This window comes from Crinia signifera, chromosome 6, assembly GCF_055691185.1.
Source record: "Crinia signifera chromosome 6, ASM5569118v1, whole genome shotgun sequence".
Lineage (NCBI taxonomy): Eukaryota > Metazoa > Chordata > Amphibia > Anura > Myobatrachidae > Crinia > Crinia signifera.
The window spans coordinates 165,922,549-165,994,637 of NC_139222.1; the positions used below are offsets into that span (position 1 = coordinate 165,922,549).

General features: G+C 45.3%; 1 protein-coding gene across 1 annotated transcript; it reads left to right on the forward strand.

Moving 5' to 3' along the window:
* Positions 1 to 1,928: 1,928 nt before the first annotated feature.
* On the forward strand, positions 1,929 to 47,440 carry LOC146009671 (protein-glutamine gamma-glutamyltransferase E-like). Its single transcript, XM_083150128.1, has 13 exons — positions 1,929 to 2,130; positions 3,343 to 3,516; positions 5,040 to 5,282; positions 12,295 to 12,413; positions 15,819 to 15,947; positions 17,452 to 17,629; positions 22,529 to 22,658; positions 31,266 to 31,369; positions 35,888 to 36,130; positions 40,349 to 40,708; positions 43,199 to 43,356; positions 46,368 to 46,501; positions 47,257 to 47,440. The coding sequence occupies exons 1-13, from the start codon at positions 1,929 to 1,931 to the stop codon at positions 47,438 to 47,440; spliced, it is 2,358 nt and encodes a 785-aa protein (XP_083006254.1).
* The last annotated feature ends 24,649 nt before the right edge of the window (positions 47,441 to 72,089 follow it).

The window sequence follows — 72,089 nt, forward strand, 5'->3', positions numbered from 1 at the left end:
CATGGGAACACCCATGAAATGCTGGTCATTCCCATGGGCTGTGCCCCCTGCTGCCGATCCATGGTAACAAGTTGCCGTCAGAGGCGTAGGGAGGGCGGAGCCACGGGAGCACCCGCTCCGGGCGCAGTTTGGGTGCAGGGCGCCGCCCCCCCTCCGCAAATGAAGTGGAGTCCCTGCCTGCAATAATTCATTTCACACACACGCAGGGCAGCGTGCGCCGGCGGCTGCCATGCCCGGCGCCTGCCCCTGTCTGCCCTGCTCACCTGGTCCTGCCGCCGCGAAAACGATGGGGTCACGTCACGTGACTCCCTGCTCCAGTCCCTAACCAAGCTGCTGCTGCTCGGGCCGGCTCCCGGGCAGCGCTGAGCAGCAGAAATAAGGAAGACTCCTCCCAGTCCCCTGCCTCTACAGAGAATGGCTGGTGCTGTGCTCCTCAAGGTAGATTTTTTTTTTTTTTAGAAAGATAAAGGATTAAGGAAATAATCATGGGGTCTGGGGGTTTGGTGGGGTCGGGGGGGGGGGGGGGGTCGGGGGGGGGGGGGTCGGGGGGGGGGGTGGATCACTCCGGTTTCTGCTGCCACCCTGCTCTTCTCAAGGTGGATTTTAGTTTTTAACTAAACATAAATAATTATGGGACTGATCATGGGGTTTGGGGGATTTGTGGGGGAGAGGGAGGGGGGGTGAATCTCTCATATGTGTCTTATATAGCGCAGCAGATTCCGTTACAGCGTCTTATATAGCGCAGCAGATTCCGTTACAGCGTCTTATATAGTGCAGCAGATTCCGTTACAGCGTCTTATATAGCGCAGCAGATTCCGTTACAGTGTCTTACATAGCGCAGCAGATTCCGTTACAGTGTCTTATATAGCGCAGCAGATTCCGTTACAGTGTCTTATATAGCGCAGCAGATTCCGTTACAGTTTCTTATATAGCGCAGCAGATTCCGTTACAGTTTCTTATATAGCGCAGCAGATTCCGTTAGTGTCTTATATAGAGCAGCAGATTCCATTACAGTGTCTTATATAGCGCAGCAGATTCCATTACAGTGTCTTATATAGCGCAGCAGATTCCGTTACAGCGTCTTATATAGCGTAGCAGATTCTGCCACAGTGTCATATATTTCAAATGTAACATGCCAACACATGTTAGCCACGCCCCCAATTCATTACCGGGGGGGGGGGGGGGGAGCGCGAAATATGACCTTGCTCCGGGCACCATGGCTCCTAGCTACACCACTGGTTGCCGTGTAGGGTTACCACCATCTGTCTGGGATTACTCCAAACAGTCCAGTAATTAGGATCGGAGTCTGGAAGGGTGGCGTTCCTGGACTATACAATTCGGGAATAGGCAGCTAATAGGCAACTACTTTACCTCTGAAGTCCTGATGCCGGTATAAAGTATTTCTGGACAGGTAATGATAACCCTATTGCTATGTATGTGATTATTTAATGTATTACTTTGTATTTGCAATGCACTAGCAAAGCAATACCTATAACACAGTAACTGTAATTAATAATGTATGCTGTCACAAAGATAATAATATAACTAATTTGCATCTGCCATGCAAAAAGAAAATAGACATAGTGTACTATATAGACACATATAAGTCTAAAATAACAATCAACATTTACTAAAGTAGCTCATAATCCATCTTATGCATTGATTCATCTGTTACCAGTTTGTGCATGTGTGGCTGTACACTATGTGTGGTTTCACCCCAATGCATTTTCTACAAGCCACATGTACAAATAATGAATGCTAGAAGTGTGATTATCAAGAATGCAATACGGTATGCATACCGCTGAGAAGCGGGTTACAGCGGGGACTCCCAACAGTTATCCTAGAGTACACTGCATGCATTCCACAAATGTTAATAACTAAATACAGCGGCATCCCTTCACTCTTACAGCATTATCTGTAGTGTGATCATGGTCTCACAGGTTGAGGGTGTGGTCTTGCAGCTTGGGACATTGCCATACAGTCTGAACTCCCATTTTCATCATTGCGGGGGGGAGGCCCTGGAGATGCAGGCTGCCCCAGATATTAACTTTCTTTGCAGTGCTGGCTCCTACAAAGGAATCCCTGATATACAGTATATGGAGGTGAAGGAGATTTTGACCTCCTCCACTAGTTAGCTACAGCAGGGGTGGGGCCTAATGCTATTGAGTATGGGGATGCCCCCAAAGTGGTCTGCTGCATCTCATCTCCGGGCTTCTCCCAGGGAGGAGAAAGATAAAGTAGGCAAGTATGAGTATATCCCACATGGTCACTCACCAGCCTGCACTTTCCATTGTCATTCACAGACCTCCTGTAGGCAGTAATTATGTGTTCCCTTATGGACGGAGAAACTACATAACCATGGCAAAACTAGTTAACTCATCTGTACAAGTAGTTCACAATAAGTGCCAGCGTAACTCTTTTAATATTAGTTTTTGCTGGCCACATAAACTGGTAAAAGAAAACATAGACATTTACAATGGCCAGCTCTGCTATGAGTCAGTACTAGACCTTATACATAGGCCTTTTCTTTTAATTACAGTTCAGTAATGTCAAAACAGAAAAAATGGTTATGCGCTGTATGTTTTCAATGCTTTTCCAAATAACCGTCCTATATTCAAGCTGCAGTCAGACGTACTTATCTACGTAAATCAAAGCCGATAAAAACCAGAGAGAAACTGCAGTGAAATATAGCTATCCCTTTAATTTTATCAATAAACAGGAATATATACTACACAATAATCACTGCATCTGCCTAAACACAAAAATCTAAAATATAATAAATATATATATATATATATATATATATATATATATATATATATATATATATATACAATGTATATAATTCAACAACAATATTTAAGCCTGCATTTATAAAATTCCCACCTATTAATTAAAATACTAATGCATTCTCATTTGGATGGTCAGCCTCCTGTATAGAGTTGATGGTGGAAATTTACTAACAATACGAATACGAAAAATCGTATTTTTGGTATAGTAAATGCCAAAAATATGAATACGCCCCCAAAAATCATATTTCCGTAAGAAAATACGATTTTTTTTCACGATTTTATCTTAGTAAATTTCCCCCGATATGTAAGAAAAAAATTGGTTAGTAATTCTCACAGAAGAGAGAGAGCTGGGTATTTTTATTTTTTATTTTTTTTAATTTTTATTTCTATTTTTGTATCTGTAAAGATATTGTGATTATAGTGTAGTATATATGCCTGCTGATTGATAAAATTAACGGGATATCTATATTCTAGCTCAATCTATCTCTCTGTTTTTTATAAGGTAAGTAAATGTCTACATTATATTTATAAACACCTCTTTTGTTTACAGCACTAAAATTGAAAACATTCAGTATGGAAAAGGAATTAAACATGGAGGAACACAGGACGGACTATTACAACAGCAGCAAACTAATTCTGAGGCGAGGACAGACGTTTAGGATAACACTTCACTTTAACAGGCCCATTCAGAAAGGAGATCAGTTGCAACTAATTGCTGCCACAGGTAATGTATAACTAGATCGGCTAGTTGGGGTGTTTCAGCTATGTACAGTACGGTTATTTTCCTCATCACTATTTAATAACACAACGGGCCCAATTCAGACATGATTGCTGATGTGCGAATTCGCACGCAGGATGATTATCAATACGCTGCGCATGCATGCGGCCGTGGTACGCATGCAAAACACCTGCTAGCAAAGAAAGCATGCTACTTTTTGCTTTCGCTAGCCTTTCGCAAGGTGTTTGACAGAAAGTAGGCATCCGGGGGTTGAAACTGGCCGGTTAGTGGTTAGTTCTAATAAAAATGCAGGCGTGCCTAGGAAAACAAAGGCATGCACAAGCTTTTTAGGGGACGCTGTGTGACATCAGCTCCAGGCCAGATATGCCTGTATTCATCACAGACACAAGTAAGTCCCTGGCTACTCCTAGCTTATGATGACTGGTGCCCAGTAGAAAAATCGGTACTTGTGTATTAGCACGGCGCCCAATTTACATACGTACAGCACCGTAGGAAAATCGCATCTCGTGCAATTTTGCAGTGCTATGCGATGTGATGCGATTTTCCTTAGTTAATTTTTAGTGCACCCCTGCCTGCGGATCGCATCGCATCATTGCGGTGCAATACGATTTTTCATTGTATAAGTACCCATGCGATGAGATGTGATGGTACTTCATTTTAAAAGCACCCATGCACACCCCCACTATTCACGTCACCCCGATGCGTGGCGAACGCAGCAAGCCCGGCGAGGGGACGCGGTTACATGTTCTCCAGACCTTTTCTTACCCCCACTATCCACGTCGGCATGGAGTTGAATTTTGAAAGTGTGGCGAGCCACCGAGCCCGAAGCATGGGGACGCGGATTACTTTACTTGTATTCCGCATCCCCTCGCGGGGCTCGCTGTGCTCGCCACGCTTAGGGCTCGGTGGCTCACTGCGCTCACCACACTTTATAAATTGCACTCCACGCCGACGTGGATACTGGAGGTATGAAAAGGTTGGGAGGACGCTGCGCTCGCCACGCTTCAGGCTGAAGTGGATAGTGGGGGTGTACATAGGTGCTTTTAAAATGAAGTACCATCACATATCATCGCATGGGTGCTTATACAATGGAAAATCGCATCGCACCGCAAATGGCATGCGATGCGAAACACGGGCAGGGGTGCACTAAAAATTAACTAAAACAGGAAAATTGCATCGCATATGCGATTTCACTACGCAGAATAGCCCATTAAGCAAATAGCTTAGTGGGCGCCGTGCTAATACACAAGTACCAAAAAATCATCCGATGGTGCGCCTGTAACGAAGGATTTGGGACATTTCTGCTCACCCGCCATATCTACGCTAGGCATATTCATCCATTCCCACATCGAGCATATTAATTCACAAGGTGGGATTTCACTGTAGCGAGGCAGCACCTACCACCTAGCTGGATGCTGGAAGCTTTGCTCAGCAGCGTACAGGTCTGAATTACCCCAATGGCATTGATGTCTACTACTCTTAATTCTTTGCGGTTTTCTCTTTCGCAGGCCCAGCCCCTCTGGAATCTGACAACACACTGGCTGTTTTTCAGCTCTCTGGACCCACAAATAAAACTTCCTGGAAAGCTGTAAAAGACTCCAGCTCCTCCACTGAGGTGAAAGTCACTGTCGCAAGTCCAGCAGATGCCCCAATTGGTTGTTACAAAATGAGTCTATCTATCTTCTCCAAAAACAAGAAGCAAAATGCCAAATTACAGGATGTCATACTACTATTTAACCCATGGGCTACAGGTAAATCGCAACTTAAATATAAACAGTATAATTTATTTTTAAAACCATTTAGGTTGTGTGCCCCATAGACAGCAATCACTGTGACATTGTTATACAACATACTTTTTTTAATCACTAAGGGGGGTATTCAATCGCCGGCAAACATCTCCCCATGGGGGAGATGGTCGCCGGGCCCTATTCAATGCTGTCTTCCCCGACAGCATTGAGCAGGGTTTCTCGGCAGAACGAGCCCCACTTCACTAGCTCGAGCTGACCGAGAACGGGACAGGGTCACTAGCTCAAGCTGACCGAGAACGGGACAGAATACCCCCCTAAGAGTTTGTTTAATTTTTCCAATTTTCCTAATTCAAAACTTAAAGTCATTGAAGAAAAAGGCTCTCACATATTATATTATATCTTTTGTGTCCACCCAAATGATACCTCAAAACCAATCACCTTCCTCCCACACCAACTAATTTCTACTAAATGCTTCCAGTTTTATGCTTATAAACAGTGTAATACTTTGAGATAACCTGTCTAGTAAAAAAAAAAAAAAAGGAGAACTATGGAATCAGAATCAACTTTATTGGCCAGGTATACTTGCTTATATTAGGAATTTGTTTTTGGTTTGCTGTGCAGCATCCAGGTGGGTAACAAGTAAACAGCATACAGTATAAGCAATAAACAATATAAACAGGTGGGAGAACATTCATACAGTCATACAGAAAGATATTCCGAGGGGACACAGGGTTAAATTATATGCAAAGGGTTTTGGCGCAACTAGACAGAACCGCTTGAGGGAATAAACTTTTTAGGCTTCTGGTAGACCTGGTAGGAATGGACCTGTAGCTTCTGTCTGATGGTTAAACAGGCCATGGCCAGGATGTAGTTGGTCCTTGACTATCTTCGTTGCCTGCTTTTTTGCTCTGGACAGGTACAGGTCCTGGACAGAGGGAAGCACTGCCCGATGATCTTCTCCGCAGTTCTGTCTACCTTTTGGAGTCTGCATTTGTCTCTCTCACCAGACCAGTATCGAGGAGCATAGTACAGACTCCACAATCGCGGCGTAGAAGAGGAGCAAAAGCTTCTGTGGGATGTTGAACTTCCTCAGTTGCCTAAGGAAGAACAGCCTCTGCTGTGCTTTTCCAACAATAGTATCAGTGTTGGGCCCCCATTTAAAGACCCGGGAGATTGTGGTTCCTAGAAACTTGTAGTCCACAAGCGACACCACACTGTCATTAATTGTTAGTGGAGGAAAACCATCAGACATTTTCATAAAGTCCACTACCATCTACTTCTTGTCTGTAGGCCAATTCGTCCCTGTCTGTGATGAGACTAATGATGGTAGTGTCATCGGCGAAATTGATTATCTTTACTGATTGCACCTCTGAGGTGCAGTCAGAGCCGGCCCTAGCCAATTTGGCGCCCTAGGCAAGATTTGGGCTGGTGCCCCCTAGCAGACATTCTCACCATCAAGCTTAGGTGCAATCCAATTACAGGCAAAGCCATCATAAGTGCAAGTAAGTGAGACTATATGCCGCTCTTACAAACCATTGACTCATGGATTTTTGTATGCAGCCCCATAGGGATGCAAGCAGAAATCTGCGGGTCAGGAACCGGCCTTAGGTCTAGCAAGCACCCTGTTCAATAAATATTGGAGTGCCTCCCTTCATTTCAACATACATAATTAATACCATACATAAAAATACATAAAAATCCTTCAGAAAAACAAATGTGCTGATACTGAGCGAGACACTTTGTTGATGTCATATGAAGTGTAGGGATACTCTGCTATTGCACATGAATTTAGGGCAGACCACCTCTGCATCCCAATTATGTACGTGCAGAGTTGTAGGTGAAATTTCAGATGAAAGAAAGTGAACTAAGAATGTAGTGGGCATTCCTGGGCTCTGGTAATAAGGTGTGTGGCCACACACACACACAGAGACTGTGCTCCTGCCATAGGGATCACATAGATCACACTAAGACGGAGACTCTACAACTACCATAGGGATATTGTGTCTATAGATGCACCAATCAGCATTTCAGCTCCAACACCCTTGGGTATTTCAGAGTCCTTACAGATTAACAAATAATAATAAAATCAGACATGGGAGGAGGAACTGCCCAGTAGCCCCCTCTGCCATTTCTGTTAGTGGCAGCCAGCCCTTTGCAGCCTCTCTCTCCACACATCCATACCTGTATTTACAGGTATCCGAGTCCCTGCACATGCTCCCACGATCCTTCCCAATGCAGTCTTAAGGTGCCCATACACTGCCTATCCCCGGCGGCAGGGACGCATGCGATCCGTTGTGATGGATCACATGTGTCCCTGCTTCCCGCCCCCCTCGTCGCCAGGAGGAATGGGTGGTCAGACGGCCTGCCTGTCCGACCACCTGGTCGGGTCCGATGCGCATCGGACCCGACAGCATGTCAAGGAGGGACGATTTGTTCCGATTTAATGGGGCGATTGGTCTGACCAAATATCCTCAGTGTATGGGGGCCTTTAAAGTTATATCAACTAGTAAGTGCCACAAGAGCCGGATTAATGTTCCAAGAGGCCTGGGGCACTTAAGACAATGGGGCCCTAAGGACTAAATAAACACACTAACACAACATACAAAAATCTACAAAGAAAGTAACCAGTGCTATAAGTGCAGCCACAGGTGGGCTGTTTAAAGTTAAAAGGCTGCGGTCCTTGTGGGCACATGGTTTATTAACCTTTTTTCATAGACAGCATACATAAACCAAATCCACACACAATACATGCACACCACACATAGGGCCTTATTCTAGTTCACTCTTTCTGACAAAATCCTTCTTAGATGGAGAAAACCATCAGCACTGCAGGGGGGCAGATGTAAAATGTGCAGAGAGAATTAGATTTGGGTGAGTTATTTTGTTTCTGTGCAGGGTAAATACTGGCTGCTTTATTTTTACACTGCAATATAGATCTCACTTTGAATTAAAACCCCACCCAAATGTAATTATCTCTGCATAAGTAACATCTGTCCTCCTGCAGTGCACATGGTTTTGTCCATCTAAGAAGGATTTTGTCAGAAAGAGTGAACTAGAATAAGGCCCATAGATGCACATCACACACACATACATACAAACATACAGAGATATATACACACACATCCACACATCAAAGCATACATACACAACATACATAACACAACTGACACAGCATACAAAGGTACATTCACACACATTAGATACATACACAAACAAACAAACACATACATACACGACTGACACATCATACATACACAGCATACATAGGTACATACACAATACATACACACACACACACACACTACATACAAAAATCAACAAACACACATACAAAGCACTAACCTAACCAGTAGAAAAGGACAGGGTGAGATTCGGAGTTTGTAGCTGCTGCTACTCAGTAGCTCCCTCTGCTGCTTATGAAGTGAAGTCAGTGTCACTGTGTGGTGCAGAGATTCCTCTCAGCAGCTGTTCTCCTATGTGAGATGTCCCCGAGCTGTCTCCGTGACTTAAACCAGAGCTTGTGCACAGGGAGCCCCTAAGAGATGGGAAGCCTGTAGTTACATACCCCCTACCCTCACCTAAATCCGGCTCTGAGTGCCACTGCCAGGCTCCGAGTGTTATGTTTTTTACTGGCAGCGTGTGGAGCCTCTTGCATAAGTTCCGGTTCTACCTCCACACAGCATAAGCTCAGCTCCGCTGTACGCTGCACTGCCGGCTGCCCACTAGTCACTCGGCAGGCAGCTCCAGCGAGTGCTAATTCCAGCGGGTGCCCCTAACCACCAATGTAAAGATGAGCCACCCCCAGGCATTGCAAGAGCCTTAGGAAATTGACTAGTTTGTCTATGCCTAGGACCGGGTCTGGGTGCAGTTTTTGGTAGTACAGGGAGAAGCGCAGGGGTGAGAGTACAAAGCCCTGGGAGGCTCCTGTGCTGATGGACCGCACTTGGGAGGTGAATATCCCCGCTTTCACAACTCAAACTCAGTTTGAAGGAGGATACAAAAAGAATGTCTCTGTGTGGTGCGCCAAAAGAATTAACAAATAAAATGTAACTTTTTTTAAATTACTGGTTAAAAGAGATTGCGAAATAAAAGACACAAAACAGACAATATAAAGCCATGGAGCCATGGACATGTGAGTTAAAAAGGACATCTCTATCCTCACAAAGTGGGACCCCAATGTCATATATCACTTCATTAAACTTTATTTCGTATGATTAAGTCGTGGTGCTTTTTTAATTGAGTGTATCTTCGGTTAATACTGTTGTATCAGAGGTTACCGGGTACGTAGAATTGATCCTTCTACCACTGTGGGCACTAATTTGAATGTCAGTGTGCTGTATATACCACAAATAAGTGGTATCACTTGGAAGATTAAATGCTTCCAATTACCAGACAATACAAAATATTTCTATATGGATCTTACACAACCCACTGGATACAGCAAATAATTAAAGGTTGTTAATAATTACTCAAGAAAAATCAGGCTGTAGGTCCCTGAGTATCATATACTATATATATCATGCAGTGATAGGCAGTGAGCTGGTCCGCGTTAACAATCTGAACGGACGGAGCTCGCGGATGCAAGAACCTGTTCCTGTCCCGCTGCAGGCTCACACCGGGTGCGGACTGCGGTCTGGTCACCAGCGTGTTGGCCAGAAGGCAGGCACAGGTACGAACTGGAGCCGGGATTCACCTGTCTGCACCGCTGATCAGCCTGACCACCGGTTACTCAGAGGTGCGCATGACCGAAGTCATACACCGCACCTCTGACCGGACGGACTCCAAAGTGTGGGAGACCGCTGTGGAGTACCACTATCTTAACAGATAAAAAGCATTCAATGGGGAAGGGGACATGGGGCACACACACACAGTGTGTGATGGTCGGCGCACGCTTCGCTTAGGAAGTTCACAATCCATGAACAGGTAGCTTCAGGGACACCTAGGCAGAGTCGTTTGGGGTCGAGAATGTTGGGGATAATTGTATTGAAGGCTGAGCTGAAGTTGACAAACAGGACCCTTGCATAGGTACCAGGCATATCCAGGTGCTGAAGAATGTAGTGCAGGCCAAGGTTGATTGCATCCTCGACGCATCGATACGATTGGTCAGCGAACTTTAGGGGGTCTAGCTATGTATATAGAAAGAGTTGTGTGGGAGCAAGCATAGAGCACTCTGTTAGTGCATCAAAGCAATATAGAGTCCCCTTATGGCACTCTGAATTATCCTGTTTTAAATAAAAGGTGCACCCCACCTATGAAACAAATGTTTTAAAAAATTGTAGGTTAAAATGTGGCGCTGAGTTTGTTCAATTTATGAAGAGGAGTCTCTCGCTTCTTAATTTCTTCAGCACTTCCACTGAATTAGTGTAGCTTAGAAGGTGACTTTTTCTATATTTTCAACACCAAAAGTGCGTTGGTTGTGATGAATTCTCCTGGGCACAAATTGTGCCAGAAAATCTTGTACACAGTGTACAAAGCACTATACATTTTAGCAATATAATGACAGGGCTTCTTTGAATGACATCATTCTGAAAAAAACATGACATGTGATTTGATATCTGTGATAGATAATGTTTTGAAAGTGATACAATCAGTGATATCATTTGTTCTGAATTTACCACATGATGCCATGCATTATGCCGCTGGTTAACCCTTGGGGATATGAAAAATTTAACTTTTCATATAACATTAAAAACAACTTGTTTTTCTGTTTATTAGCAGTAATCACTGTTATTTTTCTTCCAATAGATGGAATAATGTATTTGGGAATATCTCTGTTTAAATATATATGATTTTATTTTTCCATGTTGAAATACATTATCATCAGTATTAATATTTTGTATATTGTTTACTTTTTAATGCTAAATTGTGTTGTTGTTTTTTTCTAATGGCTAGTTGGTACAATGCCTCACAACTCATGCTGTTTTCCCACTGCAGACCAGTTTAAAGTACTGGTAATCTTAAATGGTATTTAAAACGGTATTAGCATTCCCACTGCAGCAGATTACCGTTTTAAATACCATTGAAGTACCATTCCCATTGCAGTGAACCGTGTAAAATGTAGAGTGCCTACCCCCCCCCCCCAGTGTAAAGAGTGCCTAATCCCTCCCCCCCCAAGTGTAAAGAGTGCCTAACCCCCCGTACCTGCCCTGTGCCCCCACCTCCCCTCCCCTTGTACTTACCTGCACGGGGATGCAGGGCAGTGGGGAGGCAGCGGGGGTCCATGCAGGGTCCATGCGGGGTCCAGGCAGTCCCAGTGCCTGATGAGAACTAGTAGTTCTCACTTTGCGCATATGTAATGAGTGCACGTGCATAATAATGAGCCGCTCATTACATATGCGCATATGTAATGAGCGGCTCATTATTATGCACGTGCACTCATTACACATGCACAAAGTGAAAACTACTAGTTCTCATCAGGCACTGGGACTGCCTGGAGGCTAAATAACATTTAAGAGGCATTCCCACTGCCTTAAACGTTATTTTAATGTGTAGGACTCTGCTTTAAAAACAGGTTGAAATACCATTTAACTTTAAACGGTATTTCAACTCTGGCACTTTCCCACTGCAGCCTTAAAACGGTAAATTGCGCTGAAAATCGGCAATTTACCATTTTTTAGCTGCAGTGGGAAAGGGGCATTAGGTGCTAGAGAAACATCATATAACATCAAAATAAAGTTCTCTTTAGATCATAAACGTATCTGTGAGTAACGAGTAGTGTCCAAGAAAAGCAAATATTGTATACAAGTTACAGAAAATGTTCATTTTGCCAATGCTGCAAAAATCTAGAAGATAAGTGACTGTTTCATGGATGTACTTATGACTATGGTAACACAATGAATATAATGTAAGATATGTTAACAAATATAAGTTACTCACTTAACCAGGGGATGACCAGTATTATTAACACCCTACTTTAATTGAACTAATTTATTATCCTATGTTACACAAATTGATCTTTATTTGAGCTAATCCAAATATTTCATTTCAAAGATCAAATGAATATTTTTTTTTCCAGATGATGATGTCTTTATGGAAGATGAAAATGAAAGGATTGAATATGTTTTAAATGACAATGGTATCATTTTCTATGGTATCTGGGATTCCATCAAGCCAATGGGATGGAACTATGGACAAGTAATAATAATATTTGAATATCATAACTTTAATGCACTGATTTTTTAACCTTTCAAAATTAAATTATTTCCATAATCTGCTAATTGTAGGGACAGAGAGATACTTTTTTTTGTAGGGGCAAATGAATTGTTTTACCCTGCAGCTGCCACTAGATGGTGCTCTGTTGCGACGTGAATAGATACTGGAGACACATTATAAGCAGCAGCCTACTGAGGTGGTGAGCTGAAAAGTGTGATACAGTAATTCGGTTTTGTCTGCACAAACAGTAGCACTTTAGACAGGTTTGCTAAACCGTATCAAAACCTACTACTTCTGGGCATCCATAAGCACCACTAGCACCATATTAGGGGAACAATTGAATTGTTCTTATGGGCACTCATTAAGTTTGGGCACAAACAAAACAATTGAATTCCCCCCTGTATATTTTTTTTAATAACTACAAAAGAGAATTTTAAATTCATCCATAGAAGTCAAATATTGAGAACAATGTAAATAACATAGCTCAATCCCAATGTTATTGTTAATGTGACTGCAGTTCCTTGGCAATCCCACCCCCATTTTTTGCTGTTAGATCATCATGATAAAACAGCTTCCAGCCTCAGGGTGAGAGAGATCATTTTCATTGCCTGATGAAGTGTTGCAGTGAGATGACCCTCTAATGGGCAGTGTAGGGGGTAGAGTATAGCACGCCAACAGTAGGAATTCCGACAGTCATCAGTCCTACATCGGATTCTCACCTGTCAGACTCAGACAGCAGGGCTAGCACAACAAAGCCCCTTGCAGGCTCACTACGCTCGCCATGTATTTTCCCTCTATGGGGGTCATGGACTCCCATGAGGGAGCGCAGTACCTGTTAGTCGGGATCCCTACTGTCAGAGTGTTAACAGTCTGTATAATGACCGTTGGAATCACGACTCTCGAGGTTTGTTATGTTATGGTATTAAAGATCGAATTCACAGTTTTGACAATCAGTAAATGTACAACTCATTGGAAATGTGTCAGAAAAAGTCACCAAACAACTGGTAACTGTTGACAGCATGATAGCTTAAAATGCAGTTGTAGCTTTCTCACTTGCAGGAACGTAGATAGGACTGAGCACAAGCTCAGCCCTCCCCAGCCTGCTCCCTGCTCTGCCCGGCTGAGCTCAGCTGACGCCTTGTCCACCACTATTAAGTCTCCCACTGGACCGCTAGCCAATAGGCGCTTGCGGTCCAACAGCCAATCAGAAGCAGCATTGATGGCTGCTGGACTGCAAGCGCCTATTGGCTAGCGGTCCAGCAGGAGACTTAATTGAAAATAGCTGCGGACAGTGGCAGCTCAGCCGAGTAGAGCATGGAGCGGGAAGGGGTCCCCCTTGGCAAGGAGCAAATTAAGTCCCCCTTAGCAAGGAGCAAATTAAGTCCCCCTTAGCAAGGAGCAAATTAAGTCCCCCTTAGCAAGGAGCAAATTAAGTCCCCCTTGGCAACAAGCAAATTAAGTCCCCCTTGGCAACGAGCAAATTAAGTCCCCCTTGGCAATGAGCAAATTAAGTCCCCCTTGGCAACAAGCAAATTAAGTCCCCCTTGGCAATGAGCAAATTAAGTCCCCCTTGGCAATGAGCAAATGTAATCCCCCTTGGCAATGAGCAAATTAAGTCCCCCTTGGCAATGAGCAAATTAAGTCCCCCTTGGCAACAAGCTATTTTAGTCCCCCTTGGCAACGAGCAATTTTGGTCCCCCTTGGCAACGAGCAGTTGTAGTCCCCCTTGGCAACGAGCTATTTAATTTCCCCCTGGCAACGAGCATGAAGCCCCTTGACATTGAGCATGAAGCCCCTGGCATTGAGCATGAAGTTCCTAGCAATGAGCATGTAGGTAAGTTGCAATTATGTGTCAGATGTGTAATGGGCATTACGGTTTGTTATATAGTATGTAATGGGCATTACGGTTTGTTATATAGTACGTATTGGGCATTACGGTTTGTTATATAGTATGTAATGGGCATTACGGTTTGTTATATAGTACGTATTTGGCATTACGGTTTGTTATATAGTATGTAATAGCATCATGTGTGACCTTATGTGTAATTGGCATTACGGCATGAGGCTTTATGTGTAATGGGTATTACAAAGTTTGCTAAAATGTGCAATGGGTATTACGGTGTGTGGTATAATGTTAGACCGCGCCCCCTTTTTGCAAGAGCTCCGCCTACTACAAATTGGGGGGGGGGAGGGGGGCGCAAAACATGCCCTTGCTCCTGGCACTATGGCACCTAGCTACACCGCTGCTCACTTGGCACAGTGTGATAAAATAAGAATATTTTTAAAGTGAATTCCCTACCTCGCTACCACCCCATATTAAAAACCATCACTTGTGGTGTCCATCTACACTAGTATTTAAAAACAAATTGAGGGATTTCAGGAAAATTGTAAAAGTCACAGTTTTAAGCACAAATGTGGACTGCAGCATCTGAGAGTTCTGTCCTTAAAATGACAATGACATTTAAATGTAAATGAGCCTCAAAGTATTTAGTAATATATACTATACTTGTTGATGAAAACACACTTGCTTGCACAGACACTAGGCCATGTATTGTGCTTTGCAAGTTGTTCTATTACAGTTAAGGGCCCAAAAGAAACTATATTCAAGAAATGGATGTAGTCTCAGGGATCATTGGGCCTGATTCAGTCCTGATGCATGGGCTGCAAATCTTCAGAGCCCAACGATTAGGTAAACGCCGCCCTGTGCCGCCCTGGACAGGCAAATTCTCACCCATGTGCATGTTCCCCTCATGTGCAGTTTTTCTGGGGTACTGACAAAAATGCTGGGTTATCGCCCCCAAACGGTCGCAGGGTGTCAATCGCAGACTGTCTTTGTATCTTATAACCATTGCAGGGAAATGGCACTGATGACATTACCCCCCCTTAGAGTTGGCAAGTATGACTACCAGCCAGGAAAACTGGCACTGTAACAGAGAAACCCATAGAGTTGGATCACCCTGCCATAGAGAACCCAGCCAGACCGAGGGTGGTCAGCTGTATACACCAAGAGGATCAGGACCTTCCCTAGTCCTATTTTGATACCACTACAGTTCTTGATAGCAAGCCCTGTCATGCTATATGGTAATGGCTACCAGGGTATGTTGGGACCTGCAGTATACGTGTAAAAAAAGACAAGACTCACACCAAATGGAAAACTTGAAAAAAAATAAAAACTCCCTGGTGCAACTATATTTTATACAGTTTATTCCTCCTATAAATGTACTGGTATGTCTGTTCATCAGGACACAAATGACAGGCAAAGAACGTTTCTTTCTCATTGAAATGAATTGCTGCTCTCATATTAGTCAGAGTTGTTGTAATTATTATTAGTTTCAAAACTTCCTTCCAGACAGTTTAATGTTTTTTTTTGGTTTTTTTTTTAAACAGTTCGAAGAAGGCATTTTGGACATCTGTTTCCAAATCCTAAATAAAAGTTTAAATTACCATGAAGATAATGCCCTTGACTGTTCAAAGAGGGGTGATCCTGGATATGTGGGACGGGTACTCAGTGCAATGGTAAGAAAACTCTATGTACAAAATAGTTATGTTTTGGTATTAGTACCTACTGTACCAGTGCATAATGTGGTAGATTTGTCTTATCTTATGTCCTGGGCAGTACTCAAGTAATGGCTCCACCATCAAAATCTACGGATTATCGTGTCCTGTATCTGGTCACTAATTATATTTTTATTTAAAACAATGCTGGTCACTCACTACCACTCATAGTATGTTCCATGCTAGTCACCAACAAACACTCATATCTTACTATGCTGGTTATTCTCTCATATGTTAAAGTAAGAGCAGATGCTTCCTATAAATATAGGAAAAAAACTACCTAGGTAGCGTTGGCAGGTGCTGTCTGGGGTGTAGTGACAAGAGCAGCCACTACAAAGAGGGATAGTAAGTCCCACAGTAGAAACAAAAAAGGTATAAACAAGTGGTGCTAGAAAAGTATTAATAACATGTATTAATTAATATAATAATTAATTGAATAATATTTAATAAAAAAATATCAAAAAATGAATAAAATCAAATTATAGTGGACATAGACCATAAAAAGTTCAAACACCATATAGAGTCCCGTTCCTAGTTTGCCACCTTTGGAAAATCAAGTGAATGTCAAATGTATTAATCAACTTGAATAATGGAGAATTTCCAAGAGCTAAATAGTTACCAAACGACCGCTAGAGGCTTGTAATCCATTTAGGATAGCATTGCAGCAAGTGTCCGCAATAGATGCGGTGAGAGTGCCGGGCTGGGCTGTAATCCACGTATGGAGAGTAGATACGGCTGGCTGATTCGGGTCAAAAGGTAGTAGGTGGAAAAGAAGCTTCCGATAATACTTACAAAAATAAGGTTTGTTACATAGATATTTCTGCAATGCCTTTGCAGAATCCAAAGTGAGTGTTGTGACTGCCACAAAAGCTAGTACACAATGACAGCAGATGGGTGCTGCATGCAATATTACAGTGCAGCACCCAGCTCCTGTCACTTAGTCAGTATTTTGGTGTCACCTGGGTGCAGCCGCACCTCTCTTTTGACACAACTGCATTGTCAATACCTCCAGACTTGTACAAGTGTCAAATCAGGACAATATACAGTAAGCCCCACTTCCAAACCATCTAAACTCTGCCTCCATCCACACAGACCCCTCCCCAATCTACTCAGAAACACCAACTTTTTTGCAAAACTGCCTTTTTTGTCAGAATGTGAAACAGAACAAATGGTATGTATGTACAGTATGTCCAAAAATGGTGGGATCATAGAAACGATCATTTATTTCTCTGTCAGTTCCTTTCTGTTAAATAGGAGGAAACAGTGATATATTTCCAAAATACTTAATAAATAGACCCAATAAAAGAATACTCTAAACACTGCTACAGTCACCTTTAATACTGATAAAATAATAGAGATATAGATTTAATAAGATACAATTTAGTTAAACCTCTGTAGACTAATTCAACTAAGTGTAAAAAAAAAGTCATTACTCAGACAGAGTGTGCATCCTTCCTTGCTGCAGATAAACAGCTTTGATGATGAAGGTGTACTGGAAGGAAACTGGTCTACAAAAATGTCAGGTGGTGTTGACCCTCAGGATTGGAGCGGAAGTGTTGACATCCTCATGAAGTGGCGCAAAGGAGGGTATAAACCAGTCAAATATGGGCAATGCTGGGTATTCGCTGGAGTCCTGTGCACAGGTAAATTACTCTGTACAAAATATACTGAACCATTGTTGAATGATACAGATGGGGATATTCACTTGATGGTATATATTTATACATTTTGCACAATAACACACATTTGCCACTTATCGCTGAAAATTCATTATCTTTGCAGTTAACTAAAAAAAATCTCCAGCGCAATTGCTCAGTGACACTGGCTGGCAACAGTAACATGAGTACACACTTATCCATTAATCAGAGGTTCTGTCCCAATCGACAGGCGTGTTTGACACTGAAAGACAGGTTTGGGTCCGCACTAGATGTGTATTCTGTGTTATGCAATTGCAGTTTTGCCAAAATTATTAATATTTTTAAAAATTCCATTTTTTTATTGATATTTGAAATGTTGTTACATTAACATTACATATATAAAACAATTAAAAATAAAATAAAAAGCATTATAACAGAAAGAATTGCTACCAAAATACATTACAATTAACGGTACTTATGTAGTAGCCAGGCGCCCACTAAGCAATTTGCTTAGTGGGCTATTCTGCATAAGGAAATCGCATCGCATGATTCGTTTTAGTGCCATACGATGCGTGCGATGCAATGCGATGAGATCTTACTAAGTAATTTATTCACTGCTCTTTTTCCTCGGGCTTTTAGGGTGTGATGCGATATTACTTAGTCATTTATTCACTGCTCTTTTGCCGCAGGCTTATCGCATTGCATGCCATTGTACTCATGCAAAATCGCATGTGATTGCATGCGATTTTTTAGGGTGCGATGGCATTAACTGTACTACAATTTTTAGGCACCCCCCACGCACCAGCCATACAATACATCTGACACAGTAATGAGGACATGCGTTAATGGTTAACTGTAAATTTACTTAGTAATGATTAATCAATGAAAGATGAAAGACAAAGAATTAATGACATAATATAAACGATAATCAATATAAATAACAATAATAAAGATAATGAAAGATGAAAGATCCAAAAACCAAACTACCCCACATGAATTCCCTGGAGGTATGACTCCAAGTGTTTTCTGGAGGTTCCTCTGTGCCGTTTGTTCCTCCATTTGCAGGCCCCCCCACAGCCGCTCTATGTTTTGGGTGTGCACCCCTGAGTCTGGGTCGACAAAATTGTATCTATGATTGACCCTGGCATGTTCATAACCTGCCTGCTGTAGTTGGTCTGAATTATATGCCCTCCAGCGATCGGTATAAATGATAGACCCGGGAGCCACATGAACGTTTATTGCAGCCATCAGTGTAGTGGCATCTCTCCTTTCCACTGCAGTTAGAAAGCAGGCGCCTGTCTCCCTGCAGATACCGCCGAACACCCATTGCCGAGGCAGCATCCTCCCAACACGGTATTTTCTCTTGACGAAGAGGCTCTCGTCAAGGGCGTAACTGCCATAGGTGCAAGGGTTGCAGCTGCTATGGGGCCCAGAGCTGAAGGGGGCCCATCTTTACTGTCTAAGTAATATGATTTACATACATTTGTCAGTTGCTAAATAGGGGGCCCTTACAAACTTTTGCTATGAGGCCTATGGATATCTAGTTACGCCACTGGCTCTTGTCAAACTCCACCACCATGCCAGGGCCGCCAATTTGCCTCTGCGGCTAGGACAGCAAATCCATGGCACATGCCTCCCTCATCATACTGTTGTACTGCACAGTTGTTTTTATCCACATCTGCAGCTCCCTTCGGCAGTACAGTACACTGGTCATCTCCTCTGCCCAGGAGTATATGAAGCAGACCAGGGTCACGAAGGGTAACCGGCACCCCGGGAACCAGTGGTCCACTCGAAGACTGACCTTTCTCCTGCATGACTTTATGTGGCAGCGCCACGTGCTGCATGGACAGCCGCATTCGATGGCCATTGACGCAATTCTGCGTGACGGGCAGCAACCCGTGTCACTGAAAAAACAGCACAGCCTCCTCCTCAGAATTAGGCATGGTCAGTTGTTCACCTGCCACGCCTGTCACCTCTGTCACATTCTGAGAACTCAGAAAAGCAGCCATCACTCTCAGATATTACCTCAGACTGAATCTGACAGTGCCCGGGAGTACTTACGCAAGTTCTGACTGACTACACTATTCCCCTAGTTTAAGCTTTTTCTGAAAGCATAGCTACGGCGTCCATCCATACTACATCCATATAAACTACTGAGATCGCATCGCATGGATCGCACGGCACTAAAATGGGACATGCGATGCGATTTCCTTGCATCGAAAGTTTGCCGTGGTTGCACGCACCCACGTGCACATGCACAGAAACGCGCATGCACATGCGCAGTCACAAAACATCGGTCCTCCGTGCGAACGCACAGAGGTCCAAATTAATCAGAATAAGGTCCAGTGTCTCACCGCAGTATAGTAACCATTTAATGTGCATCCACTCTTGACCCAATTGTATGTATATATATATATATATATCGTGTATGCCCAAAGTTTTTGATAAAAGTCTAGCCGACTGAAACGTCGCACGGAGAACCCCAAAGTGGTCTGACTGTTTCTTTTTAAGCTGAAAGTCCTGGTGAGTGCCGCCGCACTGTCTCTGCATATCAATAGGTTCTGCTGTACCTCGGAAGGCACCTAGGCAAGTAATTTGTCTTTTGAACGGTGGAGTGCCAGCCTGCATATATATATATATATATATATATATATATATATATATATATATATATAGCGGGGGAACGCCGGCACTCAGCTTCATGTCCAAAGTAATGTCCCTGTGCCCTCAGTAACTCCCAAGCAGCATGTAGGGGGTTAATAGACAGACCGACAACACCGCGGCACTCGGGACTTGCAGAATAAATACAACAGGAGCCAATAAATAGGTTGATGTTTTAGCCTCCAACGAGGCTTTTATCAAAGTAAGCTGTTGTGATAAAAGCCTCGTTGGAGGCTGAAACGTCAACCTATTTATTAGCTGCTGTTGTATTTATTCTGCAAGTCCCGAGTGCCGCGGTGTTGTCGGTCTATATATATATATATATATATATATATATATATATATATATATATATATATATATATATATATACAATTAACCCTGATCTGTATGTTGGTGCATGAGCGTGGATTGAATCTATCTGCTCCAAGTGTCGTAATATTTATTTTCCAAGCCCCTTTAAAGATACACAAACCTTTCATGTCGGACCACCTCATTTGTCAGGGAGATCCACTCCCTCCGCGTGGGTCCATTAAGAGCCAATCATGTCCTACCATCGTAGGGAGAGTAAAGTATTTACTATTCAACATTAATATTAATATTATCACCAGCCAGGCCCGTCTTAACCTTGACTTTGGAGCTATTTAGACTCCAGAAAGGTGGGGCAAATTGATTCACTCACACCGACATAATAGAACGGGATCACTTTCCTAAATAATTTGAACCAATTAGCCCCTTACTGGTCATAATATGTTGCTATCATCAATGCATTTTAATGTATATAATAAAATTTACTTTTCAATACCTTGTTTCTAGTTTATAGCGTGCCTCATCAAAGAGTCTTTCTTTTTCTGTGTTCTTTGGTGTTTGACACTGAACAAGCCAATATTAGTGAGTTAGCCAATACTGCTCTCTAATGGTGTGCTTTCTCTAATGTATATCTAATTTTACATATACAGTTAACCCATATAACTAGCTGGTTCATACATCCCCGCATTATCAATACACTACATCACTACAATACCTCTGCATACCACATCACTGCACTGCCTTCCAACAGTACTGTATATACCAGCACTATACTTTTTTATCACTATGCACCACTACCCTACCTAACCACACTATGGGCCTTATTCTGATTCATTCCTTCTGACAAGTTCCTTCTTAGATGGACAAAACCATGTGCACTGCAGGGGGGCAGATGTAAAATGTGCAGGGAGATCCACACCATTGTTAATTCAGCTCTGTGCAGGCGGTGGTGAGCATGAAGAGACAATTAGGGTGGCCAATCCCGGGATCGGGATCGGCGGGATCCCGGGATTTGGCCCCCAAAACGCCGGGATTTCAATCCCGGGATTGGAATTTCCAATCCCGGGATTTCGGGATTAAACTGCGCATGCGCAGTTTAATGCCGGGCAGCGTCTGAGCACTCAGACGCTGCCCGGCTTCTCCCAATCCCCGCAGTGCGCAGCGTGACGAGGTCACGCTGCGAGGTCACGCTGCGCAGGGCACAGCCGCACGTCCACGGCTGCCCACCCGCCCATCCAGCGCTCCCGGCCACCTGCCCGCCCACCCACCCAGCGCTGACGGCCGGCAGCACTCACGGCCGGCCACCCGCCCGCTCACCCACCCAGCGCTCACGGGGACCCAGCGGCAGCGGTCCCTGCCACCCACCCGCCCACCTAGCGGTCCCTGCCACACACCCGCCCTCCCACCCAGCGCTCCCTGCCACCCACCCACCCTCCCAGCCACCCACCCGCCCAGCGCTTGGGCGGCCAGGGTGTTTTTTATTATTAGGGAAGCCAATCCCGGGATCCAGGGAATCCCGGGATTGAGCATTTTTCAATCCCGAATCCCGGGATTGAAAAAATGCCCCGGGATTGGCATCCCTAGAGACAATGTGGGTTTAGTGGCAGGAGGTGGCAGAAGCCATGGGGACAGGACCAAAACCTCTACCTGCAGAACTTGGCAGAGGGGGCGTCATGCACAAGGTAGCATTTTCCATTTTCAAAAATGCTGGACTGTACCGCAGCCCGATCTCTGGAGCCATCACTGACTGCATGCAAATGCTTTCATAGGCACAGTGCTAAGCTTTTTATGTTTAGAGATAAGTGATTAAATTCACATTGAGAGTGATTTTCACCCTATAGATAAATTAGCATTATGCTGTAGATTGTTTTATGCCAAACTACATAATTTCAAACCTCTATGTTTTGTGACACAAGCTTTTTCCCCAATTTTCAGCGCTCAGATGTTTGGGTATTCCTACCAGAGTGGTCACAAATTTTGCCTCAGCTCATGATAAGGATACAAATCTAAGTGTTGACATGATATACAGCAGAACTGGAAGATCACTGACTAAAGACACCATGTGGTATGGAAATATCATACTGTATTTATTTATCTATATATATATAAATAATTGTATGTATGTACAGTATGTGTGTGCTCCAGCATAACTATGGAATTTTTGTAGCAATTTACACCAGACTTGGTACACATATGACTTACAATCTGGAACAAAATACTGTGGGGGGTAAGACACCACTAGCACCCCCGTGGGGGTCCCAGGGGCCCAAAAAGGGGCCCGCCCACGACACAAACTGAGTTAGGGAAGCAAGATATGTCAACGTTTCATATCATAGAGGGGATAGAGGACATTGATTAGGTTCAGATTAGGTGCACGGCCACTTAGACCCCCAATCCCTACCCCACTGGGGGCCCAAAAAGGGGTCTGGCCACTACACAAAGTGGGTCAGGGAAGCAACATATGGCAAAGTTGCATAACATGGAGGGGGTAGAGGACATTGATTGGGTCCAGATTAGGTTCACAGACACTAACACCTGCAATCCTGAGACCACCAGGGTCCCGGGGGCCTAAAAAGGGATCCAGCTATTACAAAGTGGGTCAGGGATGCAAGATATGGCAGAGGTGCATAACATAAAGGGGGTAGAGGACTTGGGGCTTAAGAAAAAAACTGTGGTGAGATCCGGGAGCCCACGACAGACAGGTGTATGTCGGTCACACCATGGGCATGGAGAGTGCTTAAGCTTAAAACAAAAGAAGGATAAAGTTCAAGTGATGCTAATTACACAATCAAACCTGGGCAACGCCGGGTACCTCAGCTAATATATGATATGGACGGCCTTATGGTGTTGGTGAATATGTGCATGAGTGCGTTCTTACAGAATTTTATAGATAGCACTCTCAATCACAGGGCCCAGAGCTGGAGTAATCTAAGGGGCTTCATATATGCTGTGTGACAACAGCCTGTGGGTAGAGTCAGACCACAAAATTCAGCCATCTGCATCTATCATCCATGTACCGTCAAAACTTCTGAGCAACCATGGGGTTCTCTAAAGTCCGCTGGTGTGGATATTTGCGCACCACAGCAGACTAGGGGCCAGATGCACTAAGTGATAAAATGGAGAGTGATAAACAGCCAGCCAATCAGCTCCTACCTGACATGTCACAGACTGTGTTTGAAAAATGTCAGGCAGGAGCTGATTGGTTGGTTGTTTATCACTCTCCATTTTATCACTCTTGAAGCTTACTGAATCCGGCCCAATATCCATAACCAGTGGACATACAAGTACTAACCCATCAGTTGTGACATTAGCATAAATTCATAGCAGCACTACATTAGAGCCTAGTGCTAAATCCAGCTGATAGTATTTACCTCAGGATTTTGGATCATCACCATTTCTTAGCTCAACCACTGGGACACAGAATTACCCCTTTGTTGCAGTATGTAATTACAGTAGCTTAAAATAAGTGATTTTCTGTCTGTAACATTGTGGTATATTAGCAATATATAACTAACTTGACATTGTGATTCTGACTGGATCTTCAGTTCTCTGTTCTATTTATACTACTCTACCTGTATGTCAGTTTGTTGAATGTTTATTGTGTAATTCTATATTGTGTAATTGTGTATTATGTGTTGTTGTGTATGCATAGTATAATATTATTAAATGTATTTTGTTCACGCCTATGTACGGCACTGAGAAACATTTGTAGTACTGTACAAATATAATACTGTATAATAATAACAACAATAGTGTATGTAAACAAGGTTTTAAAAGTCAATCCAGGCCAGTGGTGATTAACCGCTAAAGGTGCCCATACACGGTGCTCCCAGGATCCCATGCGATGCGATCAACTTCAAAATGCACGGGAATATTACAATATATAAGTGTATAGGCACCTTTAGCCCTGCAAAGCTACATGGAATGCTGCAATTATCATGCCCCTGATGCTAGGAAACAGCTCTGTGGTCACTATGCTGCAAGAAGCTAATTCAGAATGCATGGCTACCCCACTGCACATGCATGAGGGTTGAGTACTGGAGATCAATCCAAGGAATAAAGCTGGGTACACATATGTACAATCGTCGGGCCGTTCTTCCGATCTGCGGACGAACGGCCGTTCGATTGTATATATGTGTACGCTGTCCCGATCCCTTCGTTGCGATCGATAAACGGCCAAAAACGCTCTTGGCCGTCCACGGTCGGTCGGTCGCAGGTTCTTTGCTGCTTAATATTCTTCCGACAGGACGGCTCCATATCGAAAGAAAAGTGACATGTGTACGCACGTTTGATCGATATGCAGCCCGTTCCTGCGATCATTCCTCCCAAAAGCAGCACGCCCATGTGGGTGTTGACTAGCTGCGTCATCCCTCCATCAGCGCAGCATGTAAACAACAGGAAGTCTTCTCCCCCGTACTTTCCGCGCCATGCTGTTAAAGAATATTCGTTGTGTGTGCATTCCTTTTGAAATAAATAATCGTTGTGTGTGCATTCCTGACAGATATAGTTATAGAAGATAGATAGATAGATAGATAGATAGATAGATAGATATGTGATGTTCATTGTTCTGCATAAACACTTAACATTTATTAAGAAATACTGACAAAAAATACTGTGAACACTTTGTTTATTTGGGTGGTCGGACCTGAACAGAGTATCACATACAGGTGCTTGCGTGAAGGTGTAGCAGGAACGCCCACCCACCCAAAAAACATAAAAACACATTTGAACATGGTGGTGTATGTAGTGGAAAGCGGTCCCACGGCAGCAACGCATCACATGGGAACATCCCGGCCTGCTCACATGTGATGCATTGCTGCCGTGGGACTGCTTGCCATGACATAAGTGCCACGTGTGAAGGTGTAGCAGGAAAGCCCACCCACCCAAAAAACATAAAAACACATTTGAACATGGTGGTGTATGTAGTGGAAAGCGGTCCCACGGCAGCAACGCATCACATGGGAACATCCCGGCCTGCTCACATGTGATGCATTGCTGCCGTGGGACTGCTTGCCATGACATAAGTGCCACGTGTGAAGGTGTAGCAGGAAAGCCCACCCACCCAAAAAACATAAAAACACATTTGAACATGGTGGTGTATGTAGTGGAAAGCGGTCCCACGGCAGCAACGCATCACATGGGAACATCCCGGCCTGCTCACATGTGATGCATTGCTGCCGTGGGACTGCTTGCCATGACATGCACCATTTTAAGGTGCATGCTGCTGGCCTCCAAATAAACAAGAAGGAGAAAAAAGTAAAATAAAGTACACAAACTATTTTTTGACTTTATAATGCAAACCGTTATAAATTTTTTCATATAAAGAGTGTACTACTGCTACGCCTTTTTGGATTTTCGTAATTTTTTGGGCTACGGTATGGACTTTCCCGCTTAGTTCTTGTAGACATTTATGGACTTGTGTCATGTTTTCTTGCATTGTGCTTTCGTCGCTGGACGTGTCAGGTGATGGTGTGTTCTTCTCCCCCTCTGCACTGACATCTGAAATCTCGATGATATCTATAATAAGTACAGATAAAGAAATGTTTACCTTTCCACAAATGATACGTCACTATCCCATAAAGATGATTTGCAGTATACACTCACCATCTACACTGCTGGTGATCGCAATCACTTGGTGGCCCTCTGTGGTCCCTTCCATCGGCTGCGCAGCCTGGATATCATCTATAGTGACAAGGTAAAGTGACATATTACTACCCCTTGTTGTGTGTATAAAACATGTGTTGTTCTGTTGGTGTGCTGGTACAAAACCTTACCTGTTGTACTCTCCTTCTTTATTTTCAGGTTGGAGGCCCTGTCTCTGCCTTCCTCATGTCTTCTCCTGGATTGGATTTCCTCTGAGTAAAAACAAGCAACATGTCAGCAAAACACACAAAATGTAATGGATCAAGACAGTATATTAATAAAGCCACCTAGGGCATTGGACTCACTTCTTTTAATAATTCCACGAATTTTCTTGAGCTTGGCCTGCTCCTTGTGCTTTAGGTCCGACCACCGTTTTTGTAGCTGGTATTTGGACCTTCTTTTCCCAAACTTCTCCTTTATCTCCTTGCATACACGCTGCATAATAATTTCTTTTCTATAATTTGTCTTGGGGTATGTTTTTCTCGAACAATCGTAGTCCCTTCTATCCAGCATTTTGACCATCAGTTCCACCTCTGCAGATGACATGGCGGATGCGCGCGTCACTTTTTTCTCCTTGTTGTCCTGTCTCTCAGCGATTTCTTTATCTGTTGTTATCAGTGCTGAATTGGAAAACAAAGGTGCTGTACTGGCCTCCCCCATATGCGGTGGCGCCAGACCCTCCGACATGGCTCCTCGATGTCCCGTGTCTGTGTGACGCGAAGCACGTGAGTGGGGCGGAGATTCCTGCGCTCATCCAATCACTGTGTTTCAAGCCACGTTCAGCACGAAAGAATATTCCGTCGTTGCTGTTCGAGTGATCGGAGCTGCGCTGCGAATTTTCCGGACTATTTATCGACATTTCTTTCGGTGAGTATTAAAACAAAATGTGTAGTTTTCTATGACAGGGACTTCAATCTGTGGGCCATGGGTATGCTGGGACTTGTAGTGACCGTGTATCCTATGTCCCACAGAGTTTCAACTCCTGTACTATAGCTACAGTATATCTAGTGGCCCACAGACTGAACACCTGTACATTAAATGGTTTATGGTGTGCTTTGTGTATCAAGAAAATAATATGCCTTTTTATTTTATTTTTTGGAACAGAAATTCAACCATGGCAGAAAAAAATGTCGAATTTATGAAGGACTTCATTGAGGCCTACAGGGATCAGAATTGTCTCTGGAATACCAAATCCAAAGACCATTCGAATCGGCAGAAGAGGCTTTCTGCTCTGGAGGAGCTGGTGAGGGTGAGCCAGACATACTACCCCACAGCAAATGTAGAGTGGGTCCGGACTCGGATCGCTAATATGAGGACCGTATTTAAAAAGGAACTAAATAAGGTGGAGTCCTCAAAGCGGTCTGGGGCAGGGGCAGACCAAGTCTATGTGCCCAGGCTGTGGTACTACGACCTGCTGGCCTTCACGGTGGACCAGGAGCTGCCCAGGGATTCGGTCAGCAACACTGCAAGGAACCAGCCTGCCCCCTCCACCTCCGCGTGCAACCAAGAGGTTTCTGATGACACCATTTGCGGCACAGTAAGTAGACGGATTTTATTTTAAATTTTTTTTTTTAAACCAGATAAATATAACAGCAAGTACAGTATAAAAATTGTGAACATGTAAAATGAAAAGGGGGGGTATCGCCCCCTGCAACTGACCTCTCTGTTGGGCACAACAGAGAGGTCAGTTGCAGGGGGCGATACCCCCCCTTTTGGTTATACATCGTCAATTTGACCTTCTCTGTGGCCCTAATTCTGGTTCTTCTCAGTGGTGTGTGGGCTGCGTTCTTCTGCGTAGATATAAAAATATATGGAAGTCTTAAAAATCGATAGTGATACATCATCTTGTTTTGTTACAGCCATCGCTATTTGCCGAGGATGAATCTTCGGCTTTGCTGGAGGTGGCATCACAGCTGCCTTCACCGGCCCTCTGCTCCACCCCCACACCAACCGCCACGACCAGCGCTGAACCTCTAGCAAGCGCTCAAACTACAGCAGAAGCACCATCAAGAAGAGGGCGCAAAAGGCCGAGGCAGACTCCAGATGCTGCGGACGTGGCAACCACCAAGATCCTGGAGTCTGCCAACAGATTGATGACCATGGAGGAGGATGATGCGGACCGGGTGGGGAGTGTATTGGCTGACAATTTGCGAAAGTTGGACCCGGCTACAAGAGTGGAGGTAGAGCGCATATTTTATGAGACGCTGTACCGGGCCCGTGTGGGGACTCTGTCCCGGCACACACGGCTCACCGATGAGACCCCTCTGCCTAGGGTTGAATTTCAACCCATCAGCCCAGCTCCTATACCCCAACAAGCGGTATTTCACCCGGTGCAATATCCCCAGTACCAACATTTCCAGCCACCAACTGGGCAAAGGCAGCACCAACCGGCAACGTCGGCTAATACGCTCCCACCAGGTCCACCTGGTGGCCCCTTCCAGAGTTTAGTGGAAAGTCCATCTCCCTCCCAACCACCGATGGATACAGGGGATTATGGGGTGGGACAAATTTACCACAATATGTAAATATTTTATATAGTTTATTCAAGTGCATTATTTTTTTAATAATATAGTTTAAATATTTTTATGTTTAAGTATTTCTTTATTATTTATTTACTTGTTATTTATGTTATATTTGTTATAAGTTTATAAGTTAATAATTTATATAAAAATTAAAAATTCTCTAATCTAGTTGGTGTCCGTGTGAAAATATCATTTACCATGCAGGGTGACTATAGGGCACAGATATACATATGGGGTACATGCATATTGTTTCAATATTTACCTTCATGTATTGCTCCTGGAGACTGTACAAAAGTACCAGGAGAAATTGGCATAGAAATAGGTGTGGTGGAGCAACTACTTGCTAGTACATAAACACCAGTACTGGGTACAGTCTGCACTCCAGGTGTCGTGGCATTGTGCCCTCCAGGAATGCCTGGCACCTGAGTACTACCACTCACTTGCCCTGATTCGGCCTCCACCTCCCCCTCCTTGCTGCAAGAAGACGCAGAGGACAACTTGTGCGGAACTGTGAGTATACAAATTTTATTGGCAAAATATTGATTAGTACACACCAAAAAACAATATATTTACAATGACAAAAACGTACATTTTTAAGCAATCATGTCATTCTGCCACTCCACAGCCCCAACACCATTGAAATAATTCAAGTACTCGTCTCTTGACAACTTTGCTTGCGTTGATGCATTTCTGGTGTTTAAATTATTTGCCAAAGCTGTCAGACCAATAGGCTCGTCAACAACTTGGCTGTCGTCCACTGTAGCCCCCAGTTGTTGTGTGTGCACCGCTTTTCTGCGCATGTAGTTGTGCAGCACACAACAGGCCAGCACCACTTTGTCAATCTTATCTAGGCGCAGATTGATGGCACTGTGAAAAATTCTGAATTTATTACTCAGAATCCCAAACGCATTTTCAACCACTCGCCTGGCACGTGACAGGCGATAGTTAAAAATGCGCCGTTCCCTGTGCAGTGCCCTTTGTGGGTAGGGTTTAAGGACATTAGGGTGCAATGCAAAGGCCTCATCCGCCACAAAAACAAAGTTCAAACCGTGCTCATTTTCAGTCCGCTCTGGCAGATTCAGTTCATTTTTTTTCAGTTGGTCGTGGAAAAAGGTATTCTCCAGGGCTCCTCCATCTGAAACTCTACCATTTTTCCCAATGTCCACAAATACAAACTCGTATCGAGCATTAGCGATGGCCATTAGAACAATGCTGAAGAACCCCTTATAGTTATAATAAAAAGAGCCACTCTTTGCAGGGGGCATGATTCTGACGTGTTTGCCATCGATAGCTCCACCACAATTAGGGAAATTCCAAAGATCACGGAAATCACGTGCAATATTTTGCCACTCCTCCTTGGTCGATGGAAACTGCAATATAAAAGTATATGCGTATTAATTATCTGTTGGGTTGATTTTAGACCCATCAGCCCTCCCCCATTGCAGCCTCAAAGCTATTACCCGCCTTATCAAAATGACCCCCCACCCACTGGTGTAAAAGTTTAAATTAACAGGCATTGTAAAGATATACATATAGGGTACAGGTATGTGCACAGCTATACATATGGGGGACATGTATGTAATTTCCATATTTACCTTCATGTATTTGTCCTGTAGAACTTGGACGATGGCAACACAGGTGTCTGGTATTATCAACCCCAGCGCTTGAGATGATATTGCGGTGGTGAATCTCAGGTCGGCAAGGGTCCTGCCTGTTGCCAGGTAACGCAGCGTTGCCACTAGTCTCTGCTCTGCAGAAATAGGCCTCCTGAAATAGGTGTCCTCTCTCTCTATTAAAGGGGTAACCAGTGTCAGCAGCTCCATGAAGGTAGCGTCATCCATACGGAGATAATTCCTGAAATCATCAGGATTGTTCTCCCGTATCTCCTGTAGCAATGGCATGTGGGAGAAGGTGTCTCTCCTCAGAAGCCAGTCTCTGGTCCAGCAGCTCCGATTCTTGGTCCTTTTTCTTTTTTTAATAGCCTGCAATCTAATGGCCATAGCAGCCAAAATGCACGCACGAGCCTTCCTTCTCCTCAAGCTCATAATTAAAAAGGCCCAAATGCACCGATAGATGAACGTACGTACGTATATCCTGCACAGCTAGCAATGGATCTGAATAGTCACGGCTCTATTCACTGTACTACACGAACGATTCTTTGTTCCGTGATCACGCCTCGTTTTGGTATGCTCTTTTAATCCAGCCCATTATGATAATGTTGTGTACATTTTTATCGTGCGAATAGCCAGAACGGGAGAGTGTGTACGGTGGTACAATCTTTTTCTTGCGATTGTTTGGACGGGAGTACATCGGACGTCGCAAGTAAAATTGTACATATGTGTACGCGCAGATCGGTCGTATGTTTCGGACGGCCGAACGTGTATTCGGTCGATCGAACGGTCGCAAGAAAAATGAAATTGTAAATATGTGTACCCAGCTTAAGACTAAATACATGTTGCTCAATAATGAACATAAAATATATTTTGTTTGGTTATTTTTATCTGCAGGAATTATCATGCTTGGAATGAGAGTTGGTTTGCTAGAAGGAACTTGGGTTCTAATTATGGTGGATGGCAAGTGCTGGATGCAACACCACAAGAATTAAGTGGAGGTAATTTCTGAATAAACTATAATCTGTAAATGCAACACTTTATTTACATGTCAGTCACAATCATAGTCAGATTAAGGTGAAGGGGTACCCCAGATCTCCCGTTGTCAAGGCCCCCCGGTCAGAGTACACCATACCTCCCAACACGACCCTCTCCATGAGGGACAAAATGCTCTATTTCTGGACTTTCCTCTTAATTATTGATTGCCATCCCCTGTTTTAAACAGGTTAATTGAGAAGAAAGGTGTTTCAACAAAGGTGATGATGATAAATTAAGAGTGAAGTCCAGAAACAGAGCATTGTGTCCCTCCTGGAGAGGGTCATGTTGGGAGTTATGGTACACTGACATCACTAGAGAACAGGCATCCAGAGAGCGGTTTCACACACTCCGGCTCCTGCCGGACAGCGAAATCCCGCACGGCCAGGAAGCCGTGCCGTGCACAGTAGTTGCGAATGGACACTATTGTGTTTATTCACACAGGCTGGCCATGGCCCGGCCGTCCGTTTGCAGCCTGGTCCAGTAACTGGAAGGGACGGCTGCTGGGCTGTGGCCATCCGCTCCATTCTAAACTGATGTGTGCAGCACGGCTTCCCGGCCGTGCGGGTTTTCGCCGCCCGGCAGGAGCCGGAGTGTGTGAAATAGCCCAGAATGTGAGCAGGACAGTGTGCAGTGCAGGATTATCAGGTTTCATGAGCTATTAAGGAGCTTCAAGACCAGATACTGGGTGAAATTTAATACATACCTCCCAACATGACCCTTTCCAGGAGGGACACATTGCTCTGCTCCTCGACTTCCCTCTTAATGTATGATTGCCATCACCTGTGGTGAAACACCTTTCTATAAATCAACCTGTTTAACACAGGTAATGCATATCTCCCAACATGACCCATGCCAGGAGCGACAAACTACTCTGCTGCTGGACTTTCCTCTTAATATATGATTACCATCACCTGTGTTGAACAGGTTAATTGATAAGAAAGGTGTTTCTACACAGGTGATGGCAATCATACATTAAGAGGAAAGCCCAGGAGCAGAGCAATGTGTCCCTCCTGGAGAGGGTAATGTTGGGAGGTATGTTAGTAATGGCAATCATACATTAAAAAGAAAGTGCAGGAGCAGAGCAATGTGTCCCTCTTGGAGAGGCCGAGAGGGTCATGTTGGGAGGTATTAATAACAGGATGAGAGATTCAGAAAGTGAGAGATTTGGTAATAAATCTCCAGTTATTCAAAAGCGGCAATCATTTACACTGCAAAACCAGTTTGATTTTGCATTGTAAAGAATTGCCGCTTTAAAAAAAACTGGCGATTTCTTACCAAATCTCTCACTTTCTGAATCTCGCATCCTATAAAATTTTACCCATAGGAGGGTGGAGAGAGCTAAAGGTGCCCATAGACGGTCCGTTCCCGGACCGTCCGTTCTGTACTATGAGATGCGCGCTCCCGCGCATCTCATCGTACGGTACAAAAAGTATGTGCTGCACATACTTTTTGTACTAGCTGTTCATCGCATCACATCACATTGCATGCACAATGCATGCACAAGGCATGCGATGCGATGTGTACTATATAAGTGCCGAACTGATCCGATGAATGGACCGTCTATGGGCACCTTTAGTAACACAGGGATCCCAGCTTCTTCTCCTTGCTACCTGGGTGTCTGGGTCCTGTGTAACTTATTATATAATAAAAGTTCTATCCTATTGTATTGTTCATTTTTTAAAGTTGTTTATGTCATCTTGTACTACAAAAAATGTTATAAAACAGTTGTCTCTCAATTAGGTGGAGCTATAAACAATACTCATGCATTATTAAACTACTAGTTCAAATTTAATATACACCATTGGTTTAACAACCCATACCACCCAACAAGACCCTTTTTTCAGGAGGTCTGTTATGATTGCAATCACCTGTGCTGAAAGTAAACACCTGCAACTTATAAGTAAATAGATAAACACAGGTGACACCAATCATATATTATGAGGGAAGTCTAGGTAAATTACATATATATGGCTATTGTGTTTTTCATTGATTATAGATCATTGATGGCTAACCTTGACACTCCAGCTGTTGTTGAACTACACATCCCAGCATGTCTAGTTCATCAACAACTGGAGTGTAAAGGTTAGCCATCACTGTTGTAGATGCATATGATGATGTATATCTCATCACATATATATTTTGTGGACCTCCTCCACCCCAATATACACAATGTATTATCATGTTCTGTACCCCCTTTCACATTTTATGTTACTCACCCCCTCTCCTTATATTACATACATAGACGCTGTTGCATACCTTCCAACATGACCCTCTCCAGTGGGACACAATGCTCTGTTTCTGGACTTCCCCTTAATGTAATATTGCCATCACCTGCTTTGAACAGGTTAAGTGATAAGAAAGGTGTTTCCACACAGGTGATGGCAATCATAAATTAAGACGGAAGTCCAGGAATAGAGCATTCTGTCCCTCCTGGAGAGGGTCATGTTGGGAGGTATGCTGATGTATGCCAAACAATGGTATACATTACTTCATACTGGCCTACCTGACCCTCTCCATGAGGAAGAAAATGCTCTGTTCCTGGACTTCCCTGGCTGTCCGATTAAGGGGCCCATTTATCATGGATTGCATTTACAATGCAATCTGGGCAGAATGTTACTGCCCAGGATCACATTGTAAAATGCGATACTATAGGGATTTATCATCTCTGATGCGCTGATCTGGGAGCCGGGGGGGCTGCGCATGTGCGGTTATTGCTAACTCCACTGACCGTGCTGCCCCGGCGGCAGTGCAGTATGGGGCTCATAGGCTACAATGGGCTACCTCCATCTCAGAACGGCGGTAGCCCAGGGATGTGAAGCGCTGCTTCCTGATGTTGATATATCGGGAAGTTTTAAATTCCCCATAGTAACCTATGGGGAATTGGGCAGCGGCGGTAAAGGAGGGATCGCAGGTCCCTCCATGATACATTCTAGTGATACTTAATATTTGCGACTATCACCAGAAAACGGGTGTTTTCAGGAATTTAGCCACAAATATTGAATGATAAATGGGTGCCTCAGCCTCTCCATTCTGTAGCAGGTTGACAAATTTGGAAATAGATGCTTCTCTAACTAAGAAGGCAAAGTATGAGTGCCAGTTTTGTAGATATGCTGTGCAGGAATGCTTTGTGTGGATTTGTAAATTCATTCACAGAATTAAGGCCAGGCCAACAACATTGTAATTAACTGAAAGTCAGATATGAAAGTATAGTGGTACGGGCCGGTACGGCGTACTGTTAATAGATTGGCAGTCGGTACACTGTACCACTCGTCCCGCCTGTCCCACAGCTGCATTTGAAACTTTAAAAATAGTAACCATGGCATAACAGGCTGCTGGTTGGATGAGAATAGCCGGTGATGAGGTGGGGAATCATCGATGTTCCCGACTGTGCCTGTCCTCTGCTTCCTGCCCCAGCGTGCTCTCTCTCCGATGCTTGCGCCTCCCATTTAGATGTGGCGAGCGGACAGCTCTAATTAGTGTGCACCTTCCGACCCCAGTTCCCCCAGTCCCCCACTGGGCATTGATAGTATAGTGGCGTCATGGCCGTGTGTCAGTCTTTGCTGCTACCGGTGAAGAGGAGCCACCCAGCGCCCAGAGAGGGCCAGACCCGGGAGAGAAATCACGACAGTCTGAGGGACCCCAGCATCAGCTCAATGATGGTATCATGTGTCATCTACATGTGGGTAAGGTGATAAATGTATCCACTCCAGAGTCACAGACTGTGACAGCACATTGGTATTTCATACATGGAAATGCTGAATTAGTAAAGGATGGCCTCATGTTTGCAGAAAGTAATGTCCACACTGTGCCCCATGTGTCACCTGCTCTGCTCCCTGTGGCCCCCACTCTCCCCTCTGTGGCCCCACTCTCCCATCTGTGGCTCCACTGTGTCCCCTACTCTCCCCTCTGTGGTCTCACTGTCCTCCCTGTGCCCCCACTCTCCCCAGTGTGGTCTCACTCTCCTCCCTTTGCACCCACTCTCCCCACTTTGTACCCTACTCTCTCCTCTGTGGCTAATATGCCCCTATTAACCATGGCCATGCCCCTTATTACATGTGACCACGCCCACTTTTCATAGAATTCTCGTCTTATTAGCAGTTATTTTATTTAGCCAAAAGTTGCAAGACAAGCTTTATCTATCTACTATGGGGAGGTAATACCATAGGGTGCCGGACGGCTCCCCGATAGTCGGGATTACTCCAACGTCGGAATCCTGACTGCTCCCTCATGGGGGTCCACGACCCCCATAGAGGTAGAATAAACTAGGTGGCAAGGGGCTTCATTGCGCTCCCTCCGCTGTGCAGTCGGGATTCCGACGTCTGAGTAATGACTGTCGGAATCCCGACTGTCAGTGAATTGTACCACACCCATACCATACTTTAGCTCAGAAAGGTGCAGTGAAATGACAGGGAAACAAAGAAAAATGTACTGTGTAATTATAGTATACATACTATTGATTTTACATGTTCTTCTTGCTTTAGACATTCACTGTTGTGGTCCTGCCTCAGTTCATGCCATTAAAGAAGGAGATATCAATCTTGAATTTGATGGCCCTTTTATTTACTCTGAAGTGAATGGAGATATCGTCACCTGGATTTACTATGACAAGCATCTAAAAGAGAAAGTGTTCACTGATATAGAGACAGTGGGCAAAAATATCAGCACCAAGGCTGTTGGTAGTGATGAGCGGGTAGACATAACCGACAGCTATAAATATCCAGAAGGTAAATGAAATCAGTAATTCCTTGAGTAATATATGTGTGAGCGCTTATTAAAATTATTCTGTATTCATACATAGATTTCTTGTCTTTTAGGCAGAAGGTACTGTATTTGCTATTTTAAGTTTTTTTAACAGCTTTCATAGGTATACCATAATCAGTGTAGGTCCAACCACTGAAGAATTGGGTACCGGACGGCTCCCCGACAGTTGGGATTCCGACAGTCATTCCTCCGACATCGGAATCCTGACTGCTCCCTCGTGGGGGTCCACGACCCCCATAGAGGGAGAATAAAATAGGCGGCGAGCGCAGCTCGCCACCGTGCCCACAGCATGGCGAGCACAGCGAGCCCGCAAGGGGCTTCATTGCGCTCCCCACTCTGTGCAGTCAGGATTCCGACGTCTGACTAATGACTGTCGGAATCCCGACTGTCGGGATAATATACCACACCCGAAGAATTAGCTATTACTCCATTAAGCTGTCCCTAAAGAAGTTGAAGATGATTTCCTTCGGTAAAGTGCCTGAAATAGTTCTGAAACAAAAGAATTGCAGTGACATGAAAGCTGTGCTGTAGCAAGAAAGCAGTACTTTTGGATTGCTTGCCTTTTCTTTTGTGCAAGGAAGAATATCAAAGTATATAAGAATCTGCATACCCAGGGCTGGATTAAGCCTTCGGGGGGCCCGGGGTCAATTTAGACAGGGGGGCCCCCTTCCACTTGTCATTACTGGCTGCAAACTCCATGGGAGAATTACACAGAGTAAAGGCAGTATAAACTTGGTCAATGGGTAACTGCTGGGGGGGTTGTTAATATTTTTATAAATATATATATATATATATTACTCCCATTGTAGTCCAATTGAACCGACTAAAACCAGTACAATTGGTACTGGGGTTTTTAGCCTGTACAGACTAAATCGGCACAGTTATAGGCTACACATCTAACGTCTCAGTCAGAGGAACACTGAACATATGAGACACATAGAGACTACTGAATCTTGACCAGGAGTGGTGTTGCTAAGGCTATCAGGAGGTAAAACATATGTACTCATCTAATTCCAGAAACTTCCTAAAACAACTGGTGTTGCTATCTTGTTATTTCACAACTTAAGCAAATCTAGCAGGACAGGCATGCTCTTTAGAGGTTCTAAAATCTCTTTGTAGTTCCTGGTATACTGAATGAACACAGACCATAGGTTATGGTTGTTATTTATCTTGATTTATCCGTGGAGAAAACTCCTTTCCGGAAGTCTACTGTATTGGGTACTGGCCACTGATGTGGCTCCCCTATTTTAATTTTGAACTGTGCTGCAGCCCACCCTCTGCAGCTGCCACTGCATTTAGATTTACATTTTGACTTAAAAAGTACTCATAAGGCCACGAAGAGATGATATCTCCCTGAGGTATATGGTTAGCAATTGAGGATATCTTTCTACAATATAAGTATTTGATATGGAGCTCTGGGCCACATACGGCAGAACATTTGCATTCTTCAGTGCCTGATTAACCAATAGGTGTATAAGGCTGCAGCCTAGAGCACCAGGATAGGCTGTCACCTTGTAGGTGACAGCCTAGGAAAAAAATGAAGGCCTAATTTATTCAATGTATGTTAGCTATCACCCATCCCGATGTACTGTGGGGGGTAAAGTTCTTAAGGTGACTGCCAGATGGCTGTGCCAATGTAACTTTATGTACATTGGCATTACTTCATGTACATACAGTAAATCCCTCATTGTTTGTGCATGCTCTTCTGTCCTGTAAAATTTGTTATACGCAGGATTAAGTGAAGGGACGGGAGATAAGGAGAGCTTTTTGCTACCTTACAAATATGCGCATTCATTCTTTCCTATGGAAAAATCTGCAAGAATTCTGTAAAGAGTTTGCATGTACTCACTTAAAGTTACAAGTTGATACCAGAGTTATAGTTAACTTCCTTACTCTGAATAAGTGCAGATGTTAATTGTATTCAATACTGCATGATTTCACTTATTCCTTCTTGTGTCTGGATCTACTTTAGTAACATTGTACCCCTATGCACTGACATTACTAAGGTATTATGCATATGAAGGACAGGACACTCACCATGTTTTTAAAAGACAATGACAAAATAATAAAGAGATGTTCTACTAAAATAAATGAAATAAAAACATTTGATTTCAGGACACAAATGAGCATATTTTTTTCTTATAAAGATGTGTTTTTAGGGGTTACCAAAAAATGTTAATCATCTACGTAATGTGTTTATAGAGGTATCTGCTACTATCCAGTATTTTTAAATGCTAAAATATAAAATTTACCAAGTTCCTTAACACAAAGCATTCTGGATCTTGGCGCTAGTAGCTGCCACCATATTCAGGTGGCATTAGGCATTGTAGCTTAAGGGCTACACAATGTTTACTGGCCATATCCACACAGTAATTAGCCACTTGTGCAGTAGCACGGCCTAACCCTGAAGTAGAAAAGAAAACTTATTGCATCGATATAATAATAGCGTAAGGATGACTTTTATACTGTAAGTAACATATTATTATGATGCCATTGTCTGAGCAGGGTACATCATATACAAAATTAAAGGTCTGCGCCTGTTAATATTGGCATTGTATTTGAGTGCTTTGTTTCAGAGTTATATGGCAAAACATCCTCCTACCACAGTGGTTCCCAAACTTTTTTGAATCACAGCACCCTAGAGCATCAAAATATTTCCAAGGCACCCCTAGGCCAAATGCTTCTTATCGAGAAATTCAGAAAAAAAATATTAAATTAAGTGCATTGTGTGTATGTCACAGTTATCTGGTGAGGGGCAGGATTTGCTTCTGTTTGTCCACATATATTATGATTGGCAGCCACAAGCACTGGTTTTGCCTGGTACATTGACCATAAATAATATGAATTGATCCTGGTCCACCAACCCAAGGCACCCCTGCAAGTGTCCTGAGGCACCCCAGGGTGCCTAGGCACCCAGTTTGGGAACCACTGTCCTACCATATACAATGCATCACCATTGTGCTCTGTCACAGTCGGTGAAGTTATCTCATGTGACCTGATGGGTGGTCTGGAAACTGTGACAGATTTTTGAAATTTGACTTCTAAGGGCGTGAATAGGGGTAAAATGTTCCACCCAGCAAACACAAGCTAGTAAACTAATAAATAATAGGCCCTAACAACATTTTGGTGATTTATTAGAAATGTAGGTACTGTACAGTGGTATTCACATTTAAAATTTTCCGGGCTCAGCTGCGCTGCCGCAGCGGGTTGTCCTGGAAATTTCCGGGCATATCACTAATATAGAATAGCTGTGCGCCAGTGGTGTTCAGGTGTGCACCACTGGCGCAGCACCTCTAGAGCCCCCCCACACACACACCCTTCTAGTCCCCCCCGTCACCTTCGCTCCTTCGATCGGTATGCTGGAGCTCCGTTGACCCGCCAGCCAGCCAGCCGTCACTCATTTTACAGTGACGTTGGCGGCATGCTCGGGTATGGTCGGCGCGACTCGGGGGGACTCGGGAGCACTCAGGCACCTGAGTCCTCTCGAGCTGCCGCCAACGTCACTGCTGAATGTGACAGGCGGCTTAGGCAGGGGGGACAGCGGCAGCACTGCAGGGAAGCTCCGGCGTACTAACGCCGGAGCGGAGGGGGGGGGCCTACAACTTTATATGGTGGGTTTTGCTGGGGCAGGACAAACCTGCCCTGATAGGTTTGTCCTGCCCCAGCAAAACCCACCACTCAAGGGGTTAATATTATATTGTATTTGACCTTAGAGATTTGTTAAATTACAATTAAAGAAGTACTATACATCTAATACAGCCAAATTGATAGCTAACCCTTTGATTTATGTAGTTAATTCTGAATATTTATAAAAATAGAAATAACTGAACTTTTTAAATGGGACTTATTTCCACTAGAAACTAATATTTGTACAAATGTATTCAGCCACATTTAACCCTTTGCAGTCCAAATTTTATTTTCACCATTCATACAGTGTGGTTTAAATGTTTAAATAATTGTAATTTGTTATTATTTTTAATTCAAAAATAGTCTACATTAAATTTTGAATGATGTCAATGTTTTTATTTCAAAGTGGCTCACCATTGCATCTGCTACTAGCGCTAGGAATGTTGAGCCTGACTAGGCGTTGGACCTGAAAGGGTTAAAAATGTAAAAACAAAATCCCTGTAATCTATTCATATTAAAAGTTTCCTTTGACTAACTGCTGCTCCCTCTCCCAGAATCGGCTAAAGAGCGGTCAGTCTATTTAAAAGCCCGAAAAAAGTTGCTGGAAATGGGGATTGGTAACAGCCTAGAAAAGCGAGGCATTGGAAAGAAACGGCGCAAATACAGAAATCGCGAATCACAACCTGAAAACTCTGATGAGGAGAAGGAGGAATTCGATATTCAAGGGAAATTTGAGCTGTCTTCATCAACAGCATTTGGAGAAGATATAAATGTAACGCTGAGCTTGAAAAATTCCACCAATAAAAAGCAATCAGTACAAATAAAGCTAAGCTCGTCTACGATTGAATACACTCGCAGGCCAGTATCTGAAATATTTTCAGATACATCATCTCTTATTCTGCCTCCCATGAAAGGTAATAGATTATTCTGTTAAAGGTTGCCTACTAATTCAGGATAACCAATACCATACTTTCAAGTTGTGTGGTTGGCAAGTTATAGAATACTGCATGTATCTCATTGGACTCTAGGCACAGCAATGTAGGGTCATCCTTGTAAAATGCAGTGTATATTTGTGGCCAACAGGGTCGAACTGGCCCATAGGGGTAAACTGAAAACCCCCGGTGGTTCCCTATGCCTGGGGGCCCACTCCCTCTTCTAAGGATCAACTTCCAGGCTGTGCACTTGAATTATACATTATACATATGCTACATTATACTGCACAGGACTATGGTGCATTGTCTACAGTACATTGCTGTTATTAGTGTTGTACTCTAAGAATGGCATTTCTATAATGGGTCCACTGCACCCATATACTGTATTATACTTACTCCCCCATATTCGCACATTGTCGCCTCTGCGCTGCAGACTGACAAAATGGACACAGCGGCCATTTCAAAGTAAATTGTGCATGCACACTGAAGATGTCCTTGGGAACAAGGTGCAGGTGCCATGTTCCTGGAGACCCACACAAGAATAATGCCAGTCTACTCACTGTCAGAGAGAATGAGGCCCTACCACTGCATTCCCCAGTGGGCCCTTCATGTCCCAGCCCGAAACTGGTGGCCAATATAATGTAGAACAGGCATGTCCAACGTTGGCCCTCCAGATGTTTTGAAACTACACATCCCAGCATGCTTTGCAATAGTTTTAGCATTCTCTAATAGCAAAACTGTGGCAAAGCATGCTGGGATGTGTAGTTTCACAACATCTGGAGGGCCAACGTTGGACATGCCTGATGTAGAATGACAACCCTAAGGCAATGCAAACCACAACCTGCCATCTTGCCAACCTGCTACTGGTTTGCACACAATGCGCTTACAATTGTTCATAGTACTTTCTGTCTGCTTTCAACACACAATATAAGTAAAATATGTCAAATAAACTGGATCACCTTTTTTGCCCAAATTTAGTTACTGTTTCTTTTGGCCCAATGTGCTTAATGGAAATACAATAGAGGAATAAAGAGCAAAATAACAAATTGTATCATAAAGCTTCCCTACATGGTGCACGTACATGATGAATTTTAGCACAAACATATATTCAGCAAAAAAATGTGAGATTCATTTCTATTACTTTTCTGTGATCTCTTACAAAAGGTATATAATACAGATGTGTGACAAATAGGTGAAAATGGAATTATGAGATCAAGACTTTGGCCCTTATTCCGATCTAAGCGGTAACGGCCGCTTGCGGCCGTTCCGCCGATGTTTTCGCTCTGCGCATGTGCAGAGGGCACTCTGCGCATGTGCAGGCGAAATCACCGCACAATTTTTTTTACCGCCGCAAAGGGGGTGGATAGGGGCGTGAGGGGCTACTTAGCCTCATTTCCCTATGCATACGCCCCGCGTTTCATGGGCGTTCCCATGCAAACGCGGGGCGTACGCATGGTAATGAGGCTGTGACGCATGTGTTGGGGGCGGGCATCTGACATCGCCGGATGTCAGCTGCCCGCCCCCATACATGCTTTCACACGGACATGTGTCCGTGAGGTCTATGGTTGCGGGAGCTGGTGGAGCGTGCGGCCCTGCCTTCGATGGTCGGCGACCATCGAATGCAGGGGGCTGCTCCAAGATGGTGGAGGCGTATCCCCCGCCATTTTCATGCGGACCGCCACATGTCCGCGTACGGACGGCCGTGGCGATCCGTATGGAAGGCGGGGATTCGCCTGCACGGTCGGAGCCGCATATGCGGCTCCGGCCGCACCAAGCAGAATAAGGGCCTTTAATAGGGATATATTTATTATTGGCTATCTACAATAACATTTCATCCTACTAAACTAACCATCTATAATAATGTCCTCTCTGGGAGAAGCCCATGGAGGTGATACATGGACTCGTGATGGGTGTGAACTATATAATGCAATTACTATATGATGCTATCATATTAACCCCGCCCACTTCCCAAAGGCCTGTTATTTCCAGCAGTAGTCTCCCCACTTTACTAAATAGAGTGGGGATGTTGGAGAAGCATCCACTCTCCCTGAAGCCCAGGGGACCCGAATTTTCAGTAGTTTGTAATGAATTTCAGAAGCATTTTTAATATGCGAGAGATTGATTCAGCTGAATACAAAAAAAAGCAAGAAAGGGGTGAATTATGAGTGATCATGGAGGTAGAGCTACACACTTTGAGGCCTTGTCTTGGGTTAACAAACCTGTTTATTGAAACAAACGTTTTACCCATGTCAAAAATAGATTAACTGTATGAAGACAAATAAAGGTGTGTTCCTTTGAAGTTCCAATCCAGATTGACAACATAAAGGCCCTAATTAACTTAAGACATGTGTTTCCTATGTTTTTGTTCCTCCCCATTTCATAGGCTCGTATTTCTACATTCAATTGACCATTTAACCTACACATGAACATGGGATGATCATATTATGTAACCAGCTTGCTTATTCTTCACAGAAAAGGAAATCCCTATATGCATTGCTGCCTCAGACTATGTAGATGAACTGACAAACCATAATCTTATTGAAGTTGCTGCTTTGTGTGAGTTGAAAAATGGAAAGAAAATGCTTGTTCGAAAAGTCATCGTTATCGAACAGCCCCCATTGGGCATCCAGGTAAAGACTTTGTTACTAGTATATAATACGGTCCAGCCTACTGTACATGATACAAAATGTGTTCTGGTTGAATCTACTAGTATGTCCCATGAAGTTCAATGAATGCTCCTAGGTAGTAAGTAAATAATAAACCTACTGCAGGTTAAAATTACGTCTTAGTCCCTATCTGCTCCTACATTCAATTTCTACCTTCAGTCTACACAGCTCCCTCTGACTATATCCAGGAAGTTTGGAACATATTTTGGTTTTACTTTCTGTAAAGGAGTACGGTAATTTAGTCCATCGAGTGGCCTCTAGTGGTCATTGGTGGTACTGCACCTCAAAAAAGTGATGAGGATTTAAGGCCAATACACACGACATTAATGACCGTCGTTCACTTTCTCCCTTCAAGGGGGAAGGGGGAAAGTGAACGGCCACTCTAATTCAGAAGAACGACAACGAACGATCCTGGACTACGGACAATGGACGATGGACGATGTGCTGTACAGTTCGCCCTGTACGATGTTAACGACCATAGCCAAATTTACCTGCATGCATGACCGATCGCTTAGGATGTTAATGATCCGCAGGTACCTGCAACGTCGGTCGTCTTCCGTCGTTGAAAGCATACACAATAGATGATGTAAAATGATCGTTCAGGGTCGTTTGGGGTGGTGAATTATAATGGAATTGTTCATTGGTGTCTGCCTGACATTGTTGTGTGTGTATGGACCTTTAGCCTTTTATATGTAAAGGGTTGAATCTTGCACCGTAGATATACCTAGTAGATATTTTGTTGCAAAAATGCATATGTGTGTTTATACACAGTTATTTCTATATTAGTCCATCTCAACTATAAGCAAAATAAATATATCAGCTGTACATCAGATACACAGATGCCCCATGATAGTACAGAGAAGTGGATTGGCCCAGTTAATGGTAAATACGTACATTGTATAATGTATTGAATTGCTAAAAGGGTAAATAATGTCTTAACAGCATTAGTAAAAAATTTGAAATATATATGGCCATAGAAAATGTAATGGTACACAAGCAGCCTGCATCCATCACTTAACATTGTAGATATGCAGCTCTGCTGCAGTTTTTGCAGTTTTCTGCATTGGTCAAAATGGAAATAATAAATAATTAATCATGGCTTGCTTATATTTAGCCTGCATGCTAATGCAGGTTAAGGGGTCAAAATACAAACAAGTAAACTGTTCATCACCAAAGATATTTACCAAGATCAACAGTAGCCACAAAAGATGTACCCCTTAAGGCCCATACACACTGGGTGACTTTGAGCTGAAATCCGCTCAAAATAGCAAGTGTGAGCGGCTTTTAGCTCAAAGCCGCCCAGTGTGTATGGCCCGGTGATGAGCGGTGAGCGCTGCTGCGTGCTCCTGCATCATCGCTGGGAAAGCCGCTCATTTGCTGGTATTACCAGCAGATTAGCAGCTTTGAGGACGGCTTTGCATAGCGTTGCGCTATGCAAAGCCATATCCCCTCCCCTTCCCGCTGCTTTATCAAGGATGCTTTGATGAAGCAGTTTGGTGAAACGATCGTTGGCTCATAGGGCCACTGTCTCTGTGAAAAACCAGAGCAAGGACAGTCTGGTAGATATTTATTTACTCTGGTGCGGGAATCCTCTCTGCAAGATAAATTACTGATTTTACAATGTCTTACCACTGTTAGACATCTCCCGATGTAAGGTCACAAAAGCCCCGTACACACTAGATGACCTGCACACCGCCGATAACGTTCTGTAACGATATCGGCGTGAGTAAACAATATAGTGCATATACACTGAAGGATAACGTTAACAATATTGTTCAATGATGTCACCGGGACCCTGCTGAATATGTTACATGACCAGCGTGTTCGATCGTTATCGATATGGAGCATACACACTACCCATTTAAAAAATATATATTTCTCAGAAGGGCCCTTCTGAGCAAAAACTTAAAAAAAGATATAGTATAGTGTATGGGGCTTTATGGTCCGTACACACTAGAAGATATTTTTTAATGATATGAACGACAATGATAGCATTCACGATATTATTGTGCATATCCTCTAGTGTGTACACACTATATTGTTAACAATGTGCAGTCCAACCCACCTCCTGTCACAAACTACTGCATGTTCAGCAGAAGCCAGGTGATGTAACTAAATTATATCGTTAGCGATATTGTTCCGTTTCTATGCGGTATATTGTTCGTCCGGGGGCACCACCGATATCGTGAATCGTATAGTGTGCACTCAGCTAAGATTTATGTTATTCTTTATCAACTGTTACTTCTATAGCACTTGAGGTTGAGAAATATCAGACAGACAAATACTGTATCTCTTTCATACCGCATCCTCAAACTGAGTTATTGCCATGTTCATGACGTATCAAACCATGTTGAGGTGCGGTGTGAAAGCACCATTTTAAATTTCCTTGGTCCAGCAAGCTGGGATTCCAACTCGGGTTAAAAGAATGGTTAATACCGGGTCATTGCTGTGCAGAGTGAATGGGTACTCTGGGTCAGGCGACCTGGGTTCCATTCACACTATGGAGGAGGCAGCTGTGCAGTGTGAACGGGTTCCCTGAGTTGGGCAACCCGGGTCCTATTCACACTATGGAGGAGGCAGCGTTTGGAGACAGCTCCAAGTGCTGCCTCCTCCACCGCCCCTGATGATGCTCCACCTCACCTGGTCTGACATTGCTTGGGGGCTAAACATCACACAGACCTGTGTCCAAATCCCGGGTGCATCCTGGCATTTGCCATGTGAAAGGGGTAAAAGAGGTATGAGCAGTGTATATGTTTGCACAGCAATCATTCAGCCACACTACCAACTTTAAAATAAGCTCTTAAGTTTTAACTGGACATATTCTAAAAAATGATTGTATAGTATATATCTGTATTCTTCCCACTCACTGTAAAGGCTGACAGCAGGGAGCAAAATAAACATTGAATATTCATACAAATGTTGTTAAATGTATTACAATCAGTTCCCTTTCCTTAGACTATATTTTTCTTATATAGGTGTACACTTATGCATCTGTAAATTACCCCCTGGAAGTGGAAATCACATATACAAATCCTTTATCTACCTTCCTAAATGATGGTTTCTTAAGCATAGAGGGCAGTGGTCTGATCAGGAAAAAGTTAAAGAAAAAGTAAGTAATTCTGTGGTGTAGAAGACTACATGCAGATCAGGTACATGGAGATTGGGTACATGGAGATCAGGTGCACCGAGATCAGGTACACCGAGATCAGGTACCCCAAGATTAGGTACACCGAGATCAGGTTCATGGAGATCAGGTACAAGAAGATTGGGTACATGGAGATCGGGTACATGGAGATCAGGTACATGGAGATCAGGTATATGGGGATCAGGTACACCGAGATCAGGTTCACAGAGATCAGGTTCAAGGAGATCAAGTACATGGAGATCAGGTATATGAAGATCAGGTACACGGAGATCAGGTTCACGGAGATCAGGTTCAAGGAGATCGGGTACAAGGAGAACGGGTACATGGAGATTGGGAACATGGAGATCAGGTACACCGAGATCAGGTTCATGGAGATCGGGTACAAGGATATCAGGTACATGGAGATCAGGTACACCGAGATCAGGTTCATGGAGATCAGGTATATGGAGATCAGGTACACCGAGATCAGGTTCATGGAGAACTTTAGCAGTTCTCTCCTTACGTACATCCTGGAGATGCTTACATTGTGTGGCTATTCCCTAAAAATGACTGTATCACTACATAAGGAGATCTGTACTAATAACAGCTATTTCTCTTTCTCAGCTTTGAGTGACTAGGAAGGATTGCATTAGGCCAGGCTTCCTATTTGTATTTTGATCTGCCAACAAGGATTCCATTTTATTGCTGAGTAAGAATAACCAATTGTGTTTTTACTGCAGAGTTCCAAAGTTGAAACCCAATGAATCGCGCAGAGTGATGGTAGAAATTACTCCCTACCGAAGTGGCACGAAGCAGCTCATAGTGGATTTATCCTCAAAACACTTTGCAACCATTCAGGGATATCACAGTATAGAGGTGGCAGAAGAGGGGGCAGAGGAAGAAGAGTCTATGACAGTAGAATGAGGTGATAGACAGGCACTCTGCAAGATTTGTATATGAAAAATTGGTATCACAGCGTGTATCATTTTTAACAAATAAATTTTTTTCTTTTGGTGTGATCAATATTGTAAGTTGTCAAAGGCAGGCCCTCTTCCCTATATTGACCCTTATTCGAGCCTCTGTTTTCTCTTCTCCTTCAATGAGTCTGACAATGTTAGTTTACCCATACAATGTATAAAGATTTACGGAGAACTGAATTTAGGGCCTGATTGGGTTCACTGACAAAAGCAAATTCTCTCTCTAAGAGCATAAGCCCCCTACCCCCCCCCCCCCCCCCGTGCACATGGTTTTGACCATTAGAGAGAGAACCAAAATCAGGTACTAATTTGCACACACACACCCCAATCCCAATTCCACACTGCTTGCACTATCAAATAAAGTTACAGTTTACTTCCCCTTCCTCGCATTGTAAACCTACATGGCCGCCATGAGGGGGGTCTGTGGGGACTCGAGTCCCGGGCCCGGCAGACAAGTTCCTGCTGCGGGCAACTCGCCTGATGATCATGCATTGTCTACCTCCTTAAGTCCTCCTCCTTGCGGCGTCTTTCAGATCATGGACGCGGCTACAGGAAGATGGCACTAAGGACATGTCCTTAGTGAAGGTGATGTCATGACACCGATGCTGCCCGCCCGTGTACCTGACATGTGGGGATTAGGGAAGAGCTGGCGGGCGGAGGACGGTGGTGGCGGACAGAGAGGCAGGACTCTGAGCAACAGCAGCAAAGACCTGGAGACCAGGAAAACCAAGGACAGATGACAATCGTTATCATTAACAAGTGGGCACACTGCGCTCACCTACCGGGGTGGTCAGTTGGGTATTAAGGGTGTCTCAAAACCTTTGTGGTTGGTTACAATTAAAATGTTTGGCGTTAGCGCTGCCAGTGCGTAATTCTAATTATCAGTATGTAATGTTGTGCTGTGCAATTTGTAGATACTGTTAGTGTTGTGAATGAGTTGCAGGGCAATGGTAGATAATGGAGAACAATATATTTTATCTACCATTGCCCTGCAACATTTCCTTTCCCATTAACCGATCTCAATTGTTTTCCCAGTTTTTCTGTCTTTACCCTTGCATCTAAGTAAAGAAATTGCACTGTGATATTCTGCTTCTATTTCATTCTTAAACACCAGCCAACTCATCAGAGCCGGTGCTAGGGTGTTCGACGCCTCCTGCAAACTTTAAATTTGCGCCCTCCCATATTCAATAAAGGGACAGTGCACACATAAGGCATGCTCCGCAAATAAAGGGTGTGGTGTCATAAGGAAGGGGCATGGTTGCACAATAATACCACTAATTCAATTAAACCATATAATAGCACAACCTTTTTCACATAACAACACACATATTTTTTATTTATTACCAGTATCTTATATAGCGCACACATATTCCACAGCGCTTTACAGAGAATATTTAAACATGAACCCAGTGGAGCTTACAATCTATATTCCTTACAACATGTACACACAGACATTCTAGTAGTAATTTTCCTGGAAGCCAATTAACCTACCAGTATATTTTTGAACTGTGGGAGGAAACCGGAGTACCCGGAGGAAACCCATGCAAGCACGTGGGGGAAAATACAAACTCTGGACAGTTAGGGGCATGGTGGGGATAGAACCCATGACCTCGGTGCTGTGAGGCAGTAATGCTAACCATTACACCATCCGTACTGCCCATACATTACTTAGTAGCATCCCTTATCACAAATCACAATTTAGTGCCCCTTATACACAAAGGCCCTCATTTTGATCAGTTCACTGCATTGCGAATTTGCAACAGGAACTGATGGAGATGGCCTGCGCATGCGCATAATCGATTATGCGCATGTGGAGGTCTTCACTGCGGGTGCGATCAGAGACTTGCATAGTCTCTGTGGCACTCTCAGCAGGGGCATGCACGAGGCGTACCCAGGAAAACGCTGGTTGTCCCAATGTGAATGGAGATGGCTACTGGCCTTCCATGGGCGGGCTGCTGACGTCTCCGGATGACAGCTGTCCACCCTGTTTACGTAGAAGGGCGCCGCTAATCTAAGTCACAAGAGAGTGACTTAGATTAGCAAGCGATTATGAAATCATTCGATGGTTAGACCATCGAATGATTTCGGGCATGCACGGCTTCGAATAGATGTATATGCAAATCATCTATTCGCAGTGCTGCAGGGAAAATCTGCGAATAGCTGTGTTGGGCATTCGGCCAAACGACAGGCAGTGCAGCAAGGCTCGCAAAGCAGCAAACTAACGCTTCTTTGCGAGCCATCCAGAATGAAGGCCAAGCCCACAGTAGTGCCCCTTATACACATAAATATCCCAGAAGTAGTGCATCTTAAACATAAAAGCCACAGTGTTGCCAGATGCTGGACAGACAGAGGGTGGGACAGACATATGCTGGGCAGTGAGAGGGGAAACAGGTGCTGGGTAGACAGCGGATGGAAATTTACTGATGCTGGGCTGAGAGGTGGGGACACAGATGTGGGTAGAGAGGGGCCTATGCTGGGCACGGAGAAAGGGGGGGGGGGGGGGCAGATGCTGGTATCCCATCAGGATTTCCTCCTGTAAGATAGCCGTCAGTCATCTTCCTCTTACATATCAAATAATGTAAATAACATAATTTAATCAATCAATACCTCCCTCACTATAATAAAACACTAACTCCTATAAAAGCAATTATCCCTTCACCCCCTCCTCTATAACTTTCCCCCTTATACTTCTATTTAACCTCTCCCCTTCCAACTTGCTTGTTGCTGTTGGATGGCTCTGTTCTGTACCCCAGATGATGATTCCCTGTCTTGTGGTGGATTTTGCAGGCAGCCTTTGGGGTGGAGTCACTGGGGAGGAGGCGGTACCCGAGCAAGGAGGAGGCAGTACTAGGAGGAGGCCGGGAGTCACATGGAAAGCCTTGCTGTGATGGGGGCAGGGGATCCCAGCGACATGCAGCAGACATACCAAGTCCAGCTGGGAGCACAGAGGTGAGAAGGCAGAGGATGTGATGTGCATGTGCGGTCTTTCACATGACCGCACATCACACACTGTGCAGCGCCAGCGCGCTGCTGCTCTGTCATGTTTGGGGGAGTGGAGCTGAGCTGCAACATGACTACATGTCCCCCTACGCTGCCGGTGCCGCTTCCAATCATCCAACGTGATAGGCGCAGCGGCAGCCGGCAGCTCTACACACCACTGCGGACATCAGCAGAGCCACAGAGCAGGGAGAGGCTGGAGCGCCTATCCAGCCCAGCACCTCCCTGCTTTGCAGGCTCTGCTGAGCGGGTAGCGCCGGCCCTGCAACTCATTCACAACACTAACAGTATCTACAAACTGCACAGCATTACATACTGATAATTAGAATTAGGCACTGGCAGCGCTGATGCCCAACATTTTACTGACAATCATTACCTAAATGAACAAATATATAATACTAGGTGATTCATCGCGCCCTAAGGGCGCTCTTCACACTGGCGTAAGGGGCTGCGCCCCCTTAATTTGTGAACGTTTGTATTGTGGTCACGACACAGGAAAACAGGAGGCTGGATAGTGATAGGGGTGTGTGGGCATAAGGGGGACTAAAGGGGAGGGTGAGGGACACTGTGCAGCTTCTGCCAGTGGGTGAGGATCCAGCTTGGCAGCACAGGAGTACAGGATGGTGGCCCTGAGTCAGTGTCTCCTCCTACTGGGTGGGAGTTAGGGTGCATGAGAGCAGGAGGCTGGGCTATGAGGCATGATAGGGGTATATGGGCAACACAGTGTCAGTGACTCCCCAGTGGTGGAAGTTATGGTTCAGGAGAGCAGGAAGCTGGGTAGTGATAGGGGTGTGTGGGCATACGGGGGACTTAAGAGGAGGGTGGGGGACACTGTGCAGCTTCTGCCAGTGGGTGAGGGTCAAGCGTGGCAGCACAGGAGTACAGGACGGTGGCCCTGAGTCAGTGTCTCCTCCTACTGAGTGGGAGTTAGGGTGCATGAGAGCAGGAGGCTGGGTGGTAAAGCATGATAGGGGAATGTGGGCAACACAGGGTGAGCGGGTCCCCACTGGCGGAAGTTACAGGGCAGGAGAGCAGGAGGCAGGGCAGTGATAGAGGTGTGTGGGCATGAGGGGTAGTAAAGGTTTTTGGCTGTTGCTGAGTAGGGATAGGCATTGGTGCAGACGCCATCGATGGTTGGCATTGATGGCGATTTTGCACCCTGCCATCGATAGTAGTAACATATTACTTGGATAACCATCGATTGTTGTAGCTATCGATGGTCATCCATTATATCTGACTCCATAGGCCGTGGGTCAATCAGAACTTGATAGCGGGACTCCCGGGTGTGGGTGGCAGAGCTATGCTCCGTGTCTCGACACCTTAAAAAATTTTGAAACTTGATCAGTTCTCCTTTGCCATCGATGTAGGGAAACCATCTGGTCCTTCCACATCGATGGCAAAAATATTCAACATCGGCCATAATACATAGATTATTTGAAATCATTGATGGTCGATGGGCATCCCTAGAACTGGAGGAGGGTGGGGGACAGTATGCAGCTCCCGGCAGTGGGTGAGCGTCTCCTCCCACTGGGAGGGAGTGAGCGTGCATGAGAGCAGCCTGGGCCGGATTTCCCACCTAGGGGTGGCACCTGCTTGTGGCGGTACAGGATCCCCCATTGTCACGGGGGTACGTGAAATGCGGGAGCGGGGTCAAGGGGGTCTGCTGGGGGGTGGAATTGCCGGAAGGGGGTCAGGGGGGTCTGCAAATTGCGGGAGGGGGTGTGAGTGTGTGCGGGGATCCGCGTTCAGCGGGAGGGGGCGGGGGTCCGCAAATCGTGGGAGGGGGCATGGGGGGGCTTGAATCGCGGGAAGGGGGGTCTGTAAATTGCGGGAGGGGGGTTGTCGGGGTCAGTGAATTGCGGGAGGGGGGGTTGTGGAGGTCCGAGAATCGTGGGAGGGGCGCGGGGGTGCCGTGAATCGCGGGAGGGGGGGCGTGGGGGTCCGTAAATCGCAGGAGGGGGCATGAATCGCAGGAGGGGGGGTCGTGGGGGGGGCTGCGAATCGCAGGAGGGGGGGCGGGGCGTACCGTGAATTGCGGGAGGGGGCGCTGCAAATTGCGGGAGGGGGGGCGCTGGAGGGCGGGTGTGAATCATGGGGGGGTCCGCGAATTGCGGGCGGGGGGCGCGGGAGGTACCGAGGGGGTACACATAACGTGGGAGGGGGGCGCTATGGGGAGGACCAGATGGTTTCCCTACATCGATGGCAAAGGAGAACTGATCAAGTTTCAAATTTTTTTAAGGTGCCGGGACACGGAGCATAGCTCCGCCCCCCACACCCGGAAGGCCCGCCATCAAGTTCTGATTGACCCACGGCCTATTGAGTCAGATATAATGGATGACCATCGATAGCTACAACAATCGATGGTTATCCAAGTAATTTGTTACTACTATCGATGGCAGGGTGCAAAATCGCCATCAATGCCAACCATCGATGGCGTCTGCACCAATGCCTATCCCTACTCAGCAACAGCCAAAAACCTTTACTACCCCTCATGCCCACACACCTCTATCACTGCCCTGCCTCCTGTTCTCCTGCCCCGTAACTTCCGCCAGTGGGGACCCGCTCACCCTGTGTTGCCCACATTCCCCTATCATGCTTTACCACCCAGCCTCCTGCTCTCATGCACCCTAACTCCCACCCAATAGGAGGAGACACTGACTCAGGGCCACCGTCCTGTACTCCTGTGCTGCCACGCTTGACCCTCACCCACTGGCAGAAGCTGCACAGTGTCCCCCACCCTCCTCTTTAGTCCCCTGTATGCCCACACACCCCTATCACTACCCAGCTTCCTGCTCTCCTGAACCATAACTTCCACCACTGGGGAGTCACTGACGCTGTGTTGCCCATATACCCCTATCATGCCTCATAGCCCAGCCTCCTGCTCTCATGCACCCTAACTCCCACCCAGTAGGAGGAGACACTGACTCAGGGCCACCGTCCTGTACTCCTGTGCTGCCACGCTGGACCCTCACCCACTGGCAGAAGCTGCACAGTGTCGACACAGGTCAGTTTAAAAAAAGACATCATGAAAAACTCATGCAAAAATCTTGTGTTGACCTTTTGCTAGTGTCGACCATTTGTTGTCAACATCATGTAGACCTAATGTACGTCGATCTAATGACTGTTATCCAATAGTGGTCTACCTAATGACTGTCGACCTAATGACCACATACTGTTTCCAAATGCTGTATCAAACATATAAATAATTTCAATAAGTGGTCTGGGGAAAGGTTAAACATACCATAATAAATCAGGGTTGCCTACCCTCCCGGAATGGCCGGGAGTCTCCCGAAAATCGGATCCCCCTCCTGGCCCCCGGAAAGGTGGGCAACCCTCACAGATTCAGGGGGACCCCCACTACGCCCCCTGATCACGGCATTTAAAAGCCGCAATCTGCGGGTCTCAGAGGAAGGGGCGGAGCTAAAATTTCACAATTGCGTCATTTTAGCCCCGTCCCCTCCACGGAGATACGTGAATTAGGCTTTTTTACCTCATGGGGGTGGGGCTTAATGATGTCACTATCACGCCCCTCCCCCTGAACAGCTGTTGAAAGTCTCCTCTCTGGGCTTCTCCCGGAGAGGAGAACCTAAAAGTCGGCAACCCTGTAATAAATAAATACACAAATATAATAGAACCAGTACTGCACTCTCTAGGCACACATTCTCCCACCTCATGGTAAGGCTCCTGTCTGTCTGCCTGTCTGCCTGCCTGCCTGCCTGCCTGGCAGCTACTGAGTAATGACTCAGATCCACACCCACAGTAAACTTGGTAGAAGAAGCTGCTACCACTGGGCAAATGTAGCAGCTCTACTCTGTCTCTTAAAGCCCCCATACATTATGCAATTTGAGCATGAATTTGCCCGATTCGGATGAATCGGGCTGTGAAATCGTCCCAAATCACATATGGAGACATCCCCTCAGACCCGATGTGTGGCCCCGTGCGCATCGGAGTCGGGAGGTCGGACGGGCTGCACATAAGATTTGCTAAATCTTATGTGCTGCCCCGAGCCGTGCTCCCCGCAACGGGGGACCTACCAGAGCCGGGCGGAGGGATCAGGCGCAGGGAGCCGGGCAGAGGAGAAAGCCGCTGCTATCAGCGGGAGCAGGGGGGCGGCGCAGAGTACCAGGGAGCCGGGCTGGAGAAGACGCTGCAGCGGCAGCGTGAGTGGCTAGAGCAGCAGCAGAGCACTTCCAAAAAAAAAAAAAGGCCGTACAAACGCATAGGAAGCCATTGATTGGCTGAGACCTCTCTCAGCCAATGAGCGATTGGCTGAGAGGTCTCAGCCAATCAATGGCTTCCTATGCGTTTGTATGGCCTTTTTTTCTTTTTTTGGAAGTGCTCTGCTGCTCTCGCCACTCGCGCTGCTGCTGCAGCATCTTCTCCAGCCCGGCTCCCTGGTACTCTGCGCCGCCCCCCTGCTCCCTACCCAGCAGCTTCTTGCCCGGCTCCCTGCGCCCCCCCCCCCCACAACCCGCCCCCTCTCTGGTTGTGGGCATATCCCCGCTGCTGTCCCCCGCTCCCATTGTCCCTGCAGCTCCCCGGGAGTTGCATGTGATAAATCGCATGCGATTTATCACATGCAAAACTTGGCACATGAAGTGCCATCGCATGTGATCCCTCCCGGGGAGCTGCTGGGACAATCGGATCCGACTTGTCCTTATGACAAGTCGGACAAATGTCCGGTCAGATGTATCAACATTGTAGGGTCAGATTATCAAGATTTAAAAACTGATAAAATGGAGAGTGATAAACAACCAGCCAATCAGATTCTACCTGTCATTTTTCAAACTCAGCCTGTAATATGAAAGGCAGGAGCTGATTGGCTGGTTGTTATCACTCTCCATTTTATCACTTTTTAGAGCTTGATGCATCTGGCCCTTAAAGAGCATGATGTATTCAGTAGCACATGCAGTGAAGGTCAGGGGTGCCGTCAATTCTGCCGGGTCCCAGTAAAAACAAGGGGCTTGGCCAATGGGAGGGCCATGCCCCTGTTAAAAAAAAACATTAGCAGGTAGTGAGGGCAGCTGTCCGAATGGTGGAATACCCACTCAGCGAGAGGACAGACTGTCGCTGCCTCTCTCCCTCGCTCACCTCACTGCAATGAGCAGTATGTGCTGGGCTGGGGAGAGAGCCTCTACTCACACTGCTCAGCTAGTTGCAGCAGGAGAAGGGGCTGTGGGGACCGGGACCATCCATCAGACCTCTCGTTAGGTCTGGTGTGGGTTTCTGAGTACCCAGAAACCCCTTTGACAGAGAAGAGAGCTTAGGGGTCCCCCCACAGTCTCCATCCGTCCAGGGCTGAACCCAGCGTCCTTGGTCGGTGTGACGCCGGGCTGATACACGTAAAAGTAAGTTTAATTTATATAGTACACTTTCTCCAACAGGACTCAAGGCGTAAAAAATGTTTTTTAAAACATTGCTTTTTACAGGTGAACTACAAGTCCCAGCAGGCTTTCCCCCTGCATGCTGGGACTTGGCGAGTCCAAGGGGGCATTAATGGGCCCCCTTGGACTTGTAGTTCACCTGTAAAAAGAATGTTTAAATAAAAACACAGACACAGAGAAAATTGTAACTTCAATAAACATACACTTATGCTGCTTTCCCACTGCCAAACCTGCTTTGACCCGGTTTTTTAAATGTTTCTTTAAACCGGTCAAAGCAGGTTTTAACCCCTTTCCCACTGCTTGTAGTAAACGGTATATTACTTGCTAATAACCATTTTTGTACCTTTCACATTGAACCTATTGTGAAGGGTACAAAACGGTAATTAACCAGTAATATACCCCCCCTCCCTTGGTACCTGCCCTGCGCCCCCCCCCCTGGTACTTACCTGCATGGGGGATCCAGGCAGCGGGGTTTGCTCATTGCTGGGGTGGCAGTGGGGTCCGGCATGGGCACGGTTCTTCGGGTCCCTCCCTGCGGCTGATGGATACTGGGCAGTGGGGAGGCAACTGGGTCCATCCCGCATGGGCACAGTGCTGTGGGTGCTGGTGGTGCAGCGGGGTCCATACGGCATCTGGGCAGTCCCTGCGGCTGATGGGAACTAGGAGTTCCCACTATGCACATGTATAACATGTGCATATGTAATGAGCGGCTCATTCATATGCACGGCACTCATAACACATGCGCATAGTGGGAACTACTAGCCCATCATACATACTCACCGATCGGGATGACGGCTGACAGTATTCCGGCATCGCTCTTCTGATGTTGGGATGCCAGCGTCGGTATATTGAACGTCGGCATACTGACCGTGCACAGAGGTAGTACAGTAATTATTTACAGTGCAGTGAAACTTCTAGAGCGGTCAGTAATATAATGTATGGTATAAAAGGATCAGTGGTACTTATATGTTGGGCACCCACTAAGCTATTTGCTTAGTGTGCTATTCTGCGTAGGGAAATCGCATTTTAGTGCCATGTGATGTGCGATGCGATGCATTTTTTAGTGTAATTTACTCACTGCTCTGTGTGCCCCCAAGGTATCGCATCGTACCTGCCGCAAAATCGCATGCAATCACATGCGATTTTATAGGGTATACAATAATATGATTGTATGTCCTAAAAAGAGCTTTTGTGCACACCCCCCCCCCCCTATCCACCCCACCCCGAAGCGTGGCGAATGCAGCGAGCCCCACGAGGGGCGGCGGAACGCGTCCTCCGACCTTTTCATACCCCCACTATCCACTTCGGCATGGAGTTGATTTTATACAGTGTGGCGAACACAGCGAGCCACCGAGCCCGAAGCGCGGCTAGCCCCGCGAGGGGACGCGGAATACAAAGGCTCACCACGCTTCGGGCTCGGTGGCTCACTGCGCTCGCCACGCTATATTAAATCAACTCCACACCGACGTGGATAGTGGGGAATATGAAAAGGTCGGAGGACGCGTTCCGCCACCCCTTGCGGGGCTCGCTGCGCTCGCCACTCTTCAGGGTGGCGTGGATAGTGGGGGGGGGGTGCCTAAAACCTCATTGGATGTCACAAATCGTATTATTGTATAGCTAATGTAATGGCATCGCACACCCTATAAAATCGCATGCAATCGCATGCAATTTTGCGGGAGGTGCGATGCGATCCCCCAGGGCTAAAAGAGCAGTGAGTAAATTACATAGGAAAATTGCATCGCATCGCATGCCCCTTAAAATGGCCCAGTTACCGTACATATGCTAATTGGACACCCAACTAACATATAAGTACCGGATCAGTAATGTAGCTTAAGATATTGAGGGGTTCAATAATATAGTTAGTGGGGGGTATAGAGGAGTCAGTAATATAATGGAGGGCATATGGGGTCAGGAATATAGTGGGTGGTATAGCAGAGTGAGTATTGTAGTGTGGGGTTACTGATATTTTTTTTATTAGGCAAGGGCCCACTGCACTGCATTGCCCGGGTGCCCATAATGCTGTTAAGATGGCCCTGGCTGTCACAGCACTATACAAGCACTTAGCAGTGGTTGGCTTTGTGCGTCTCCATGAAGGCCGCTGCTGGTTCCAAAATATGGGGGACCCCCAGTTTTTTTGTCCCATGTATTTTTTAAACCAGGACCAGTCCAAGAGTCTGGGGCTGGTTTCAGAAATATGGGGGACCCCTACACTTTTTGTTCCCTGTATTTTTGGAACCAGGTCCGGCTCAATGAGCCTGGGGCTGGTTATACTCAGGAGGGGGGACCCCATGCGGTTTTTAAAATAAAATGCACATTACCATGTCTACATAATCGAAAAACGAAACTAGACTAAAGGACGCTTGTTTGGAATAACAAAAATGTATTACTATTAATTTCTATTTTTTATTTTTAAAATAGTATAAGCTGCAGGCTTCTAGTGTGTAGATGCTAACACACTAAATATTTTGGCACTGCTTACACTGTCAGGTGCAAGCAGCGACAAGTTATGTAAATTAAAAAAGAAAAAGAAGCACTGCACTGAGTCTACAATTCTTCCACCATGTATAAATTTACATGACCAACTGGTTTAATATAAAGATATATTTATAAAAAATCAAGATAGTAATTTATAATGATGGCCATCACAAATTAAAATATGTGCATTTCAATAAAGTTAGTACTTTCAAACAAAACATACATTGATGTAATAAAATATATATAATTTCAATGGCAATCCACACTAATTATAAATCCAGTTTAGGTTTAGCACCTGTGAAAAGTCCTCAGACTTATGCCCAAATGTAGAATGTCACTTTATAATATAGTAATAAATAGTTGGGTGATATATACGTGCCGCAAATGACCGCTGTGGTACCGGGCTCACAATACTCACAGCAGGGGTCCCAGTGGTGATGTTGAATGGGATAGTGAGCGGTGTCATCCGTATCCTTGCCGTCTGCCGAAAATGGCCAGGCCGGCTCTCTGACTAGCGTGACGCGGCATCTCACACCCGCATGTGTCGAGCGCTTGTTGATGATGTCAATGAGCCGTGGATGTGATGACTACCCCAGATGTGATGACTGCACAGAGGTGGAAAACTGGAGTGCGTCTCTCACCTGCACTCACAGTCTCGCTCTCTGTCCTGGAAGGCAGAATGGACTCGGCTCTCAATAGATGTTCTTGCGGGACTTCACTTGTATGCGGCACAATTTGTTCATGTGGCAGGCATAAGGGAGTATATTCTCAGGTGCAGCAAATGACAGTGCTCTAGGGTGATGAATATCAGGATATACTCAGGAGGGGGGACCCCATGGGGTTTTTAAAATAAAATGCATATTGCCATGTCTACATAATCGCACATTTCCTCAAATTTTCACATTTTCATGAGTAAAATTTGCACATTTTCATGACTAAAAATCGCACCATAATGCATTTTTTACGCAATTTTGCATCTCATTAAATAGTTGAATTCTTATTTTGTTTTTGAAATGGAAAAAAGCCCATGAGATTTACATTACAATTACTTTACAGCTGTATGCATTGCCAGCCTTTACAGTCACATTCCCACAAATGGAGAAGCAGGAAAATATATATTTTCTAAAAGGCCAGGGCAGTAACTAGGGGGGGGGGGGGGGGGGCTAGGGGTTTAACCGCAGCCAGCCGCCACAGACACTGTGTCCTCAACCATGGGATGGAGCTGCCAGGAGGAGGTGAACGGTGCTGCTGGATGTACTATGTACTCTGTATTGTTCCTTTGTACGGCGCTGCGAAACACTTGTGGCGCCTTATAAGTAAAATTATAATAATAATAATAATACTCTGCTGCCGGGAGAAGGGAGGGACAGAGCTGCTGGTGCTCTGCTGCCGGGAGGAGGAAGGAGGATGAAGCTGTCGGGTGCCAGGGGGACATAGCTGCTGCTGGGTGCCAGAACTGTGGGGAAGGGAAGGAGCTGCCAGAAGGAGGAGTGGGACGGAGCTGCTGCCGGGTGCTGGAGCTGCAGGGCGATACGAGTTGACGCTGTGCCGGCTCTTTCTGTCACCAGTCGCCGCTCCTCCTTCACACTGCCGCCACTGTGTCCTCCTGTACCACACTGCTGCACCAGCTGCCGCTCTTCCACTGCCACTATGTCCCCCTTTCCATTGATAATAACTGCTGCATCCCCCCCATTGCACATTACCCCTGCTCTCTTATAAATTATATATATATATATATATATATATATATATATATACTTATATATTTGGCTTCATCTGTCACTCAAAGTGTGTGAGTGTGTGTATAACAGGAGGGACACATTGCTCTGTTTCTGGACTTCTCCCTTAATTAATGATTGCCAGCACCTGTGTTGAAGCACCTTTCTAATCAATTAATAACATGTGTGAAACAGGTGATGGCAATCATACATTATGAGGGAAGTCCAGAAACAGAGCAATGTGTCCCTCCTGGAGAGGGTCATGTTGGGAGGTATGTGACTGACTCACAAGACAGAGAACCAGCCCAGTGAGCCCACAGTGCCAGACATCCTCTGCATCCCCATGTTGCCCAGCAAAGACACTGCACCAGGTGAGCGCCCCACCCACGATTCGCGCCCCCCCTGTGACCCCCCTTCTGCGATTTGCGGCACACCCCCCCCCCCCGCGCGACCCCTCCCGCGATTCACGGCACCCCCCCCCCTGCGACCACCCCCTCCCGTGATTCGCGGCACCACCCCACCCTGTGACCCCCCCTCCCGCGATTCGCCGCCAGCCCCCCCTCCCACGATTCGAGGCAACCCCCGTGACCCACCCCTCCCGCGATTCGCGGCAACCCCCCGCGCTCTCCCTCCTGCGATTTGCTGCAACCCCCCTGCCCCCGCGACCCCCCCTCCTCCAATTCGCTGCAAACCCCCGCGCCCCCCCTCCCGCGATTCGCGGCACCCAACCCCCGCGACCCCCCCTCCTGCAATTCACGGCACCCCCCGCGACCCCCCCTCCCGCAATTCGCAACCCCCCCCTTGCGCTATTCACGCCCCACTCCTGCGCTTTGCAGACCCCCGCCCCCTCCTGAGATTCACCGACACCTGCGCCCCCCCTCCCGCAATTCTGCCCCCTCCCTCGATTCACGGCACCCCCGCGCCCCTCCCACAATTCACGGCACCCCTGCTCCCCTCTTTAGCCCCCCGTATGCCCACACATCCCTATCACTACCCAGCTTCCTGCTTTCCTGAACCATAACTTCCACAACTGGGGAGTCGCTGACGCTGTGTTGCCCACATACCCCTATCATGCCTCATAGCCCAGCCTCCTGCTCTCATGCATCCTAACTCCCACCCAGTAGGAGGAGACACTGACTCAGGGCCACCGTCCTGTACTCCTGTACTGCCACGCTGGACCCTCACCCACTGGCAGAAGCTGCACGGTGTCTCCCACCCTCCTCTTTAGTCCCCCTTATGCCCACACACTCCTATCACTACCCAGCCTCCTGTTTTCCTGTGTTGTGACCTCCGCCAGTGGGGAGCCGCTGACTCAAAAACACCCTACTATACTATTACACACACACACACACACACACACAAATGTCACTGTACCATCCACACTATCAATGTACATCTTACTCTGTAACTGCTTTTTAATTAAACAAAACAATACACACCCCCTTCCAAATCATATGCTCTCTATTTAACACATTTCACCTATAACTCAAGTTGCAATACAGGCATCTTTTATACAATTCTAACCATATTTCTCACAATACAAACGTTCACAAATTAAGGGGGCGCAGCCCCTTACGACGGTGTGAAGAGCGCCCGTAGGGCGCGATGAATCACCTAGTATATATATATATATATAGATAAAATGTATTAATGCACCTAGCTGATTGCTGTCCACAGCTTGCTTTGTCCCCCCCTTATTGCCTTACTGTGCTTACAGCACTGCTCCCCCCTAACACTGTCTCTGCTACCCTCAGCCTACTTTGGCAAAAGGGAGAATATACAACCTCCACACAAAGTATATAGTTGTTGTGGTGTTTTTTTTGTTTTTTTCTTGGGGGGGGGGGGGTGACTGCCTTGCCCCACGGGCGCCGGAAACCCTAGTTTCGGCCCTGACAAGGCATCAATTATGTTATATGTGATACTAACAAGGAACCAGACACACAACAGACAAGTGACAAGCACTGCCTTGAGGAGATGAAGACGGATATTTAATTGTTTAATGACAGGGTGCCCTGGCCTCACCTTAAATATAAATACTGGATGCTAAAATAATGCATTCTGCAAATTAACTAACATTATACCATGCAGGGGTGCTGAGAGGGGGGTGGAGCAGGTACAGTTTACCTGGGCCCGGGACTTTTAGGGGGGCTGTGGTCCGGACACACAGGTTTTTTTTTTAAATTTGGGGGCGAGTGCACCGGGTCTGAGTGCGCTGGAGTCAGCTGTTCAACGGCTGCATTGGGAGTGCAGATGTGGGCCGGCGTGGGCCAGCAGCATCACAGAGGTCCTTCTGAGTGTCATTCCGCTCTCTGACTCCAGGGCCTGCTGAGAGCCAGTCACGTGACTTGGGAGTTTACCGTGGCTCGGCGACAGGAGGATACTCAGGGTAGGTAGTCCCTGGGTGTCGGGAGGAACTGGGTCAGAGAGAGGCCACCTCCCGTGGGATTACCACCCACTCCGCAGAATACAGCCTATACCGCTCCCCACATTCCCATTCCAGCTGCCACCAGCAGCAGCAGGTGCCAGTGCCATGTCTCCAGCCCAGCAGTCCCAGACCTGGTTCCCCCATGTCCAGGTCACTGTGTTCCAAGGGGGAATGTGGGTAGCTGGTTGCTCTGTGTCTGCTGCCTCCCTGCATGCTACTGAGGCTGAGATCCAACTCTGAAAGTCAGCATGTAACCCCTGACAGAGCATGTATTGTAACTCCATGACAACGAGCATGTTAACCCCTGGCAAAGCATGTAACCCATGACAGAGCTTGGAAAGGTGACTATCCACGTTACAATTATTGTATACAATATTATATACAATATCACATCCCATCGCATCTTGTTTTTGCGCTGAGATGAGATCTAGTACAAAAAGTATGTGCAGCACACATCGCATCGCAAAACCGAGATACAATAAGATGCGATATTGTATACAATAATGTATACAATAATTGTAACGTGTATGGGCACCTTTAATCCATGGCAATGAGCATGTTAACCCCTGGCAGAGCATGTAACTCTTGGCAGAGCAGGTTAATCCCATGGCAATGAGCATGTTAACCCCCTAATATGCAATGAGCATTATGGTGTGTGGAATAACGTGTAATGGGCATTATGGCATGTGGTAAAATATGTAACAGGTATTACGGTGTGTGACATAATGTGTAAATGAGCATTATGGCATGTGGTATAATATGTAATGGGTATGTGACATGTGTAATAGACAATACGGTGTAAATTTTTGTCCCTGTTTCCACTTTGGAAGCAGTGGCGTAACAATGGGTCCGCAGAGTATGCGGGGAGCTCTGTCCGTGGGGGCCCAAGGAAGTTGTTGTACCGGTGCCCAAGATTTCTCTTGGAAGCCCTGATACCATGCACCAGTAACCTTGGCCTTGCAGAGATTTGGACATTGTTTTCATACTGAGACGACTACTTGCAGCACCTTGCACCTGCAAAAATTTGTTTCAGTGTGAATGTAGCCAGAACGATCAGTCGCAGCCTCCATATTGCCAGTGATTGGAGTGCGCACCAGCGATAAATCGCCGGGTGCGCGCTCCCGTTTTCTGCCCCATTGTAATCGCTCCTGCGACCAGCTAATTACCTCTGCAGCTCCCCCAGCAGAGGTCCTTTTCATCAGCGACCATCTCTGGTCGCTGATGCAAAGGAGACACTGGGCAATATATTGCTCAGGAATATATTGCTGGGCAATATATCTCCCCCGTCTGTACGGGGCTTAACTGACCATAGACTCCTGTGTAAGTAGCTTCACAGCACTGGACTCAGCCGCTGTCAGTGACACACCTATGTCTGCCTAAACACCGCCCGGGTACTCCCACTAAAATCCACACTTCATCATTCAAATTCATTCAGCATCTCCTTGCAGTAACAATCTGGACACAGGCTCATTAAATATGTGCATATGTAATTGTGATCACTTCAGAGATGGAGATGACCCCCAAGTTCTTAAGATGGTACACAGAAACCAACTCGAGCCATACCAGGACTGTACAGAAGAAGACGCAATAACACAAGTCCCCTACCATCCTATGCAAGACCCAGGATATCTTCAGCGCCTTAGGGAAATACTCCTCGCAGAGAAAAGAAGAGAGGCCGAGGAACGTGGCCCATTCCTCCACAAGATGGTGTAGAGGAGATGTCCAGCAGACTCATTAGAAGTAGCAGAGGGGTGATACCCCTCAGATTCAGAGACTAATCAAAACTTGTTTAAAGTGAATAAGGGTTTATGATAAAAATTTAAACTTTCGTGACTTAAAAGGCATGTAATGATTTGCAATGGTTGACATATATACATTGATGTTTTAAAATTTATAAAGTACATTGCCTGAGGACATGCAATGCTTTACCAGGGAAAAAATGTGATCACTTCATATATGGGCATATGATGCCATACCGAATGGTCCTAATGTAAGATACAGTTTGTTGTTTAAAATGCCATCCCCATAGGGGACATTATATGCTATGCCAATATATAAATAAATGCCTTCAGGGAAGGCAACATAGGCTCTCATAGAAAGCAAGACTTTCATTTAATATATAGACTGTATGGACAGCCTGACCCAATACCCCTGATTGAGGGGCGACCACTTTGGACTCATGGTGAACATTTTAATAAAGTTTTTATGCTCGTGAGCGGAGCGGGAAAGTGTGCCCAGCGCGAGGAGAAAGTGATAAAGTGACAGCCGTTAACGGGGGTTGCGGAGTCCCCCTCAGTGATTTCTAATAAGCAGAGCTACGCAGCAGGCAGGGCAGACAGCGGTGCTGGAAGAGTAATTGGAGACTCACCAGCACGTCCAGCATCTGTGCGGAGGCTCCTGTGACAGGCGGGGAGACCTCCGGCAGGCACTTGATCGAAGATCCCGGCGGGGAGGTTCGGAGGCAGGCCGCATCTCTGGAGGGGGCGGCGCCATTAGAGGGACGCAGCAGCCTGACAGACAGAAGGGGAACCCGGCCGTGACGGCGAGAGAGAGGTCCGGGAAGGCGGGCGGCATCGCCATAAGGAGGCGGGCCACGTTCGCGTCATCCAGAGGGTGGCGCCGGCAACTGAGGTGGGGAATTGGAAGGAGGCCTGGAGGAGACGGATGGCAAGGGGGAGTGGTGAGTCGCACAATCCCCCAGAGCATCTATCATAGCCTCAGGACAGCCCCTGTTCCGCCCAGCACCATTTAGGGAGCGACTTCCTCCAGCACCAATACAGGTTATATTGTGTTAAACTCCAGCACAGCCTGTCATTCCCCAATTGTTATACAAATGAAGGGACAGATACTGTATCAGCATAGCCAGGCCCCACAGCCGATGAATAAGAGAGGGGTTGGTGAGTGGAAATCCCGCCCCAGGAGGCAGTCTTCACATCCCAAACCAGCCTCCCGCATAATACATAGTTCAGCTCACATCTAATTCAGTCTGAGACAGCTTGCAGGACACCCCCACAGACAGCTTATCTATAGAGAAAGGGGAGTCGCTGAAGTACATAGGCAGTCAGTGTAAAGCCAGCATATAACTGTCAGAAGGAGAACCTGGCTAAAGTACATCAATGGTCTATAAGTCCAGACTTTCGGGACAGCGTAGAGAGGACTAATAAAAAGCATCAAAGAGGATATTTGTTCTTTGGCCTGTTAACAGTAAACAATTATTATTATAAGAACTCTGCAGTAGCCTTAGAGAGACAAACCACTCAAGCATAGTGTCTACAATAAAACTAGTTCAGCTGGGTAAAGCAGTGAAATGCTGGATAAAAGTCCGTACGCAATGAGCATATGATTAAACCCGCTGATAGTCGCAGAGCTTCAGGAAAAGTAACGTTAACACTTTGTCTAGGCTTAGACATCTGCAAATATAAAAAAAAATAGGAACGTTAATAGTTGTGAGTTTGTTAGCCAGCGAAAGTTAACCCCATTGGATTACAAAAGCTAACCTTACTGAGTCCATCTTATAGTGAAACCGTTTCATTTGCCTTTGTCTTGGGAGATAATCAATTAGATGAGAGCTACCCAACATTTCACCTGAGAAAGGAAAACATTTCCATGTAAAGTAGCCGATATTTTGTGGAATACAAATACCCTGAAACTATTCTTCAGTGGGATTTTAGCATCTACAAGATAAAAAGACATTGAGTATTCTAAGTACTTCCTTGAAACGTGACTGCAATTACAATAGGAACATTGCGAGACTATTGTAGGCTAAACAATTATTGCGCAATAATTAAAGTTCCTGGTAAAGTAGGACTTCCGGTTCCGGCATGGAGAGGTGAGCAGCTTCTCTCCGTCGCTCCGTCACCCACCTGAGACCAGCTAGACACCACCCTGAATCCGACACGCAGAAACCGCTCCAGATCACCTCACCGCCCTCACGCTGACATGGACTCAGCCCAGAGCCCGCAGCAAGGAGGAAAAAGCAGCCCTGCGCCATTACATCAGCGCCAGGACAAGCGGAGGGGGGAGCACAGTATGGCGCCTGATCCGGACAAGGCCCAAGGCACTCCGGCAGCAAAGAAACCCATAACAGCAGACGGAGGCAAACAGACAGACATACAGAAGATACAAGGTATGTCTTCAACATCACAAAAAGACCTTACAGCTATTATACAAGCGGCAGTGCAGCCCCTATTACAAAACGCTGTTGGGGAAATCACAGCACAGCTGGGGAGGATCAACACACGCTTAGATAATGCTGAAATACAGATAGAAAGCAATATGGGCGAACTGCTAACTTTGAGAAAAACTGTCCAGAAACTAGAAAAGGAGCAGAGATCGCTAAGGGAGGGGCTGGAAAACGCAGACAACAGAGCCAGACGCAATAATTTGAGGATTTCAGGGATACCTGAGACTGTAAAAGGAGCGCAACTAGATCACTTTGTGAAAAACACTATCCCTATGCTACTAAATATCGGCACACAATGCGCTGACATGGTAGTGGAACGTGTGCACAGGGTGGGCCAGTTAGACCCACAGAAAAAAGACCGCCCACGAGTGGTGATTTTTAGGGTTTTAAATTTTCTACACCGACAGGTTATCTGGTCTGCCTCTAGAAAAATCAATCCAGTGAAATGGGAGGAACACTCCCTCAGGTTTTTTCAGGACTTCTCAATTGCCCTTTCTAAGGAAAGAAGATCCTTTTCTAATGTCTGCTCTGAATTGGCAAAGGCGAATCGAAGGTTTTATATGATGTACCCCTCATGCTTACGCATTTTCTCAGGAAATAGCTTCAAAGATTTCAGGTCAGCAAAGGAAGCAGAGGATTTCCTGAAACAAGATCTGAATGGTCTCAACGCTGACGACATCTCGGATTGTACACCATCTTCGGTTGGATGAAAAAGCATGTGACCCCATCTGAGTCTATCCATGACTTTCTCAGAGGTATTCAAATCTGAGATTGCTGAATGTGTTGGTCTATGGACAAACGCACTGCTCTTGAGACAGTCTTCAGTCTAAGAGATCTCTTATAAAAAGCTCTCTATCATGAACTGTTCTCTACCCACGGAATTTAAGTTTGGTTTACCCTTTTAAAATTGGAGCTGCAAGGCTTAATTGCAGCTAACTGTTATGATTCGGAAGTTCAGGATTGGGTCTAGTATAGTTAATACAGTAACAAAATTATATCTGATTAGGTGGATGAATGGAGCCAGTCGGAATTGATTGTTAGAATTTCAGGCAAATATAATATATACATGGGGTCCCTTGGCTCCCCCATGTTGATTGAAACCCGGAAGTCTATCAACCAATTCAAATCTACTGCTCAGTTAAAGTTATTGTATGTCTTAATTCGTCTGATGTATCCCTTTTGTGTCTACCCTTCCACTTTCCAATCCCTTAGTAGTAACTCTTTGATCAGGTCTCTAACTAATAGAAACAGAAACTATGATGGCACTTAAAATTGCTTCCCTTAACATAAGGGGAATTCATACCCCTGCTAAAAGAAGAAAGCTTTTATCATACTTGAATAAACAAAAAATAGATATAATTTGTCTCCAAGAGACGCACTTGCTCCCCCCCGAGGTCAAAAAGCTCCAGATGATGGGATGGAAGGTGTTGGGATCCTCTTCATTAAGTTCTAAATCATGCGGGGTGATCACTTTGGCTAGGAAATCTTTGGATTTGCAGGTTGATTCTGTGTTCTCTGACCCTGGTGGCAGAATAGTGATCATAGGGATAGTGATGGCAGGAATAGATATTACATTATGCAACATATACGCCCCTACAGGATATAAGAAATCCTTTTTTACTGGACTACTAGCACAGCTATATAAAATAGATCCGACCAAGTTAATAGTATGTGGGGATTTAAATCTTATCTCTTCGATTAGTCTAGATAGATCATCACAACATACAACGACACCCCACCTTCCACGTATAGGAGTTCCCTATCTATGTAAGGCACTTAACTTGGTGGATGCCTGGAGGATTCACAATCCAATTGAAAAAAATTACACTTGCTTGTCTCTTACCCACAATTCGTGGTCTAGGATCGATTATATATTGGTAGCTGAACCATTACTTCCTAGAGTAACCCAGCCAGAGATAGAGTCTCCCGTATTATCAGATCATGGCATGGTATCATTAATGGTGGAGCTCCGGGCATCTAGTAAGCCGAGTCTGATATGGAGGTTCCCATCGCATTTAGCACAATCAAAGGAACTTCAAACTCATATTAAAAAGATCTGGGAACTGTTTCAGAAAGATAATGAGAATTATCAATTAAAAGATCCCATGATCTTTTGGCAGGCAGCGAAAGTGGTTATTAGGGGAGAAGTTATTTCTTATGTGTCTAGACAAAAAAAGAAATTAAACAAAAAATATATAGAAATACAGACGGAACTCTCAGAGGCATTCCAAACCTATAAAAGATTACCCAATTCACAAACTAAAGCCAAATTCTTAATGGCTCAAACCCAGAGTAACGAATATTTGGAAACTATAGGGGATAAATATTTTTTTAATGTCAGTTCCAAGTTTTACAAGTTTGGAAATAAAACAGGAAAGATGTTGACCAATCTTTTACAGGGATCTAGACATAAAACGATAGTACAGCCTCTATTTTTGGAGGATGGAACACTGACTAATACAGATTTTCAAATAGCAGATCTTTTGAAAAAATTCTATGAAGATTTATATTCTGCTCCTAGGGATAACTTAGAGGAGCGAGTCCATGCAGGTAACGGTCAGACATTAGTAGAAACACAATCCTTTCCAACAACGAGCGATTACTGGAATTCACTCCCGTTTCCTCAGGTACCAGAGGCTTTAAAGAACAGTCTGATTGGCAATATTACAGAGGAGGAGGTGATGTGGGCAATTGGCAAACTAAAACCTACAAAGGCACCAGGCCCTGACGGGTACTCCAAGGGTCGCAATTTAAATTTGCCGGGCTCCTATAGGCCCATCTCTCTCCTGAACACAGAGTATAAACTGTTCACGAAAATATTGGCCGAACGGTTAAAAGGAATTTTACCAGCTATCATACATAGAGACCAGACCGGTTTTATTACCGGACGGCACTCGGTCACCAATGTAAGAAAATTGTTGGCGGCTATTCAAAGTTCGGGCGCCTTGTCGGCGTCCAGCGGAGTTGATAATTTGGTCCTCACGCTGGACGCCGAGAAGGCGTTCGACATGGTACTATGGCCGCATTTATTTAGGTGTCTGGAGAATTTTGGATTCCCACCTAGATTTGTAGATATGATACGAACAATTTATACATCACCCAAATCAGTAATAGCATGTAACGGTCTTCTATCAGACCCTTTTCAGTTGCAAAGGGGTACCCGTCAGGGCTGTCCACTATCACCGCTCTTATTCGCGGTGGCAGTCGAACCATTTGCCATTGCTGTCCGAACATCGCCTCTTATACAGGGAATTAGGATACATAACGAAGAGGTTAAAATCGCATTGTTTGCGGATGACACCCTTATTTTTATATCTAACCCCACTCATACTCTGCCAGCTGTACTACATCTTATAAAGTCGTTCGGAGAGCAATCAGGATATAGAGTCAACATCACTAAATCCGAAATTTTACCATTAGGCTGTGTGACTCCTCAATTACTGCAATCACTAGGCTCCCCTTTTCCTGTTTGCCAATCACACTTTAAATACCTAGGAGTGCAAATCAGTAACGATATAAATAAATTGTATGGTCAGAATTATGGCCCTATAATTGCACAGGTGAGGACGAAGCTTGAGAGTTGGAAGGAATTACCGATTTCATTATTGGGAAGATTGGCGGTAATAAGATCGATAATCTTGCCAAAAATTTTATACTGTGCACAGATGCTGCCTATCACTTTAAAAAGGTCGGACATAGCCAAACTAGATTCATTATTCTCTAAATTTATATGGATGGGTAAGCGCCCTAGAATTGCCAGGGCAAAACTCAAATCACCCACATCTGAAGGAGGATTGGGATATCCTGACTTACAGAGTTATGCCCTGGCAATTCACTTTCGATATGTGGGGGACTGGCTCTTAAATAAGTCCACTTATACGGATATCGCCTTAGAAAGAGGCGCTTTCTATCCATATTCACCTGGAGCACTCCTACAGATGAAGTCAAAAGATCTGCCACCAGAGGTCAGAGAGCACATTTTATTTAAAGAAACATACTTAGCCTGGCTTCAAATTAATAAAATCATGAAAGAGAATCCTAGTGAAACCCATTATATCCCATTATGGGGAAACCCTGCCTTCCCTCCCACCATCTTGGATCACAGATACACCATCTGGAGGAATAAAGGCTTAGATCTAGCCAACAAATTATTTGACCCTGGGGGCCGCCTATTTTCTTTCAAAGATTTATCCCAAAAGTATGATCTCCCCAACAATCATTTATTCATGTATTACCAGGCAAGACACTTCTCGGTCCGCAGTAAGACTACTAAAACAGACCTCCCTCCAGTCATGTACTGTTCACAAGTTAAAAGTGTGGAATTGTTGTTAATATATATAACCACTAAAACGTACAAACTAAACTTATTATATAATCTTTTAATTGCTAAGCTGTTTGTGGATACTGAACAGTGGAGACTGCTGGCCGAGAGGTGGAATGCAGATATACCGCACATCCGGACTGCTTCGCAACTGGTTCATTCGCATGTAAGAGTATTGAAATCACTTAAATCAGTTTATTTACAGGAAGTACATATCCGCACGTTGCATAGAGCTTATTAACGCCTTATAGGCGAAGACATATGGTACCCGATGAACAAGGATCCTGCATAAAGTGTGGTACAATTAAGGCGGATTATGCACATTGCATGTGGGACTGCTACAAATTGCGGAGGTTTTGGTGCAAAGTTACTTGTTTTATCAACACAATGCTGTCAGTTTGTTGGATGGTAGACCCTTCGGCTTGTATGGGAATATCATTCGATCACTGGCCCTTGGACTCTATTAGGTCAGAAGACTTTCACATTTTAATAACTACAATCACAGTAGCAAGGAAATGCATTCTGTTTAATTGGACCAAGAAAATAGCACCAACTCTGGACTCTGTTAAAAGGAAATTATTGCAGATATTGTATTTTGAAAAAAAGTATGCACGTTTAGAACAGCATCCCGGAATGCGGAGGTTTTACGCAAAATGGTCACCATTCATAAACACACTGGACGAAAGTACGAAATCACTTGTCTTGTTTGATGCAGAAAACTTTTAATATAAGTTTGAATAATTTAGAGTTAACTCTATTTAAGCATAACACATACTGTACACACTGGTTAAGATGAAAGGTTGTCTAAAGCAATAGAGATATGGGGTTAATTATCCCTCCCCTGTTACAAGATCCAGGCTGTCATAGGTGTATCTCACATCTTGGCCAGACTCCAATGTCTTGCCTATTGACTGCATTCTGTGAAGATGATCTAAACAAAAGAGTTATATTTATATCTACATACATTAATATTATCAGAAGATTGGGAACCACTTTCTCCCCCCCCCTCCCCCCCCCCCTAGACCCTCACTCCGCCCTCCCCCATTCTCCCCACCCCTCCCTCCCCATCTTGTCTACGTGTATATGTTTATAC

Excerpts from the sequence above, each read along its gene's own strand:
- LOC146009671 (XM_083150128.1), top strand. The coding sequence starts at position 1,929 with ATGGTCTCACAGGTTGAGGGTGTGGTCTTGCAGCTTGGGACATTGCCA. Across the intron at positions 2,131-3,342 it reads GATTTTGACCTCCTCCACTA|CACTAAAATTGAAAACATTC; the intron begins GTTAGCTACAGC and ends TTTTGTTTACAG. Across the intron at positions 5,283-12,294 it reads ATTTAACCCATGGGCTACAG|ATGATGATGTCTTTATGGAA; the intron begins GTAAATCGCAAC and ends TTTTTTTTCCAG.